This window comes from Apteryx rowi, unplaced genomic scaffold (assembly GCF_003343035.1).
Source record: "Apteryx rowi isolate R43461 unplaced genomic scaffold, aptRow1 scaffold_240, whole genome shotgun sequence".
In the NCBI taxonomy this organism is placed as follows: Eukaryota; Metazoa; Chordata; class Aves; order Apterygiformes; family Apterygidae; genus Apteryx; species Apteryx rowi.
Window position 1 is genome coordinate 963,693 of NW_020448753.1, and position 62,534 is coordinate 1,026,226.

At 36.9% G+C, this 62,534-nt stretch overlaps 1 protein-coding gene across 1 annotated transcript; it reads right to left on the reverse strand.

Moving 5' to 3' along the window:
• Positions 1–31,878: 31,878 nt before the first annotated feature.
• On the reverse strand, positions 31,879–60,312 carry PPARG (peroxisome proliferator activated receptor gamma). The gene is made up of 6 exons (XM_026066411.1): positions 60,088–60,312; positions 58,545–58,714; positions 56,353–56,491; positions 47,016–47,215; positions 40,504–40,954; positions 31,879–32,472 (listed from the first exon to the last, which is right to left on the reverse strand). The coding sequence occupies exons 1-6, from the start codon at positions 60,305–60,307 to the stop codon at positions 32,225–32,227; spliced, it is 1,428 nt and encodes a 475-aa protein (XP_025922196.1). The 5' UTR covers positions 60,308–60,312; the 3' UTR covers positions 31,879–32,224.
• Between the last annotated feature and the right edge of the window lie 2,222 nt (positions 60,313–62,534).

Genomic DNA, 62,534 nt, shown 5'->3' on the forward strand with positions numbered 1-62,534 from the left:
AAGACTGAACTTCTGGGACCAAACGCAAACTAGGCATTGACAATTTATATTTCCCACAGATGTGAGTATAACATCTAAAACAGAATTTGTCTCCAATCCTTTAACCTCATTTACAATATTAAGGAATCAGAATAGGTTGTTTTTTATCATGCAACAAAATGAAAATTTGGTGTCCCTCCATTTAATCTAAGTAGAGTCTGATTCAGGAAAGTACCTTAAGATAATTGTCTACCTTTAAACACATAAACAATCCTATTGGGAGTCACCTATTATCTGAAATATGTCTCTAAGCTCATCCTATTTGCTGTTCTGGGTTCATGTGTCATAACTGACAAAAGGACAAAATAACAATGAAATTAGGATAAATCCCTAAATCATCACATTTTAAAAACTGAAATAAACCACATAAATCAATTTGCTGCCAAAAGTATATCGGTTTTTAAATACAAAAAGAAGACAGAACATCCTCTTAGGGAATATATCCCAATTCTGAATATTTACTTTCCGTTATTTAATAACAGGAAAAGGTTTGTAGTTCTTTTGTTGAGTTTTACATGTCAGCATCTTAATATTCCTATAGTATTCTTAAAACTTTTACCAGGAAAAAAACAGTGCCATGGCCTATACTAGGAAATGTTCTGTTTATTTTAAATGCGTTTATGAGCACACAAAGGCAAACAATTGCCTATCATAAACTAAAGGGAGCAACCTTATAATGGCTTGGTGTCTCATTTGTACTTTTATATAGTTCCTTGGCTCATTTGTCCTTGCCCTTCCTGTGTTCTGTTCATTACCTCTCTCTCTACCTTTTGAACCCAAGTGTAGATTAAATCCCTTTTTCACTTCCCCTTTGCCTGCTGGGCACTTGCTTTTTTTGGTGTCTCAGCCATAATAAGCATTTGGCTAAAGGTTTATCATATGTGTGTTACTGGATCCATAGGAGAAGGATTGTCACTAGCATGAAGAAGTGAAACATGAAGCTGAGGGGCTGCTTTTTAAGTACATAGCTTTTAGACTAGACTCTTAGAGCATAGCAAATAGCTTTCAAAGATCTTCACAATTCTTACGGAAGTACTTTAACTTATTTAGGTCTTGCCTGTTCTGTTGTGGCAACTGTAATAACTACAGCAAATTTGGGCCTAATCATGTTAAAAAAGTAGGATAGTTTTGCCACTGTAGGACAGACCAAACGATATCAAATAGCTTAGTCCCCTTCACATAGTTATAATATGATGAAGGCTTGTTTAAACAATGGGTAAGGTACAAACAGCTAGCAATTGGATTCCCTCGGATGGTTATAGCTGTGGGCACAGCAGAGTTTGAAATTCAGGCTTTAAATAGAAAGGGTAAATATCTCATAAAAGGAGTGTAAACAGTAGGAAAATAAATCCTGAGTCCATCTGTGAAGCCATGTAAAGGCTCACTCACACTGGAATGTGTGGTTAGCTTCATGGAGGCTACTGGGGCTTGAGCTTTGAGAGCATCTGGTACACTTCAAGGAATCAGAGGAGGATGTGTCATCTTCGCTGACTCAGCTACACAACAGACCTCTGGTGTAGAAACCAAAATTTCAGAGCTAAACGTCAGGCTCAGAGATCCTCAGACTTTATTGATAGTATGTATCTCCTGATTATTGTCACTAAATGAGATTCAGCAGAAAATTAGAAGAATCATCAGTACTGCTTTAAAAAAATGCCTGGTCTCATATTCATCCAGTAAAAAAGCAGTGCTGTTGATTTCAAATCATTTACCAATAGTTTACTCACCTAGGCAACACCTTTCATAATTCAGGTGATTGTGACTGGTTATAACGACTTGAATGGGTAAATCAAGCCTGGCGTTTTAAAACTGCATGATAAGGTGGGTGTCCTACTTCAACTGAACTGGGAGTCCTTATAGCAGGATACTAAGTCTATTTAGTGGAGGTTAAACAATATTTAGAAGAGAGAATTCCATAGACAAGACATGATTTGGATCTGTCAGGGCAAAAAGGAAGTAGGTGGTCCATGATGATTTTCTGTGTTATGCTAAGAACTGAAAGACATGACCATATAAACCCTGACCATGACCATGGTCCCTGAAAGAAGTGACCTAATAATAAGATCGTATTAGCAACATGAGCAAATTAAAGAGACTGGCACAGGGTAGAATTGGTTGCTCGGACCTTTCTGACCAGTACAACCAGTCGACAATGCTTCAGATCTCAGAGGATGTGTTGTAGGTTGAAAATGGCATCTGTTAACCTCTCCATAGAGTGGCATTTCTTGTTGTACTTGACTTGAAAATGCATGAACTAACACAGAAACTAACATCTTATAGCAGGTTTTGCTTTCATTGCTCAAAATGCAGCCTTTTTCATCTTGGAATAAATAATCATTTGAATTATTTTGAAGTAAGAATTTAGGGAAGACTAAGCAGCACTTTACCATAATGTAACTGTGCTAGTACCCAAGCACAAACTTGGAGCTGACCTTGGTGTGTTTAGCTTGAGGCTAAACTGAAGTGCTTGATCTTCACTGTGCTTTACCTCAGATTGCTTCTGCATGTTAGTTACGACAAGGTAAAAATCATAGCCTTTTTAGCAGGCAGATTGAGCCCTTTCTGTATGTTTTTACAAGATTATTTTCATACATGGTAAAATTTACACCAAGCTACAGGTTTTTTGCTCAGACCCTTCTCATATGAATACAAAACAGAGGCATCCAGCCAAGCGATATGGGCGGCTGCATTTGAATACTAACAGTCTTGTCATCACAGTACAGCATGTTATAAAACCTACTGTGCAATTAATGCCCTGATTGGGTTTCACATCACAAAGGAAGAAGCTGCTTAACAGTCACATGACTACTAGATACTTGTATTGCTTTTCAGATCTGTAACAGAATAAATATAAATGTGCAAGTCATACCCATATATTTGGTATGTCCAAGCAAAATTATACATGTACGTAGTGTGTGTAAAGCTTGCTCTGCACCCCATTTCTCATATCCTTTTCCTGACAATAGCAAAAAAAATTACACATCACATCATTTACTGAGCTGAAATGTACTGGCTTTCAACTTTTATTGTATTTCATCTAAGTGATTTCCATTCTATTCTGTTCTGGAATATTACAGCAAAATAAGGGCTATTTGAATTGCTTATCATCTCCAACCTGTCACAAATGGAAAACTACATCTGTGGGAAAATATGTTCCATTCATTGAATTGTTCCCAGAGCCTCGCAGGAGAATCACAATTCTGCAAAATGCCTTTGGGGTACTGGATTATGTATTTGGCTCTTGGCTTAGGAAAATTGCTTGTAACCAGAGAGCACCCTGATGAATACACCTCTGAGAAGGCTCGTGTATGTTGTTTACTGTGGTTAAGGTCTGGAACAACTTACATGTGGTCAGTTTGTTCTAGATATAACTGTATGTGTTTCATATCTAGAATGTCTAGAACGATTGGATAAAACTTGCTAGTTTGTCAGACCATTCTCTGCCTTATATACTGTACACAGAATTATTGCATGCTGATACATAGACCTTAATCATTTTGGGAATGATAATAGAAACATATTGTGAAGAGACATTCTCCAAGACACTAATATTTCATATTTGCATGTTGCATATGTTCATATTACATGCAAGTTCCTATCAGGGCATAGCTGCAATTTTGGAGCCTAATTCTACACTCATATAAAGAGACCTCCATTGCATTTAACAGACCACGGTCATGTAATGACATCTGAACTTTATTATCTCCATTACTGATGGCTGCAAACACCATTCTCTTTAGCCTTCCTGGCAGTCACCTCATTTACCAAGCTAGTTTTCCCAACCATTGCTATGTCCATATGTCACCTTACTTTCCTTTTGCCATTGATCAGATAGAAATTTTGTGTACTTTCTTCTAACAAATGTTACAGTTTAACTTGCGCATGCTTTCCTTTGTCGTGTATCAGATTCTAGAGGCCTGTGACACTTTACTCCTGAAAACTGCTTCTTTAGCTTTCTTTTCACCTGGAGGTGTAAGTTTTCCTATTGGTAATGGTTACTGATATCACTATTTTAAATATATCCACCTTTTTAAAAAACACTCTTTATAACTTTTTAATTGTGGAATAAATAACTATATGTTTCTGTCACAACCATATAAGGGTTCTCACAGAACCTTTGTCTTCTTCAGTCACTTAGCTTATAATATCTACACGTGCCTTGCCTTGGCTTAGGTTTAATCTTTTCCAGGGCAGGGACTGCTTTCAAATGCATCCATAAAGCAGCACAGTAGAGTCTTGTTCCTGCTTGAACCCTTAATAGTGCTGTAATGCAAATATTACAACAGTATATATAATTTTTTTAAAGCTGAAATGACACAGTGGAAAGTCTCACAGGTCCTAAATTAGCAAAACTTTTGTAGACTTCGTATTACTAATCTATGGAATTTATAACAAAGGCATTGAAATCACTCTTTTGCTGACTCACTTCCCCCTGGGGACAGCTAATGACCTCAGAATTGCCCTCACAGAAGTTCAGGGCACATAGTTGCCATCCATACTCTAAAGAACATACTAAACTCTCAACCCTAGTTATCTTAAAATTCAGAATCAAAATCTATTTATGCTTGATATACCTTACCGCCCTGCAAAACCAAGTCTATTTCACATGCCATTTTCTTTTATAATCTGTTCTGACTCAGATGCAAAATAAGTATGGTATTTACAAAATACCTGTATCACCATGAATTTATCTTGCCAAGAGGAGTTAAATGGTTACACATTAAAAAAGATTTTATAAGCATGCTATGCCACAGTAAACATTAGTAAATGCTGTTCTAAAACTATTTCTGTCTCTTGTTGGGAAACAAATTATTGAGCCTTGAAGGGGAAGAGTGCTTAGTAAAAGGAAGGGGAATTAAACATAGCAAGGTTATAAAGGAACTCTTGTTTGCTGATTAAGTGTTTTCCACAGAAATGCAACTAATGTTTCCTTTTTTTTTTAATTCTTAAATCAGGCCCAACTGCCAGTAAACAATTTTCTTTACTGTGGGTAGAGGTTTATTTTTAGTCACAAGGAGAACAGTGTAGATTAAGACAGCAGACTGAAAATCAAGACGTCTGCATGCTAACCTAAACCACCACACACTTTGAACTCTTGGTGTCACCTCCTTCATCTTGCTGTGGCTCAGGTTGACTTTCTGTTAGAAAGAGAAAGAGCCATCTGCCAAGTCCAGAAAGCTGCCTTACATCTGAGTCCCTTTTCTGATCTGAGAGCCTCTTTCAGTTTTGAAGCTCCATGCCTTTAATTTTACTGGGGCTGAATTTTCCAGTACTTGGAGATTCAGAGTGGCATTTGACTTTCAGTTTCTTGTCTATCAACTTGTCTATCAATTTAAAAGCAAGAGTGATTGGCAACTGTTATTATAACAGTTTGATAAGTGATGGGTACTATAACCACGCTGCCCTTTTAAAACAAAAGTCAAAGATAGGTAAGATAGTTGGAAACAAGTCTTCATTTTACCAAATGTTTAACAACACCAGATGATAATCTGATAACCAGCTGGTGAAAGACAAAACTAGCTTTTTTAGACACCTGCTGGGCTGTTTGTGTAGTTTTTCTGAGCAGGTTATCACCCAGTTACCTTATTCTGTATTGAGAGATCCAGTTTTTAAATGACTGGTTTTCCTTTGCTCTTGAAGGTATTTGTATCCACCAAGACTGTTTACAGAGCTATAGTTTATGCTGAGCTACTGCTTTTCCCTCCTGTTAACCTTTTGTTGAATCAACGCAGCAATAGAGAAAATAATTCTGATATAGTCAGCATAAAGTGTTCATACATCATTATAGAGCAGATCCATCCTCTGTCATATCATCTAGCTTTCAGAAGTGTTGAAAGACTAAATTGGCTAATGCTTGAGAAGTTCCTTGAGATCCATACATAATCTCTGTGAAATACTCTGTTTGTTTTAAATCAAGTCCAGCTCGATTCTGAAAACTGGAGTACACACAGCACTTTCTTTTCAGGAGAGTTGTACTTTGTTCATATCAGCTGACTAGTTTAAAAAATTGTTGTTTTTTTCACTCCTCCTCATCCCATCGAGTTAACACAACTCTGTGTGAGTGAACTGCAGATTCCAGTTCATCTCTTGAAACTTCAAACAGAATTGTTTACTGAGTTTCAATCAATTACACCTATACAAAGTCACTGTAGGTGACAGGTTTGTGCAGGGGTCATTAAGGGCATAGTTTACTGATAATGGGGTAGCGTGGGTGAATTTGAGACACTAATTTGACCTCTGGAAATTTACACTTTTGGACATGTGCAAGGACCCTGAAAGAATCATTTTCCAGAACCCAAGCTAAATTTGCCAGGCTCGTGGCTGGAAAAAAATGGTTCTGCAATGTCCCCCATCCTAGAAACTGAAGTCAGTGTAACTTAATATACACATAATTCAATGAGCCTATTGTCACCAAACACGTGATAAAGTCACATATATGTATCAGTCCTTTCATAATTGTTGCTTGTTATGGAAATCGTACAAAGAAAATACCCATAGATTCTTGCAAAAATCTTAGGACTCGAAAATGTTGGACATTGTATATGTTAATGACGTGGTTATCCAATGACAGCCTGATGTCAGTCCAATGACAGTCAGTAATGTGTATTAATGGAAAGTCTTGGGACTACAAACTATTAACACAATTCATCGCAAGACTGCAGTCCGATTGCATCAATCCTTGCAATGGGTGTATGAATCCCTTGAGTCAATACTGTCTGATTAAAAAATGACTTGTGGCTAGATTTGAATGCTTGTAATAAATAAAACAGCAACTGACTATTATGCAAGGTTTATACTCTTTCCCCATGGACTTTCACAAAGATGCCACATTTCTGACACCTTTCCAGCATGCTATTTAGAGGCACCATAGTCTGGGCAGGCAGGATGCTAGACTACAAGTAAGAACACCTGGGTCCTATTTCCCATCCTGACATGCACTAGGCAAATAGCACCTCAGTTCCTCAGTTTCCCTATTTGCAAAATGGACTGAAGCCACTTATATACCGTATTGATACTTTGGTATCAAAAAAAGATGGTACTGCTATTTAAGTTGTTCTTATTTCATATAATTCATTTAAAAATTCCTTTAAAATTAATTCCTTTACAAAAATTCATTTAGAAATGATTATGTATTCATAGGAATAGTAGCATCTATCTAAATGCAAATTTACTCCTTCATCCTATTAAGTATCTATAATGCATATTTTAAATCTCAGTAAACCTTCTTACTCCATAAGGAATATTCTGGTCTCACAGATAAGCAGTGGGAATTTGGAAAGGCTTCCTAAAGCACAGTCATACTTTCTATGCAGGCTGTAGTAAATCAAGAAGACCCGGAAGACAGAGATTAAAGTAAACTGCTGGTAAGGAGATAATTTAGCTGTTCATTCACCTCTACAACTCTGAGTCAGCAGCAATGACAGAAGTCCAGATTCTGTGCCTTAGGAAAGCCAGTTCCATGACAGTTGATAATATGGGGGTCTTGTGTTTGTTCATGTAACACAAATATGTTTTGTACATCAGTTCTGGAGCTGACCATCATTTGTTCACATAATTGAGGAATTATTGTATCCATTAAAACATGGCAGGTGTTCACACAAAGTGAATTTCTTGCTTCTGCTTTCTGCTATTTCTGATCTTACATAGTCAAGTGAAATTGAATCAGAACAGAAAGATGAAAGAAACCCATGCTCTGTTAAAATCTTCCTCTGTAAGTCTGTACATATTTTTATGGATGACAAATTTAAGTATTGGTATCCACTAATGTGCCAAAACAACCCAGGAACTGATAGATTGTATCAGACCTCTGGTCTTTCTGATCAGGTGTTTTGTATTCCAGTATAGCTTTTCCTCCTGCTTCAAAGGAAGGTGTGAAAAAATGAATGTAAATTGCTGTGCTTCTGCAGAACTACTGTCTTTGCTGGAGTGATAACCATGGTTGTAAAATAATATACGTGGCATGCCAAGTAGAACCCCAAACTTCATGGATTTGAATTCAGTCTCAAGGGATAATCCCTTTCTCAACACACGACTCAGATAGCCAGAATACTTTAGGTTCAGGGAAAATAAATCTCCCCCTTGATAGCAGCTCTGAAGCCACGGGTGCAGCAGTACAGTGGCTTCCACTGAGATTGTTGCACACTAAGTGAGACGGCTTGGACCCCCCAACCCCCAATCTGAGACCCCCAACACCAACCCTGCTTCTCTGCTGCTTGCATACATGCAGTCTTTTCAAAGATGTGCACAGTAACCACATGCATGGTAGTTGCTGTAAGGCTGAACATTATTCAGGTTATTTATTCTTCTCATTTTTTAAATAAGAGGTTTAGGATTAGGAAGGATCTGGAGCTCATAGTTGTAATTTAGACTTCTGCATAAAATATCCATGTAGATAATCTCACCAGTGTTTGTTCTGCATATCAGAATTTCAAGGCAAACTCAACTGTTTAGTCTCTGTCTTTTTGCTGCGAAGTTAAATAATGTCAATGTACATAAATAACTTAAATATACGTACCCTACTAGCTGTGATGTAATAACTTCTGTTTGCAGAACAGAATATCTAAATTCAAGCTGCTAACTGCAATTTGAAGAGAACAATTAATAGATGTGATAAATCTTAACATTTCTGTGAGGCTATATTTGTTCAGAACGAGATGATTCTAACTATCAGTGAAGAGAGGAGGTAGTGAATGTCAACTTATTTCATAACAGGAGTCTGCTGTATCTTATCATTGTATAGCCAAAACAAAAAGGAGGTGCCAAAGTACTAGGTTTCTTCAGAGATACTCCACTGCTATCTGTCTAGTGCCATTGAACAAAAGGATCCAAGGCCCCATTTGGGCCTGACTGTGATATACAATGTTTTGGTGACATTATCAGGACATGTTACCCTATGGAAGCCAAGGGGATTTGTGATTTACTATGTGTTTGCAATCACTTTAGGGGGAAGAATTTTCTATAGCAGTCAGCTCATATTGGCAATAAAACAAAGCAAATCTTCTAGGAAAAAAGGAAACTTAACTTCATCAACTACAATGGGAAGTAGAGGCAGTAACAGAATTAATGCGTTAAAACTGCGTAGGCAGTGTTAATTCCAGGATGTTTTTTCACAGGAGTGGCCAGAACCTTCATTTTATGAAACCAGTACCATAGTGTTCACAACCATAAGTAGTGAAAGGGGTGAAATGGGCTGTAAACCCACAAAGAATTGCTTTCTACAGTAAAATTTCCAGCATTTTGTTTCATCTGTCTTTAGGTCTATACTGATCAAGAAAACCAAGAAAATGATACAAAATTCTGGGTTTCAAAGGAAACCCCATCCAAGTCATCACCCAGTCTTTTTGCCCAGTCTGCAATGTTTTTAAATTCTTTCAAGAATAGAAAGTCCACATCAGCAATCACATAATTCTTTGATTCTGATTGCTGAACTGCCCATAAAGCAAGACTAGTAACACACCATGAAGAGACAATCAACAATTCAGCTGTTTCTCAAGCTTTTTAGATTTTTTCCCCTTTTCCTGTAATAATTTGGCCCAGCCAGACAGTCACTGCTGTGGTGTGTATTGTCTAAGCTTACAGCCTTCGGTCTCCTTTCCCCCTTACTGGCTCAGGGGCATTGATTCGCTCTGCACACGATTGCCAGAGGGGAGAGAATTTTCAGAAGGAAGAGCAATGGGTAGAGAAAATTGGGGAAAGGAGAGAGACAAAAGCCAGTTTTTTCCTGCAATTTCTCACATTCCCACAGGATATACTGTTCATTCCTCCACCAGGGTCTTTGCTCATGTATACCAGAGTTTCTCAAAATGAGCAAAAGTACCTTGGGAATATTAAAGTAGCTTTAAGGTTGACCCTAAATATGAGTTTAAATTTGCTTTTAAAGTCCCAAGAAATAGAACTTACCGTGGAAAAATGTTCTTCCCTATGGTCTTTCAGTTTTACTTCATTTTTTAACCATATTTCTTTTTCTTAATTGTGTTCTGTTATTTCCAGCTCCATTTTGCAAACACAATGCTTCCTATCCCATCTTGTACAAATGTTCTCCTTCACTTAAAGGAAGCACTGGAAACTAACATCTTAATCCGGACCATTTGGTCATCCTACTTCACTGCCTTCACTTTGAAGGCAGTATGACAGACACCTAGGGCAAATATACCACAAGCAGGTCTTCCCATTTTGGAGTTACACCAAACCTCCGCTGTTCATGAAGTTCACGTGGCTTTGCCTGGCACTGAGGCGAGGTGAAACTTCTGTTGCCTTTTTCAAACACAGGCCTGTTAGAGCATTGCAAGGTCATGTTGCATCAACATAAGGTTTCAAAATATAGTAAAACCAACTTGGCTTCAGATTATTTATTTATTTATTTAGTACTAGTGTCTAAGAGGGCAGCAGCATTTCTGACACAAAGAGGATTTGAAACATCTGTCCTTAGCTTTCCACTGACCCTAGGGAAGCAACCCATAATCCACATATTTTAATTGTCACTGGGGTTTGTGGGCTGTGGAGGGGTGGGAATGTGGGCAAGTATATTTCTGGAGGTATAATTAATGCTACTTGTACATGTGTGAGTTGTGGCAGCCTCATCATTGTGGGAATAACGGAGTTACAAAGATATGTGGAGGCATTGGCTGGAGAAAGAGGAAATTATAGCACTTTCACTGTCTTTAATAGCCCACGTACCTTGGAAAGTCTCTCTTAAAATACAGTAGCACGCTGGCAAGAATTATCCCTTAGTTTTCTACAGCCTGAGGATTATTCCAAGTATGTCCCTAGAGCTTTTTGGCTAGTAAGATTCACCAGGAATTTGAATTTGAGGCAGCAGCAGAAGTCAGTGCTTGCTAAAGGACACAAATTGGGTCTTCCAGTCATTTTGACAATAGATGGAGCAGAAGCACTGGATCAGAGTCCCCTGCCCACTTCTGCTGTTCCCTGGGACACACTGCTGCTCAGCATCTGCCCCACTCTCCCAAAGGAGCCCAGAAAGAAAGAAATGAACCATTCTGCAGCAACTTTTTTCCACTTTGTAGTGGGCAGTTAAGATATACCCTGGATATTATTTACTGCAAAATCTCTTTTGAAACTTAGTCATCTTTTAAAAAAGCATTGGCTATTTCAAAATATTCCTATGAGAACTTTCTTCAACATCATCTAGACTGATCCTGCATTAATACAGACTCCGTAACATATTTCAGAATATGTTGTAGCACTGAAAAAGACCAGCATACCAGAAGCATTCTTTTATCATAAATGTTTATGCACATGCTGACGTACACATTTTGTGTGACCAAAACCAAATGTTTCTGCAGAAGTGTCATCTGACATCTGTATCTTTTTTTGCCTGCATCTCTTCCTCTTTCTGTGTCCTGATGCCATGAGATGATGCCATGCTGAGTCATCCATGTGGTGACAAGACACAGCATAACATTAGTAAACAGGTTTGTCTTATATAAATGCTTGTCAAAGATTTGCTTTAATTTCTAGGTACACTACTTGACTTGGACCAGTTGCAAAAGAATAACCCTCCTCTGTGGCTAGTCAGAATACACCAATTTCTTTGCCAGTGTAGTTTCCCAGAATAAGATGGCTTACATTCTCTTTATCATAGTCCAATTTATTTAAAATGATGAGTAAAAGGTAAAGGAAAGATATTTGTCATTTTATTCCCTCAGTTAGTATCCTGCCGTCAACACACACTGTCTCATAGTTCAGCTCAAATTCAAGTTACTTATTTGGATGTAAAACTGCCCTTAACACAGTTGCATATAAATAGAGATCATTTGCTCAAACAAGAAATTATTCCATTTCTCCTCTTATGAAAGCTTAAAAATTGCCACAGAAGTTATCAGCCCAATATATGATTACCTATAGTCAGCAGCATTTCAGCTATGGTATTATCTGCAGCTTCTAGTATACAGAATTTCAGGGTCCAAATTCCGACCTAGTGCAAATGTCTGTGGTTCCCATGAGAGTCTGGTAAGCTGACTAAATGCAATACTGGCTGTTATCATTTACAAAAAGATTTGATAAATAGTACTGTGTTAAATTACAGTAATTCCTGGAGAGCTTAATCCTAATGTTGGAAAATAAGCTAATGGTAACTCTATTGAACCTTGCATCACGAAGCAGGCATTATTGTTTTCTTTATACAAGTGTTATATATCTTGAAAAATACTTTGTATTGAACACAAACCAAGTAAACTTTAGTGTACATCAGCAAAACTACTGAATAGTGCAAAGGCAGTGAAATATGGACACAAGTTATTTGTGTTGCATAGCACTTCACAGGAAACAGGTTGGTGTTAGCCCTGTTCATGCAGAAGAGGAGACAGTCCAGCAGCAAGCCCAGCTGTTGATTATCTCAGCAGAGTGACCGAGAAGGAAGGTTACAAATGGTAAATTAACATGTGCCCCTAGAAGCGGCTTTCCACACTGGGTCCTGTAGACAACAGTGACTTCACAAACAAATAATTCTCCAGAGATTAATGATTTCATTGGCCTTTGATTTATCTCATATGTAATAAAAAGAGGAGGAAATAAATGGGTGAAACAAAACCGTAGCAGGATGCCAAAAATCCAGCCATTCTTTTCAGATATTACCTTGGAGCAATGCGCCAGAAGAAACAGATGACACGAGCTGTCAATCTTACCTATTGCAAAAGGAAAACAGAGTACCATACGTGTATGCTGTGGTAGAAAATGTGTAGCCATTCCCAGGGCTAGGCTGAAAATAACCCCCATCTATCACCCATCATTTCAGAAAGCTCGCTTATCAAAACTGCCGAAACCTAAAGGCCAACAGATAAATTCTTTAACATGAGGAAGGACCCTGCACTCACCTACCATTGAGCAGCAGTTGTAGGAAAGACTGCTGGCTCAGAGGCAATATGAATTACACAAGAAATTTAAAATGTGTCAGAATTTTGTCAAATGGGGAAAAATAGCAAGTATTTCATGAAATAAATGATACTGTTCTCATCTTCAAGAACAGAATAATAACTTCTAGCCATAAATTCAATAGTACTCACTTTTTAATAAGTGGAGAGGCTTTCCCTGTTTGGAGGCAGCCATAAAACAAAACGAGACTTAATGATCAACCACCAAAAATTATAGACCTCAGAGTTGTATGTATATCTTTCCCAGATGAAGAGGCAGGAACAGGAGTCCAGGGCACAGAGCAGCTTGGCCGGTTTAAGCTGTTCAGATGACACATACCTGTTTGCTGATGCAACTGGGAGTGCAAATGATCAGTCAAAAGTCAAAACAAGCAGCAACAGAGAATTGGTCAGGAATGTGAGTCCACACACTTAATTCATTCAGTATTTTTAAAGTCAGTTTATCTGAATTATGCAGAGAGTTCAGAAGGATGGTAATAATCTTCATACTGTGATTCTGCTTACAGATCTGTCTTAAACCCCTACTGCATGAGAGATTTCCAGCTATCTCTCAGTGATGGCTAGCATGTGGCTGCTCCTCTGTGTGAGCTCAAGCTCTGCTATCCCTTCCTCTGATGTCAGGACAGCCCTTTCTTTCACTGCCAGCAACCAGGCAAGGCCACTGCCCCGCTAATCCTAGGTGACCAATGCACAGAGAAAAGAGATGTGAAAATTACCTTTCTGCACACAGAAAGCCTCAGGGAATTCTCTGTTGCTACATCTGAGAGCTTTTCCTCCACTCTGACTGGCCTAGGGACAGACTATGCAGGGTATCCTCTCCTTCCACAAAAACACCTCACAAGGACTTCTGCTAACATCTGAGGATATTCAGGCAGAATGAATATCATGTGACCTGAGGCCAATCGCAGCTGGGAATTTGGATTAAAAATCAAAGAGGAATGAGAACATTTGTCACAAAATTCTCCATCCTTCAATGAGCAGAAAATTGTCTAACAGTGAATAAAGGCAGTATTTACTTTTATTAAAAGTGCTTCTGTTTCACTATTTTTTTCTCACCCTAGAAACACTCATATTTTGATGGAGAGCAATTCTCCCTTATGAGTTTTGCTTAGGGAAGCAGATCTGTGAAAAAAACAATATATGGTCTGTCTCAGGCTGGGAAGAGCAAATATCTTGCCTGTGAAAAGTTGCATGCACCTTGCACTTCTGAACAAAGTAAAAAGAGCAATAGGATTGAGATTCTTTACAGTAGATATGCATGGGGTGATATCCTAATGCCAGGGTCAGAACAAGGAGAAAAGTTTGCATGTGTAGTCTGGAACAAATGTTTGAGGGGTCTCCAAACTAGATTTTATAAGGGGATTAACTACTTTGAGTTAATTGTCAGTCAGTTAACCAGAGGTGAAATGCTCACGTGTGGTGGTTACAAGGTCCAAATAGTATTTTGCTCTGAGCATTCACCGTGTTTTCTGTAGAGCTACTCATGGAGGAAAGCGTGTTGCCATATAGGTGGCAGGACTGTGCACACAGTGGATGAGGGTTTACGTTCCACCTATTGGAAACAACCATCAGTTATTGAATTTTTGGGATAATGCCCATTTCTGTATTGCTTATTTCAGAATAGGCATGGAACCATGGCTGACCTTACTTAAATATAGAGCTGCACTGTGCAGTCACAAACACAGAAAGAGGCCATTCTCTTCGCTCTGTGCTGTCTGTTTTAGCACTGCGTTTGCTCTTCAGTTAATCAGTTACTGACTATTTCTAGATGTCCAGATTCTCCAGGTCAGTGCCAAGTGGTTTGGTTTGATTCAGCTGTAGTTACACATTTACCCAGTTCTGTACTCCCCAAATCAGACACCAGTACAGTCTGTAAGTCGCAAAGTTCTCTTGCTGATAATTTCGTCATTTTATTATCATCTGGTACTGAACTGCTGCTATCAATTTGGCAGGAACTGAAGCAGTGGTATTCTGCTTACTGTTTGTCACTCCAGTATTTTGTCTATATGCCCAATCCTACACAAGCAAGCCAAGGAATTTTGCTAACTCAGCTATGGCACTTACACTTTGCAAAGCTCTGTAAACACAAGTTCCCAAAGAAGAAATCCAAGAGCACGTTGCGGCAGGGAAAAATATGTTTTAAATATATTTAGTGAGAATTACTTAAACAGTTCATCAATCAAGTGACAGATAAAAAGTAAGTTCTTTTCATAATCCTTCTTTGCTTTGGGTATAGTAAAAGGTTAGTATATGGCAGGAAATTAAAATCGTATTTTATTTTTCCACCTGCCTCTTTCTATTATACTTTGGCCTATGGTGTGTAGTCTTAGTAAATTCCATAACAGACCCCAGGGCAATGTGGGAGCATTAATGAAACATCATTATATTTTCTGGGAGCAACTACAAAAGCTGATCGTAAGATTGGAGGTTCACTTCAGCTATAGGCTATTGCATATATGCTTCAGCCAGCCTACAACAGGGAAAATAACTAAGCTGAAAAATAGATAAACATTATTTTCCTTTATTTGCTTCAGGAACAGATTTCCAATAGCATCTAGTCAGAAGAATGATATTTTACTTATAGTGGTTCTTTCTTCTCTTAGAAGGATTGTATTTTATCATCTAATCAAAACTTATGGGCTCAAACCTTCAGCCTCTGCTATATTAGTCCAGTTGTGTGTTTTGTCATATTTTCTATTACTTTGAAACAGGCAAGCAATGAAATAGAAAATTCAGTAATATAAAGGTTTTGAGTTAGGACTGTGTTTTATCTGGTGTCCACTTTTACTCCAGATGAAATTAATACTCACATTGTTTAAAGAAGCAGTAAAGAGCAGTTGGGCTCCCAAGGTTAGATGCTACCATTTAAGAAAAGTGGGCATGGGGGTGTTGGAGAAGGACTTGAACCTTTCAGTTTGAAATAGAGGAACAGAAAAATAGTGCTAGAAGGGGCCAAGATATCTTCTAATCCATTTGCCTGTTCCAAGGCAGGATCTGTGAGACTTAAACTATTCCTGATAGGGTGAAGGAATAAAATAGATGAGGCTGGTAGGAGTACCTGAAAGCGTGACTGCTGTAGAGGAGTGGTTCTGTATAGTTCCCCTTTCCCTGAATTAGGTTTATTTGAGGTCAAATGTATAAATCTTTGTGTAACAGATGCTGTAGTACAATAGCAGGTGTAGCCTGTGCTCCTGCAAAATCTCTTGCTTTTTATGAGCAAATCTGTAAGAATTGCACATTCACACAGGTACTTAAACATAGTCTATTTGTTGTCTCAAAGGTGGGGTTTTGCAGGCTTTGCTGGCTGCTCCAGATCTGAAAATGCTATTGCCAGTGAAGTGGAAAAAAACCAACACATTTTAGCTAAATAAAGGAAACACACTTTGATGGAACACAATTAACTTGTGGCTCCTGTTATGACAAGACTTTGTTGAGGACATTTACTTGGTAAGCTGTTTCTTTCCATGGATAAACCTTTGCTAATAAGAACAGTATGGACATATATATAGAATAAGCATTTCTCTCTTTGGAAGTAATTAATAAATAACTAGCTCATTTATAGGAATAAGCATAGTAGCAGTAGTTACATTAGCAGTCAGCAGCTGATCATGTGATAATTGTTGCTCAATTCAATCTGTTAAAGGCATTTTGTACTTTCTGCTAAAGGAGCAATTCCCCACACTTTTGAGTGACATGAGCAACACTTTAATGGAAATACTGCCTTGTAGACCCTTCTGTTCTTGGATGCACCCACTCAAAATTTTCACCTCACCCATCCATAGTCTGCAAACATTACTGCTTCTTCCAGCCTGATTGCGTATTATCCCCATGGCAATTACAATTGCTTAATACAAACAAACATTAAGAAAGCATTTAATGTATTGTTGCTTGTTCTCTAATAATAAATGCAACAGTTGAAGACAAAGAGGAGAAATGTCACCCTGACCAGCCAGTTCTAAGCACCCAACTCTTTGGGAGTGGCTCCAGTAACACGTGTGGTGCATCCTGAAACAGCTCTCAGACAAGACTGGACCATGTTTTTTTGGAATGGAGCCTTTTTTCTTGAATCCTAAGAGAAAAGTGTCATCAGATCACACCTATTACAAACTCAAACTGATCCCTTTCTGATGATTTCCAGATAGTTTCATATGGAGAGTTCTAAATTCAGCCTCAGGATGATCTCTCAGAACTCGTTCCTGCAATTAAGCACTTTCTGAAGAATGCTGAATGCCCTATAACATCTTCACATGCATTTAGTGCAAATGAATGACATTTATCCCCCTCAGAGAAGCTCAGCACTGTGCAGGCCTGAGCATGTACTCTGTAAAGTAAATCTCTAAAACTCTTTCAGCAAGGCTGTGCCAAGATCCCAGGAAAGGCCAAGGACAGTTGTCTTCAGTGAAGGGAAATCATTGCAGCACTTGGGCACCTTGAAGACTTGGAAATAATCTTGGCAGCTGCATCCCAGTAGGGGGAGAAGTATATACAGTCACATCAAGTGGAAGGGATGTAATTACAGTAAAATTTTAGATTTTTCAAATAAACTCAGAATTTCTTGTGCCTCAGGTTTCCATTGCCAGACACAAAAAAATTATATCCTGGTCGTTTTGCAAGTCACATGAATGCGAAAGGTGAGAAGGAAAACAGAAAACCAGAGGAGGAAGAGAAAGAGAAGTATGATTACATCACCTTGGCCAGTCTCCATTAATATTTGATATTATTTAGTTATAGTAGCAGCCTCCTTTTGAATTTCATACACTACATGAGAAAAAGATGCCTTCTTTTAGGGAAGGAGATGGGAATAGAAAACAGAGGGTGTCACATTACTGTGGAGCATATAGGGTATGATTTGTCCCATCTTTATTTAGCTATCTCAAAGTTACATCTTCAGTCTGTAGACAGAGAAGCATCTCCAGAGTGCAAGTCCCCTTTGCAGAATGAGACTACTTAGGTGCCTGCCTTCTAGACAGTCTAAGTGAAGTGATATGAATTCCAGCCATATGCATGCCATACTGTGCATGCATATTTTTGCCTTGTAAATAGTAAAATAGCTAGAGCAAGGGGTAAGTGGGATACCACACCTAGAGATCCATCAGAAAGGGATGGAAGAAAAAACAAGGGAAAAAAAAGAAAAACAGCTGAGACCTACTGGTGTAACCTACACATCCTTTTTCCTACATAAATGAAGCCCTGATCATTAACCAGTCTGTCTTTCCTTTGTCTTGTGCCTTAGATTTTCTGCAGTTTTTAGATCATAACTGTGCATTAACTCCTGAAATATCAGAGAGAATGTTAAAAAATATCCATTACTTCTGTAAAAGGAAAAGAATGTTATGAAAACAAACTGCGGCTTTTAGGACTTTTTGCAATTTCCTGAGGCTTTTTCTTGAACATCAAGTCCTCACTCTCCAGCAATTCGTGGGAACAGTAGACTATGCACAAGAGACTGGTTAGTGTAAGAGTCTATTAGAGGGGGAGAGACAGATTAATACAATCGTCTGGTTTCAAAATGTCTTTCGAAAGAGTGTTGCTGTCTCTGAAGTATACCCTGGATCTGAAGCATGCGTTGTCAGCCAGGGTTGACACAGATATGTTTCAAATGCCATCAAGAAACAACTGTGGTGACTGTATCAGGGGCTGGTTTGCTGCTGGCTTTCTTCATCAAGAAAGAGGCCTTCCTATAGACAGAAATTCATGTCCCATATGAGAAATGAAGTAAGGTGTATCTCTTAGTATTTCCCACTTACCATTTCCCATCTCCCTTTCAGGACTCTGAGGACCATGCCATCAAACCCAAGGCAAGAGCATAATAATAATGGATAGTACTGGATAGTACATAGTATTGCTGTGCATTGGGCTCATGATTTGCTTTATCCAGATACTCATGTTCTGCAGCAGTATTACCTTGTCAGTTATTCCCCAGTTTGTAATGATATAATTAGATTTTTCCTTGTACAGGTACAACTTCACATTGTATTTGCTGAATCTCAATTCATTGATTTCAAACCCTTTCTTCCAATAGCTCAAGATCAGGTTGATTTAAAGTCTTGCCCTTCAGAATGCTTATATCCCCCTCTAACTGGAATGTCATTTACAAATAGTGTAACTGTGCTGTATATTCTGTTATCCTAGTTGTTAATGAAAATTTTAAAGAAGAGGGTATCTAGAAGAACTCTTGTGGGACCCAGCTGGTATGTTTTTTCAGTGTGACAGCAAGAAACTGAAAAATACTTTTTTCATCCATTTGTGCACTCATAGTAGCTTCACCTACCAATGCTTCACTAGCTTGTTTATATGAATATTATATGTAATTGTGCATGTAATTCATGTAATGTAATTCATGTTATAGCACATCTGTTGTTTCTCCCTTATTCACAAGGACAATTATTGTGTCAAAAAAGGAAGTTAAATTAACTTGACAAAAATATGTGGACTATTTATTATCTTGCTATTGGCTGGATGATCTAAGACTGATCAAATCTTACTTACTTGAACAGATCAGTAACCATTTGGGGATTTCAGGCTAGACCAATCTATAATTCTCCTGGACCTTTCTTTTTCCTTTAAGAAGAAAAAAAAAGAAAGAAATTTGTCCTTCTTAAGTCCTTTGAGACCTCACTTGTTTTCCATGATCCATGAGTTTTTAAAGATAATCATTTAATGGTTCAGATTGTTTCAGCTATTTCCTTCAATACTCCAGGGTAAATTTCCTTACTGTTTGCTAACTAGAATATGTCTAACACATCTGAACATTTTTAACCTATTCTTTTCCTACTCTCTATACACCAGTTTGTTAATTTTAATTGTTCTAAGCATCTGGTAGGAATTAACCTTTTACTGTGAAGATGTAATCAAAGAAGACTGACTATTTCAGCTTTTTCTTTGTCTTCTGTTATTTCCTCATCTTCCTTCAGTAGTGCTGAACCTCTATGATTTTCATCTTTTTGTTATTTCTATTATAATGTACAGAAAATTTTCTTATCTCCTTTCATGCCTTTTTTCCAACTGTAGTTTTCTACTTTAACATTATATTATCAACTTCCATTTCATATCATGAGTGGCGTTAATATGCCTGCACCAACAGGAAAGGAACACTTGATTTTAGAGCCAGTGTACAGTAGGGAAATACCTGTGCTATCTAACTCTGCTTGAATGGTGTGCTCCAGCTCATTAACCTGATGCATTACATTGGTTAGAGAACATATCATTAGCTATTTTCATTTTGGTTTACTCTTTATTAAACAGCTGCACTGACCTGAGGTGCAGAAGGTTAGTGGTGATCTAGAGTAATGCTTCTTCACAGGCTGTCCAGGCACCCCTGGTCTTCTATAAGGCATGAGAAAGTAGTACAAAAAAAACACTAAAAAAAAAAAAATTACTCACAAGCAAACACACACAATTGAGGAAATAAAAATTTAAATTAACAGTTCTAGCTTAGATTACTTGTTTGTAAATTAAAATATTTCTGGTGGTGTTTTATAAGATAGGCAGTAGCTTTTTCCTCTGAAAAAGGAAAAGTTTGAGGAATACTGCTGCAGAGACAGGGGAGTGAGAATGAGGCTTACCATGCAACTGGCTTTCTGGATGATCTCAGACTGATCACTTGCTTGACACCCCAGTGCTCTCGCTTCCCCGGTCAGTGAGATGTATAGCTGATACTGATTGTTGTGAGGCATTTTGAGCTATTTGCACAAAGACCACTTCTGAACAAAATTTCCGTAGTGGAGTGGTCATGAAAACTATTGTAAAACCAGAGAGCTGAGAAGGGTCTGAGTAGAGAAATATGTTTTCTTCAGTAAAGGTGGAATTCAGAGGCTGAGATTTTATCTTTGAAATGACATTTGAAAAACATATTAAAATGTCCAGTAACACATGTTGGATTCTTAATCCATTATGCAATTGCTCATTTCAAATTATAGCAGCAGCATTAAAACACAGCTGGGGTAATTTCTAAGAAAATCAAAAGATATAATCATACGACAACATTCTTGTGCCCTGCAGTCCTAATGTATGCAGAATGCCTACTGAGCGTGAGGAGGTCTTGTATGTGTAAGCATGGTGGAATAGGCTTTATTTTGAATAAAAACTTCTTTACCATGCAGCTATCAAAGTGAAGTTTTCTTCCCCTGGACTTTGAGCAGAATGTACCCACTGTCTGTGATTTAAGACTTGCCGAGCATGCCAAGAATATATTAGCTTACTCTTGGCAGTGGGAATTGCATTTGTGTAACAACAAGCTTTAAAATCCTGTTAAGAAACATTGTCTGATCTGTAACATGGGACTCATTCATTTTGTTGTTGTTGTCATTTTACTGAAAAGAAAAAAAAATGTGCACAAGATATTTTTCCAAAAATCTGTAGGGTACTTTGGAATGTCTTTTTTTTTTTGAAACAGATTGGGTAATAGCTCCATCCACTGCTTATTTAAGGCTTGTTTATAATGTAAAGGAGAATGTTATAAGTGTCTCCTAGGCATGCTACTGTCCCTATACTACCTCACAATATAAACTTCACAAGAATTTCAAAACCAGTGCCTAAAGTTAGGCTCCTAAATCTACATTTAAATATTTAGATTCAAGTTGCTTGTTGCTCAGCAATTCTGAAAAACGGACCTTGAATTTATTTGACTAAATACAACAGAAAGAGAAGAGAGAGAGAAAGATCAAGCAAGGGACAGCGAAAGGCCAGTGAGTTAAAGCACTCATCTGTGATGTGGGAGACAAAAGTTTCAAGTCCCTGCACTGCCCTGCAGATGAGTACTGTATTTTTCAGTGCCTATTTATTTATGCAAAGTAGAAGTCCAGCAGAAAAGACTGGAAGAGTAACTGACTGCAGTGGCTAAAATACTTGCCAGAGCTGAGGAAACCTGAATTCCAGTACTTACTATGACTCAAGAAGAATAAAAACCTGAACCTGGGTTTTCACGCATGCCAGGCATGTTTCCTACATAGGAAAGTATTTCTAGATGAAAGGCTTTTTGTGATACAGTCATGGAAGTTTTGAACAGTCTCATTTTCACCCCAGTGCAGGACAGAAGCTCATTTTGGGGTTTACATTTATTTTCACTTTTGCAGAAGAGCATTCTTGTTTTCAGCCCAACTGTGATCATTTTTTAAAAACCTGATCATGCATTCATGCTCAGCAGGAAAACTGCCTGTAAGTCCTCACTTAGTTTTCTCACAGTCAGAGCTGTTGGGGAGAACGCTTGCTGCCTCATCAAATTGGCAAGATGCTCCTTCCTGAGATGCCTTAAGGTCGCCACTACCTCAGGATAGCTGCAGAAGGCAGGAACAGCTGGGTCTGCCTTGCTCCCATCCCCTGGCACAACGGTTTCTGGGGAAGGAAATGCTATTATAATTTGTATCCTCAGCCCCTTGGCTGCTAACCAAACTATCATAACTCGGAGCAAGACAGACACTCACACCCAGCAAGGGCACAGGCCGGATGCAGGGAACAGGAACTGGGGACAATGGGAAGAATCTGGGGTGCAGCAGCGGCCACAAGCTGTCCTCCAGCTTGCTCTGAGAGCCAGCTCCTCATGCAGCTACTTCTTTATGGAAACATATGCTCCAGGAAAACCAGTTAGACACACTCTCTCCTTCTTACAACAAACGACGTCTCTCCCTCCTGTCTGAATAATGCCCACAATTGAATCCTCATGTTCCTGCAAGTGGAAGTTGGATGATTCTTGCTGGTACAGAAGTAAGTGTCAGGGTCACTGAACACCAGCCAGGCTTTGGCCTAACCCAGAGACAGCAGAGTGATGGCAAGAGTTTCACATTGTGCTTATCATGGAGCATGAACATATTTCTTCTAAATGGTCAGTAATGGCACTGACAATCTGTTTTGACTGTTTTTAATGTCTCATTTCTTTTAAAAAATACCCTGCATTTACTGTTCTTTGCAAATGTCCTTTCTGCATATTTTGGATGGGTATCTCCAGTCCAAAGTCTCTGGGTATCTCCTATCTGGGATCAAATTCTGTTCACTTTGGATACTACTCACTCTAACAGTCTAGTGAGGGATACCTTTTGTGAGTAAGCTGACTGTCTGCAGTGGGGTTTAGAGCTGTGGTGCACTTTGGGAGGTATTGCACACAATGCCAAAACCCAACCTGGCCATCAAAGAATGTTTCTGATAAAACTTGAGTCACGATTTGCTCTCCAAGCCTACTCTGCCCTGCTTGCACAATGACTATTTCTTTATGAATTACTTAAGAGTGAGTGGTAATGGTGAAGGACGTGAAAGTCACTATTATATTTCATTCTTGGGAGGCTGATTCTACAAGTAGTCCTGTTTCAAAGGTGATTGCATTGGGACTGTGTGCTGGCAGAAGAACTTTTGTGAAAAGAACTATAGTAAAACTGAGTAGAGACAGGAATATTAAAAAAGTTTTTTTCACCTGGAGTTCTTTGTATTGTCTCTTCTCCTTTGTTAGCAGAGCCTTTCTGATGCTCAGGAGAGCTGATCTGGCTGAAAATGCGAAGTGGGATCTGTGATGAGGAAACATCAAGAGGAGATTAAGGATGTGATTATACTAGTAAATTAAATGTGCCCAATCTTTTAGCACTGAAGCCAACTGGCATAGAACAGCCCATGTCCATTCTACTAAACTCCACATTTTGTTTGACTGTGAGCTGCTAGAATCCAAACCAGGAGCACTTAGCTCATTTCATATATAATACAAATGTGATTTTTATCTAAGCAAGAACAGCAACTACATTCTAGGCTTGATCCCAATTTTAGAGATTTTTCCTTGTGTTCAGAAGGTTTTGGATCAAGCCCTATATGACTTGTTTAATTACATTCCAGACTTGATATTAGTTAATGTACACAGCTTTACTGTATACAAATGGAAGAGCAGTGAAGACTGAACATCTATGAGAGATTACCTATGAACATTGTAACTGGATATTTTATAGCTTCCTTCATAATATATGTAGTAAAAGGTATAATCTCCAGTAATGAAAATTTATTATGGTAGCATAAGGTAGAAATACATTGCAGTTATATTGCACCTTGCAGGAAAGAGCCTCACAATGTTCTGCAAAAGGTAAAGGAAGTTTCTGTTCATGGGGATGCAAAAATAGCTTACATCTGAAAACATTCACTCTGAGTACAGGATTTTTATCTCTTGGTACCAAAAGTACCAAAGATTCAGAACGTAGATTATCCAAATAACTTCCAGATACCACCTTAGTACCCTAGTCTTGCTTTCTTAATCTATTTTTAAGTTTGAATATGATTTCATAGACTATGATTTCATTTTGGTGTAATGCCATTGCCTTTAACAGCATTATACCAGTTTTGAATTATACCTGCAAGCAGACTCTGGACCTTTGCATTATACCAGCAATTGTGATTATCACTTCTTGTAGAGTTCACATGGAAATGAAGGTAAAGAAATCTCAGTGACTGAGTTTTCCATTGTTTTTGTACATTTGCACTTTTTTCAATATTTTTTCAAACAGTGCAAAATCAAAAAATTTAATTTACTAAGTATTTAATATGTTTTACTTTTCATCTTTTTTTAAAAACAGTTTCTGATAGTCTGAAGTTTGCAGTACCTTTTTCCACAAAGGACTGGAAGTATAAGCAATAAACCTCAGGCAATTTTATTCCATAAACTGATCATGCAAAGTAAAATTACCTTGAAAGTCCAATTTCTCATAGAGCCAGCTTTATTACCCTTGCTTACATTCTACTGTAAAAATAAGAGACTACAAATACCTAGCATTTGTACCCCCAGCTGCATATGCAAACAGTCTGGACTTTAATCAAGCGGATGGATGCAGAAGAGCCTGTATAACATGGTATCTTGCCTGTGAGAAAACAGCTAGTATGTGATTGCCTATCTGTCTAGAATTAATCTGGCAAAAAACACTGTTGTAAAATATAAGGAAAAATGTGAAATCTAAAGGAAAAGGACATGTAAAAGATGCTGAAAAATGTTCAGCTAAATAGCTACTGGGTCTTTTGATTAAAATCAGATAAGAGATAGCAAGAATAACAAATTGTAACCGAAATACTAATTTCACATTAGGATGGACTATTGGATTGGTCCCATCAGAACCCACTTCTGATTGCATGTCTGTATTTCTTCTTCTCCTTTTAATTTATTTTATGTTGAGGCTGAACTGTAAGGAATTTTGTGAGACAGTGTTCTCGTAAAAAGGACCTTCCCATACAGATGGGCCAAAATTGGAACTTCTGACTTGAACAGCTTTGAATTTCTGTGCATGCCTGAATGCATATTTGACATGTAGATTGGCCGCATGATTTTGGTTCTGGGTCTATACAGAAAGAAACTTAGCAAACAGAGTTTTACAAGAACAGCTGATTTAGAGAGATGTCATTGAACAGTCCATGATACTATCCTGTTATCAAATACAGACCCAAATCCTTTCTTCGGTCTTGAACCCAAACCTTGCCCTAATAATAATTTGTATAATTGCTGTGAACCCACCTCTTTTTCTATGCAGTGATTTTTTATTTAATATAATAATAAGAACAGAGATCTCCTTTTCCAGCAAACAGATGTCCACCAAAAAGATTTTACTAAGTGATCAATTGCAAAATCCCTCACTGCAATCCTTTATAAAATAAGATGCCCTCTGTCCTTCCTCCCACCCCAAGTTTAGTTGCCAAAACTTACATATAAAATTATTATTGTAATGTTTTACAGTCACTGGGAAAAAAATATCCATTTGGTCTTGCAGAATGATGTGAAATGAATCTCTGGCCTCAAAAGAAAAAAAAAAAGTCTATTAAAAGTAGCTCCTTTCCTCCCTCCTCCCTCTCCCAGGCCCCTTTTACTCCCCTCCCCCAACTATAAAGGATGTTTTGGAACAGCCTTTTCAGGAAACATTTCCACAGCAAAATGCAGCATCATTTATAATATTTAAAGCTACATTTTTGTTGAGATGGCTTGGCAGGCTCTGCTTGCAAATCTGGCAGGATATGGCCAGCTGAGAGTTAGCACTAACAAACTGAGGATATGCTGACACAACAGAATGCTTTAATCATCATTGCAGCAAGCAGGACAAGCTCTTCTCCTGCACTGCCAGCTCTTCCCAGTGTGAGAACCAATGGTGCTGCGTATTTCTCCTTCCCTCCCCTGCCTCTAGAGAGTACAGTTTTCCCTTGTTGTTTCCACTGAACTAAAAAAACCTTGTTGGGTAACAGCATATAATACAATGAGCAATGGATATTCCTCTTGGCCAACACTGTTCTGAAAATGTTGCCCATTTCCAGCATAATAAGGAAGCTTAATAATTAAGAAGAAAGTCCTTAAACAATGTGTGTCTCAATAGAAGGGCTGTTTTCATTTGCAGCTAAGACAGGCTCTTTTTCTGCTTTACTGTGCATACCCTTTTCTCAGGCAGCGCTGACAGTTATATTCAGTTAGCAAAATCATAATCAGAAACTTGTCCTGTTTCAGAGTTAAGAACTGGTTTTAGCTGTTTGCAAAAATCTATTAAAGTAAATCAAGTTCACATTGCAAAGAAGTCCCAAAGAATTTAAGCCTGAAGTTCTATTAGTTACTGCTGCGAGTAAGGCTTGCATGACAGGGCCCAGAAAATTCCCTCTATATGGTCTGGGCGAGGTACAGTGCAGGGGTTATGTTCTTGCATTGATTTAGCACAGGATTTGATACAACAAACAATAAAGACCAGTGTCATGAAAGAAACTGTAAATTGAAGTAACTGTGATATTTCAGAAGCCTATCAACACATACACCCTGCTTTCTGGCTTTGTTACACTAACTTCCTGCAAACAAAAAGTCTTATAATGTAAAGTATGAATGTAAAAATCTGTAAGAGGCAGCCTAAGCAAATGGGCTGGGTACTGATCTGAGGGTTGTTTCTGGGCTATTATATGTCTAAGCAAACAATTCACGTACTGCTCCCTCTTTCACCCTTTGTCTGCCTTGTCTTGGTAAACTACTTGGAACAGTGCTGGTCTCCATAAGGCCAAGTACAGCGGGACTCTAATCTTGTTTAGGAACTTCAGGTGCCTTGCATACGAGTAAGTGTGATTAGGATTCGTTTCCAAGTCTGATTATATACTGCATGTGTTTGGAAGAGCTGATATCTTTGCAAGTGTGCAGCTTTTATACAGAACACTAAGGTCCAGAGCCCAGGGTACCATAAACAGGGTTATTATGTATAGTCCTTGAAGCAGAATATGTATTGCCAGGTCTGACGAACAAGCAGACTTAGTGAAGCTACACTATCTTCATGTGCTGAGTTGCAGTTGCTCATCCTCTTCTCCAGCTCAACACTGAGACTTGAACAAATATATATCAAACAGAACAGGTCACATACTGTCACCGCTGAGCAGAAATCCAGGACTGCCAGCTGAATTGTATGCCTTGCAGAGTAAGGGTGTGGCTGAAGAGGACTGATCATATACGGGGCCAGATGGCAATGCAGGATTAATTACATGCAAAAGTACTTCTATTTAATTTTTTTTTTAATACTGGAAAATGAGTGGTATAGGTTTTAGGGTAACTCTCAGAATGTCCATGCAAAAAAGTAATAAGTAGCAGTTGAGTTTTTTCTGTCTGGAGTTCTTCCACCCACAGATTACTGGTAATGGTTTCTGGTTAGGAGCTGTACTGTAAATGAGTGTTATATATATCCCTGCTTATGTACACACACACACACACACACACACACACACACACACACACTGTAGTAGTCTATTGCAGCTGAAGTCTTGGAACTGTTTCCTGGCTGGTCTCAGTTCTTCAACTCTTGGGTCAGTTATTGGCTACTGACAGTTTTCTTAAAGCTGGTGAGCGTTTACCATATGCTGCTACTCCACTCTAATTTCATATCTATATACCTACATTTGCATAACACCATGAAAATTTAGAAATTCCAAAATTGTTTTTCCTGCAATTGCTAACCCATTCAGGGCTAGTTAGTGCTGATGAGTGTGTAAGTATCTTGCCATATTTATGTCGGAGACACACCTACACAGCTGATCTTCAGCCACAGTGGAGGACACTATGGAGCTGGAATGGGGTTTAAGATGGGGCACATAATTTTGTCCTATGCTTGAATGAAAGTCTGAAGCATTTGACAGGCATATGATTGAGCTGCTGACCCAGGAGGTGGGTTTTCTTTTCTGGCTTTTGTTTCCTTCCTTCTATAAATCTCGTGCTGCAGCTTTGTTTGTCTATGTTTACAAAGTTGATATTACCTCCATTTAAGTGAGAGATATTACCTCTTATTTAAAAGAAAAAAATCCCATTAAAATGTACTCAACTTCAGGACAGAGTTTACCATTGCAAATCAAATATTGAATCCTGATCTCCAAGGGCTTAAGTGTTCTAATGCTGAATTGAAGCCAAGAGTGTATATGCTAAAGTGAAAGGGCAGGGCAGGCCTGTGATGCCTCTATAGCTAACATGTCACGAGAGTAGTTATGAGGAAGCCCATTTTCTAGGCTTCTGTATTTTAGACTACTGAAGGGCAGCCTGTGCGAGGAAAAGAGTCTGTTGGCAGCACAGAACTCAACTGCTTCCTTTTATGAAACACTGGAAGGCAGTTAGTTACCTGCACTAGTAGGATAACAATTTTTATTGCCATTATGGAAACAGTGATTAAAATGATCCCAACTGCCTTCGTTATGATAATGGTAGAAATGTTTTTGTCCCATCTAAATTTTCATTTTAGGTCATTTTCAGCGATATTTTCTGGAGAAATGGTCATCTGAAGAGGGTCATTTTACCTGTTAGATACAGAACTCTGAGCTTCTAAAAGAGATATTTTGATGCTTGATATGGTGAGGGAAATAGGCAGATAGTTACTGGATGCGCTCAGATATGTCCTAAGACTTTCTCTGGGTATGGTTTGCCTTCCCATTTTTTTCTACTGAAAAAGCAGATCAGTGTAAAATGCAAGACAGAATAACAGCTCAGAAGTTTTAGAAGCTGTGGGAATGTATCCATATCCTGCTCACCACATCATCTCTGAAGGTGTTACGGCGCAGTGACCAGATGACTAAGGAAGCACAGTACAACGCAAGTAAAATGAAGTTCTTCAAAGGAATGCATATACCAGCTGACTCTTTCTATTTTCGAGTTGCTAAATGTTTTTAGTAGCACTGAAGATCAAAAAACAAATTGTTCATTTATGGCATGGACCACTCTAACCAAAACTCTAGAGAGTCTGAAAATATTACAACCTACTTATAAACTCCCATTAGCAAGTTTCTTGTTTTTAATAAATAAAATCCCATAGAAACAAAAAAGTATTTACAATTAGATCAAAATTATGAATATAATTCACAAGAGAAAACATTATTTTTTGAGAAAATGTTTTCATATTCTCATAACAGTCATTTGTTCTAAATTAGTACATATCAATTGTCCATTAAATGAACATTTTTCCCTTAAGACCTATTCTTGTAGAAAAGTATTTTAGGCAAAACTTCCTAACCATGATGTCACTGTTTAGAATGAGAACATTTCTGTGATTAGTAATTCACATAAAAATTAACATTTTCCATGGCTTGAGGAAAACATGATGAATAACTATCAAAATGTAAGAGAAGCCAGGATGTAGGGAGAGCAATATATTTTACTAGAGCAGCTGATACAGTTGAAAAAAAAGTATAGGCTTTTGAGCAGTCAGTCCCTTCATCCTAATAAAGAATATCACCTGTTCCTGCAAATCTGTCTTCCCGTATATCTTTAGACCATTTTGACTACCATTACACTACCGCTCTCAAAATATACACATTGTATGACCATATTGCACTGAACTACTTAAGCAGTGCCACTGCCAAACTGCTACTTTTAAAAATATTCCCCCTTGCAATAAGGTAAAATTAAGCTATTTGAGTTCATGTGTTTCTTGGTCACACAGAAGTTTTTCCTGTAACAAAGTCATGACCTTAATTTCGTTGTCAATGCATCTCTTCCACTGTCCTTTTGAAATAATATTTAATATTGCTTACATGAGAATATGCCCTAGAATTCCTCTTTATTTAAAACTGAATCTGAACTCCCATTTTTAGTGAAGCCAATGAGAAATTGGATTGTATACGAAATGCAGTCTCAGATTAATCATTTACGCTGTGTGTCACTATTATAGGAATTCAGTGTTGGAACTAAGGTCTGTCTCAGTACCAGTTAATCTTTGATAAATCCTCCTACAGGAGGGGATGAACTCTGCAATTAAATAGAGGTTCTTCCACTAAGTGATTGATGGCAAAATTTCAAATGGCCAGTGTCCAGTGGAAAATAACTTAAAACAAGAAGAGAGAGGATATTCTCTTTTGAATTGTAACAACCACAAATCAGCAAGCATGTAATTCCTGTCAGAATCTGATGCTCAGCTAGCACAATGAGCCTGTCTTGAAATGTGCAGGAACCGTGCAATCTTGATCATTAACATGCAATATTCCATTGCGTTATGGCAATCATTTCTAAGTTACCTGAAATGACTTCACTGCAAACTTAGTGAAGATCAAAGCTGCTCACTTTAGCCTCATACTGACTTCATCTCAGTGCAATTTCATCTGTGGGTTTTAATCCTTGAGGCTGAATGATTCAACTCTCCAAACACTTCCTGGTGGGCACAATGCTTACTACTGACTGTAGGCACAGAAATTATCTGAAATAAGTATTAGGAAAGGTTTTCGGGTATACAAGGCATGAGCAAAAGGAATTATATAATATTTGCCTCTGCCAGCCTCTTTATTGCATCATTTCCACCAGCTTGGGTTTTCTGAGGTCCACATCAGGACTAAGGCCAATTTACGCTCACTGAAAATCCAGGCTACTCACAGGTACACTTACATCCCCTTTTGGTCCACTTACATATCACCACTGAACTTGTCTCACTAAGTTTAAGGCACACTTTTTGCTACATAAATAAAATGTGAAGAGGTGAGGAAAGTAGTGATACTCAACTGAGGACCACTGCTTACTTCAATATATATGTTAAAATTAGTGGCTTTTTTTCCAGCATTCTCTCTTCTGGTCTGCCAGTGTGGATCACACCTGCTTGACTTTCTCAAGGGCCGTAGTCACTGACAGCAAATGTAGGTAGTGCAGATGGGAGTCTAAAGGAATCTCACATCAGTACTGAGACTACCAAAAGAAGATAGTGCAAGTGAATTTACCTTCCATTCAATTTATTCACCCTCCTCTGCTTTGCTCCCAGTGGAAATCTTAGGTAACATTATAGGGAAGCATATATTAAAAAACCTAACAATCTTAACAGCAGTGAACATCTCTAAGCATTCTTGTTCCCAGTGATAAACAATGATAGCTCAGGTCAAACTAACAGAGTGGGGCTTCTACTATAGGTTTGTGTTTTTCAAGAATGAATTCAAACCTGGCTTCTGTTTAAGAGGAGTCACTCTATTCCAATTCTTCGTGACATTTCTGGCTGATATGTTTGTCAGTGATAGTTCATCAAATAATTTGGGAAGGTCTCAGGCCAAGTGGAATAGTCTGAACCTATTCGAAGTACAAACTTACCAGGGTGGCCAAAAGCTGCATTAGCCCTGGCTGCTGGGGCACGTGCGTTCCAGGCCGTGGGGGCAGCACCACCACGCAGGCCGCTGCTCCGCCTGCCTCGGACTTGCACTGAGCACAGTAATTGAAAAGACTCAGCTTCCTAAGAGTGATGAGCAGTGCACATTCCTGACTTAATTAATTCTTGAAATGGAGTCTAGATTTTGGGTTTGCCCACAAATGATGGGCCTAATTCTCACTTACACTTACCTCTTTACAAAGGTCTATTAATGTAAAATTATATTACGGTAGGCATAAATATTATCTGACCTGACACATCTAACTTTTGCCTTTTAGGCTGTCATAGGAAGTTGCACTAATTTGTGATTCAATTTTATTTTTATTTGGCTGCTGCCTTAGGGGGCACAGAATCAAACATAATACTTAAAATGTTTCCCTAGAAATGTTTACGGAAAAAGATTTTTATTTTTCAGTTGAAAATTTAACTGCATGCTTAACCAACTTCAGTGAAGCTTCAATCATTCTGGACAAGCAATTTTAAGAAATAAGATAGTTTAAAAAATTAATTCTGAAAATACTGCCAGCAATTTCATGATATAGATATTTTTAATATTAAAAGTAAATTGTAAATGTGTCTTTATAAACAATATGCATAAAATAGATCTACTATACTAAGCCCTCTCTTTTTTAAATGCTGTTTCACAGTAATTTCTTAGGTATGCAATGTTTTCCCTCAAAGAAATAGTGCAATCTGAAGAACATACATTATGTCAGCGGATTAGAACTACTATGGTCATTAATATAAGTCTTTATAGATTTCTTGTAGGAGTGGATGAAGACTCATATCTGTCTCCGTTTTCTTTATTATTTGCAACAGCTGCACATGTTCCGTTACAATCTGTCTGAGGTCCGTCATTTTCTGAAGCAACTTTGCAAACAGCTGTGATGATTCTGGATGATTCAGCTTTAGCTGGAGCTCCAAAGCTTGCAACAGATTGTCTTGTATATCTTCAATGGGCTTCACATTTAACAAACCTGGGCGATCTAGAAAAAATATCGGGAGTTGTAAGTTTATGAAGAATGTAGAAACACCAATCTCATTTATTAATTTTCTAAAGATTTCTTAATATATTAAGCATTTACATACACTGATATAGAGGTAGGTTTATACAGTACTACAATGCTTTTCCACAGTAAAGTTGTTTATGTAAACGAAGAGTGAGATATACTGGGAGGACAAGAAGTCTGTATTCGGTAATTCACTTTTGGAAAATCAGCATATACACAGATGGATTTAGATATAGTTGCTACCATTAAGAATGTTTCCTACCAAGGTCGATTCTAACATATCAAAATAAAGAAAGAAAAACCTCAGCTTCTGTGAGAGACATATTCCAGGACTGAAGATAGAACCGGGCCAACACAGTCACAGTTCTAACCTGTGAAACTTAAAAATCACAGGTTCAGTTCTTCTCCACATCCAGCTTCCAGCAGCTGTTAAGAAATCTCATGATCACTTTTAGCATCAACTTATCACCTTAGCTGCAGACATTTATGGCAGTGGGCGACTGACAGATATGGCTTGTTTAGAAAATGCCTTTTCTGGGCTCATGCCAATGGCGAGTTCTCCTCCATGAGGGGGAATATGGGCTGGATGTTTACAACCACAGCCAGCTACTTGCACTGCCACAGCTGTCAAAGAGGCCAGGATTATCTTTGGAATATCTTATTCTTTGGAAAGAAGCAAAATCTTTCTTCTTTCACAAGTATTATCTTTCATAATAATAGTTCTGTTATATCTCCCTGCCCTCAAACTTCTTTTTCAGTGGTTGCCATTATTATTTAACAATTCAAGACTTTTTTTTCTAACTTTAGGTAATAAATTATTTGATTCTACAGCCATGAAAGTTAAACAGTGCTGCTAAAGATTATCATTAAACCGTCACATTTGATAATGGCTGCCAGTAATTTGTTACTGCTTTGCTTGCTAACCTACTTTATACTGGGTAAGGCATTTGATAATCAAAATACTATGTGACAAAACAGAAGTTAATAATTTAAATAAAATTTGCAGCAGAGCAATGAAATTAATCTCACAAGTTGATCAGTAAAAAGCAGTGCCTATAACCAGCCTTAAATTATTTCCATTTGGCAATATCTCCATTTTAGAAAGGCCAGCTGGCCAACTCCCTAGGTTTAGTGTCAGTGAGGCGGCTGGCTGATGCTGGTACTGGCTAATGAAATACTCATTTAAAGAACAATAGGATAGTACATTACTAGTGCTATGGGAAAAAAACTTTTCATTCATCCACTTCATTTCTCTTTTGTTTTTATAATATTCCCAAAGTTTAGGCTTTTATCAATGTGTTAGTTTTAGCTGCCAGAGAAACTGAAACTGATGTAGCTGCTTGTTACATCTGGGGAAATGCCTGTAGAAGATGCGTGACACTGATGTCAAGCTCTGCTTGTGTTGCTGCAATCTGAAACCAGAAGAAGATGCATAATCCTGGCTGTGCTATGCACTAAAGCTGTATTTACCAGGACAGCTATAGATGTGCAGCTTCAACAGCTGCAGTTGTGGAGCTAGGCTTTCTGGGGTAAACAAAGTATTAAAAGCATGGAGATAAAGCCATTTTTTTCAGAAGGGCAAAACATCTGTAAATCTGGACTTTCAATTATTCTGCCAATCTAGACTCTGAAGTAAGTTATGGCAATCTCAGAATAGTAATATATGTGTATATGATAGCACAAATTTCAAATTAGCGCTAGGGCTAACCATGATTCCCTCTGGGTCCCAACAAATGGAAAACAGCAGTATCCAAGCTATAGAAGTTTTCCTATTTTCTTCCTCTGCCTCATCTGGAACATCATTTCCAGTCCATTCAGCCCTGTTCAGCCATTATGGTTCAAAGTATAACTGGATGCACAGAAAGGCTATTAAGATCATAGCAATGATAGCCTTTTTTTTTTTTTTTAAGAAGAAACTAAGCCTGGCTTGTTTTGTTTAGTAGAATGAAAGCTGGGAGAAGGCAAAATTCTTTATAAATACATGGGATTGAACTTCGAGGAGAAAGAATTGCTGTTTAAACTAAAAGGCAATGTTGGCATGGGAACAGATGCGTAGGAGAAAGCAGCTAACTCTCAAAGCAATGAGGTTTGGGGATAGTTTTTCAGAAGTAGGAAAGATGGCAAGTTTGAATATGAAGCTTGATATTTGCCTGATTGCAGTTTTATGATGTGACTGCTTTCATTTATAGGTGACTGGCCTCAGTGACCCAAGATACCTCTTTCTATTTGATGTTTCATGCTAGTAAGCTGTGCTTGTCTTCCAGAGATCACTTGTTTATATACCATTCAACTTAAAATACCATAAAATACTTGGTGGTTCAGAAAGTCTACAAGTAAAAATACGCAAGCAGAAAACCATCTCCAAACAAACAGCTCCTTTTTATTAATTTCCTTTGGCCATATTATCAAGGCATTTTTTAAAAGTACGTAGCGGATTTTTGATAAATTGTACAGATTTATTCTTAGATTACCTAAATACATGTTCTGCAAATTATAATTCCTTTCATTACATGTTTCAGAAACTTCTCAAGTTTCAGTACTTCAGAGCTGTTAACAGTTTTGGCTATGGGTTGTGATAGCTTTAAATTGTACTTCTGTGCTGCGGATGAACTCTGAACCAGCTGGGTATGACTCAGTGTACAGCGATATAAAAATCAAAAAGCACAAAGACTGTGGCCTTGATTTCCTCTGAGATTAATCTCCATTCTCCCCCTGCTTCTTTTATGGTGGGAATTTTCTGGGTTGGAGTTTTTCAGAAGTGAAACCCAAAGCAAACGTTGTGCTCCCCTGTGCAACTTTGCGAGTCCAGGAGGCAAACGCAGGACACTGGTACTAAGCCTGGAGCAGAGCTAGGAGCCCCCAGGATCTGGGCTCCCAAGGTCAACCGAAGGTCAGTGGGAATTAAGCGCCTAACTTCCTTAAGCAACTTTGCAAAGCCCAGTCTAATGGTTTTATAATGACCTGGTGGAACTGGAGTCAGAGAAGATGACCATGACAAAAGCCTAGGAGATCATAAAATGCTATTTTTAAATAAGCCAATTCAAGAGGAAGGAAAATTCCCATTGAAGGCATGAGAGATTTTTCATGAATGAGAACTTCAGGATATGGACATTAATTTTTGGCTGTTGACAGTTTGCTATGCTTTCTGAGGAAAAATTTCTGACAGAGGAAAACGCTGTTTCTGTTCCAAAAAACATATTTAAATCAAAAAAAAAGAAAAAAAAAGAAAGAGAAATAAGAGGCAAAAGCTCTAACACAGAGGTGTTATGGTAAATTTCAAGTTGTTCAGATGCTTTTAAATACATGTGGGTAGCAAGCGGTGTATTTTGTGCAGTAATGTAGTAGGAAGAGGGAGAAAATGTAAGGAGCTTGAGGTAGATATGACTTGTGGAAAAAAGATACAAGGGAAATGGTTAACAGCAAGCCTTGAGAAAAATGTAGATAGAGAATAGGAAGAAACTGAAATGGGAGAGAACTAGATGAGACTCTGTGGTGGGGCCTTTGAAGAGGCTAAGTATCTAATACAGTGTTAGAAAGCTCACAGAGAAAACAGCAAAGGGAACTGATGAGGAAAGTGAGAGACAAAGACAAATGAGTTCTACTTCAACATTTTTATAATAAAATGAAATTAGGTACAGAAGGCCAAGGACAGAGGGTTGGCATTACTAAGGTGAGAAATCACCAAGAGTGAATTGGTCACCGCTTTTAAGGTTCTCTGACACAGAAGACTGCTTATGAAAGGGTGGTTTTTTTCCACCATGTGTGCTATTTGCTACCTGCCTTTTACCCATTCAGACAATGCTACTGGAGTATCACATTTCCCTTTTTATTATTACTTTTCTTCATTCGGTTTTTCTTTAGGTTTTCATCTATTGCCATATGGCTGTTTCATTTGATTTGAAAATTATGCAGAAAGCTGCTTAAAACTATATGAGAAAATGTTCACAGCAACTGGGAAAGGCTAATAGCCCCTTACTTTGAGCGTCAATGGTCTGGCTTTGTATAAACTGATGTTCTTTGCTATCTTGGGGAAAATTATTTTGTTTACTTATTTACAGATTCGGATGCTTCTTTCATGTTTCTAATGTTAGCTACAACTTTTGTTGTTCCTCACAACTGAAACTGCCCTCTGCATACCTTTATGCCTACCTTTACATTTTACTATCTTTGATTAAGTTTATTTCGCATTTAAATACACATTGCAAAATCATAGCGTGATAAAACAGGCAAAGATATGGCTGACTGAACAACTGTACTCCTTCTTCTGCTGAGGCAGATATGACTCAGCGGTTTGGGTTTTTCTTACAAGACTGTCACATGGACTGTAGTCATCAGGATTTTGGTTCAAAGCCCACAGCGGTTATCTGCAGTTCTCGGTTAGATCAGGAAGCATGTCTTTGTTCTAGCAGGATTGCTAGAACAGGACTTGTGCAGCAGTCAAATCCAAACTATTTCGTGGTACTATTCAGTGATGAAACTTTAAATTTTTCCTATCTCAGATTGCAGAAAATTATTGAATATGGTGTTTAAATAGCAGCAGTTATTCAGGACTCAAGATTTACTGTAAAGCACACACTCAGAAACCAGAAAAAGTGAATACAGAAGCAGGTATGAATTTAAATTACAGGTTTGACTGCATGTTGATTAACAGAGTCTAGGTCTTTACAGTTATAGCCTGCTACAGTGTATTAAGCTAAATTCCCAAACACCAATATATCCTAAACACTTCAGAAGATAAAGTACGCGGAGGAGTTCAGGTCCATCTATACTATGTAAAGATGCTACAAAATGACCTTTTGAACTTTCTCTTTATTTGACTACAACTTTTTGAGTGAGTTTGCTCTATTTCTAAAGTGGATTAAGCTCAATTAGGCTTGGAGTATTATCTTTCCTCCCCTAACACAGATATCCACATTGTTGTTCTCAAATGTTATGACAGACTTTTTTTCAGCTCAGCCATATATAATATTTAAGAAGCTTCAGATTCTTTAACATGTATATCATGGCACTCACTACTGGCTTAGGATATGTCTCTGTGGCACAGAGGAATGCAACAGAGAGGAAGATATCTCCTTGAAAAAAGTTTTCCAAATCTCATTTTACCAAAACATATTTTTCAAAGTTCCTCTAACTAAGAGAATGTTGTAATGAGAGTTTTGCATTGTTGATAACGGGTTAAAGTATTTCTTTGGTAAGAAGAAGATAATATCCAACTGCTCACAGAAAACAACTCTGCCTCCTCAGCATTATTTTCAGAATACTAGATTTTTTTGGCATTTTAAGTACTGTTTTAAAGCAAAATGTACAGTGATTAAGAACAACTCTTCAGCTTTATAATAATGGACTCAAAGCAACATTTGGAATCATTGGGACTGAATGAGGCTGCACTCAGCAGCTCAGAAAAAATTAAACAATTGACTATGGAAGTGGGAGTACTTTCATTTTGTTGCCATTACAGTTAATCTGCCAGTTTCTTGTTATTGTTATATGGGCATTTTGCCTTTTAACATATAATGCAAAAGCAACTATTTCAGTATCAAAAGGTTGAACTGTTTTACAGGATTTGTGGCAAATTCCAAGCATGTATTTCACAATGAAAAGCTTTTCCCATGTAGTGTTCCAGCTGGAATTCTCTTTCTCTTCTCTCTTCTCCTCTTTAAAACTGCGTAAGAGGTAGCACTCATGGAGAGAGCATAACTAACATCATTCCCTGGGCAGTGACAGATTCACTTAGAGTCAGCGCATCCGGCTAGGGTAGTTTTGTGAGTTTCTAAGTGTCCTTAATAGCTGGTTTTCTTTTTAGGATATTTGTACAGAGGATTTCTTCAAGTTACTTAAATATCACAGTATTCATGGAGCTAGTAAAGTCTTTGAAGTAGTATGTATTACTTTAGAAATCCTATTTTCAGTGACATTGACCTATTTCTTCAAAATTCAGATAGCTCTTAGTGAAATACCAACAAAAGCATCCAAAGCATCTGAAAAGCAGGATCTCAGTTCCATACCACATTAAGATTTTGTAGTCCTTCAGGATGCATACAGTTCAATATATTTTGTAGAATCTGACTCTGCAACTAAATGAGGAAAGTCATTCCCAAACTGGCAGCAAAGTTTAATTGTTTTCAAAATATATCTCAATTTTTACAAATAACCATCCTCCTCATTTGAAAAGGAAGTTCTGAATACAGATAGTAAGAGATCTTTTTTATCAAGAAATTAAAGGATTTTTCTAGAAAAAGGACTCATTTATAATTAGGGATTCAATTGGCTTCATAATTATTTAAGAACTATCTAGTAAATTCAGGTAATTTTTTAAATGAATCTCTGTTTTCAAATTATTCTTAAAAAATACTTGTTGATAAATCTCATTCAGAGAAATCTTTTTTTTTCTTGTGGAACATTGTCCTCCTGAGATCTAAAATGTAAGATTACTTACATCATACCTATTTCCTCTAATATAAACCAAACATCACTGAAGTATAGCAGACCTAGCTTTGCAGATTATGATTTCCCTTTTTTCAATTAGGATTGGATTTTGAGGGGTCTGTTTCTCATCTATTAAATTTTCATTATATTAGAAAATGCAAAATATTGGCATGCTTTGTGTAATGCTCTAATAGGCTTGTATAATTTCTCCTCCCCCATCAAAGCCAACCAAAAATATACTAGTAACATATTTTCTGTTTTTGAATTAATTCAGAGTCCTCAGGGATCATTTTGTTTAAATTCTTGCTCAAGAAAAGGTCTTCTGAGAAGAGCTATACTTGTTTGAAGTGGATTTAGCTAGTCTAATAAATCATGTTGTGTTACTACATTTTTACTGAATGAAACTCAATGCCAGAAGTAATTTTGTGTGAATTTAAATGTACAACAAGCTATATGTAACGATGCACACTAAATAAAATGTTTGATTTTAGAACAATAGCATGTGGTTGTTTTGTGTTTTGTTTGATTGTGTGAACATAATTTAATAAAGAAATACTCTGCATTGCTCTGTGGAGGATCTGAATTCAGAAAATTCAGCACATTCCTCCCATTGACATCTACAGCACAATTCTAAGCCAAAGTACACACAGATCGGTTGGGTAAAATTTTCTTTGTGCAGCATCACTGAAGTTGATAGGATTGGCTAAAGTAAAAGAACTTCAGTCTGACCTGGAATGTGTATCTGATATCTCAGCTTCTTGGTAGAAAGGTTTCCAAGTGAACTAAATCTGGATAGCAGCCTGCTAATTCGCAAAATATAATAGCTATGCCACCTCAGAATCAGCTAGAACACACTGACTGTCTCCAAGAAAAGCTGAAAATTTAGTGTCTTTTTTAATGCAGGGTTAGAATTTGTGTAGTCTGATACCTTAGCCTTAAGATTTATACTTCCCTAAAAGCATAAGGCAGAAGCATAAATACGAACATAGCAGCTTAGGAAAAGTGAACAGAGCAGAGGATGCTTGTTTTTTGTCAGGCATTAGGAAGCCATCGTTTTTCCGAGTAACACATTCTTTTTTTTTTCCTTTTAAAGGCAAAACCCCCTTGTTTGAATTAAAGAAAACCAAAAACCATCACAATCCTGTAAGCCAAATGCCACATATATTTTGAAATAGTTATGGAATCAAAAGTTATTTACGTACAATTAACAAGCCACACAATAAAATTGTAGGCTTAAAAAATCCTCATTGCAGTAGTTTAACTTTCAGATGCCCTTGCCAGTGAAATTCCACCCTTCCTGTTTTCAGAAAGATAGTCCTGATTTTGTTTTCTAATTAAATGAACTGCTGATTCAGCAGGCATTTCCAGCTCCATCAGTAATATCAGGTTGTTTACATTTTCACTTGCTGCCTCAAACTGAAAAAGGGGCAACCAACATCAAGAAAGCTGAAAGCTTATCAAAAGCTACATGTAAACAAACTCAGCCGTGTCCCTTAGTGCTGAGCTCTTTCCTGTTTGGAGAGGAATTAAAAGTGTCAATTATGTTTTTTCAAATATTATATTAAATAAGACAGCACTTACCTCCACTTAGTATAATGACAGCTATAAATATTGCCAGGTCGCTGTCATCTAATTCCAGTGCATTGAACTTCACAGCAAACTCAAACTTGGGCTCCATAAAGTCACAAAAAGGTTTTCTCAGGCTCTTCAGAAACTCCCGTGTCATGAATCCTTGTCCATCAGATATAAGAACTCCATCTTTATTCATGAGGGAAGCCAAGAGAGTATATATGATCTCATGGACACCATATTTCAGGAGTGTTACTTGATCATTCAGGTCAAGATTCACAAAACCTGGAATGTTCTTGGCGAACTCAGTGATCTCCTGTACTGCCTCCACCGAGCGAAACTGGCACCTCTGGAAAATGCGGATCGCCACCTCTTTGTTCTGCTCCTGCAGCGGAGACGCGTGCTTGCACTTGATCTGATCTTCTCCCATCATTAAAGAGTTCATGTCATAAATAACAAATGGCTAAAAACAAAAAGGAAAATACAATTTACTTTCACGTTCTCTCTATCAACATTTGACTTCTCAAGACTGGAGTAGCGTACCGTGGCATAACTCATCAGAAAACACTTAGAAATACACAGACAGTGTATCTAGGGTAGTTGCTTTGGGGCTTAATCTTCATAAATCTATTAAAGAAAATATCCACACAAAGCCAAAATGATTTACAGAAAGGACAAGCAGATCCTAAAGATTTCTCATACTTTCTGTGAATCCACATCCTAAAACACAGGACTTCAGAGGATACTTTTTTAAATAATTCAGGGGCATATGGAACTAATTTTTTTAAATATTCTTTTTTTTATTTTACCATTTTTATTTCATTTTACAAAAGTTCTATAATACCAGTGTTCAGTTTGGAATGTTTATTAATAAAAGATAAATGTTATTCCTTTTACCTAAATTTTAATGGCTTATATCAAATTGAATCTAGCAAGGATACATATGAGTGTTTGTACTTCTGATGATACAATTCCTTTTTTACAGAAAGATATGGTATATTCACATTTTGATTTCCTCACATGCTGTCATGTTCATTTCAAGTTCTATCCTTCTAGAAAGTACTGCCAGTAACATAGACTCTTTGTCATTGATAATCTGATAAATTATACCTTTTGCTGCTAATTCCTTTAAATATAATGAAGTTAGGAAACAGTTAAATGCAAACAACTTGTCAATGGAAGCAAAACACAAATACCACAACACAAACTAGAGCAGCACAATTGAGAACGCAAGAATGAGTCTGACTGTGAAATAAACTCAACTGGAATAAATCAATTTTGAAAACAGTTTAGAAAAACTAATGCCAGGAAAACTTTTGTTAGGATCTGGAAACAATCTATTTCAGAATATGCACAACAAGCCTCTGGTTTTAAAGAAGTGGTTAAGTGAAGATTTTTTGAATTTATCTGAAGAATCTTTTCCTTAGAAGACAAATGACTAAATAGTTCATTGCTGCCCTGAAAAAATAACTACTGATTTTAAATGGCTTGTTCACATACTTGATTAATTAGTTAAAATGTAAGAAGGAATTCTGTACCAACAAGTAGATTAGGTTTTTCTTTTTAAGAAAAATGCATTTTTAATTGTTGCTTTTCACCCAGGAAACTTTGACTATTTTCTTTCTAGTGGTGTATAAAAAGTTAGTCAGCTATCTTCGGTGTCATGTCAATGGTGCAGGAAATGGAAATCCAAAATGGATAGTAATGTTTCAACAACTGAAGTTCTAGATAGGTAGCCAGATACAAAGCAAAATAACATAAATAATAATAACAACCATGATGTTACATATTTTGTTATTTTCCAAATTCTAGAGACATTAAAGTTTTCTTTACATTCTGTATACTATGCACAAAAGTTCTATAGAAAAAACTTTAGATTCCCATGCAAATATACAATATCAAACTCGATCTTTTGAAATAGGCCTTGTGAATCGTACATACTTTCAATAGAATATATTGGTCTTTAGTGAGAAAATCTTGGTATTTCTTTGACAGTATTTACAAAATAGTGCAAATTTTAATTCCTGTGCAGTGATATTTTAGTTTTCCCATAGAAAAAAAAAAGGCAATGCTTTTTGAGAAGGATCTGTATGTCTATTAACAATCCTATCAATGTTTCAGTCATCAGGAGAATTAAGAAATAGAAATAAGGTGGCTGAGATTGTAGATACTGGCCACAAATAAGCACATTATCTCATTTGGTTACATCTCTGATCACAGATTCTAATGCCTTATTCATGTGGGTGCTCATTCTTAAGGTTTTATATTCACTATAAGCTGCAGAAGAAATACAAAAATAACCCATGCCTTTCTATAAGTAGTCTGTGGTCCTCTCCTATATGATCAGCTTTGGAAAACACCTAAAATTCATTTCCAAATTTGTTAAACCAGTTTTGAAGTCTATTCAGTGCTAAATTGATATGGAACGCTTAAAACTGGAAATAGCTATTTTCTTTCAAGTCCAGTGGTGCCTTCTGTAGAGGATATTGCCCACAAATGCTTGTCACAACCCACCAGCTAGAGGTTACTACTCCCCTAGTTCTGCAGATGGGATTGTGAAAGTGTTCCCTCATCCCTTTCAGGCAAAGTCGATCACAGAGCTCATACCGCTTTCACTAGAGAAAGGGAGGCCTGACAGCTGACATAGTTTTGTCTTTAACTGATACAGCTGCTTGCAAAACAAATGTCTATCTGTGAACTGAAATAACAGTGTCCACACAGGAGGATACCATTTTAACTATTTCTGTTTTCAAACTGGTTTAGTTAAATCAGTTCACTATTCTGCTGCCTACAAGACCAACAAGACTAGTGCTGCACTTTCAAAGTAACCCCAGGCACCTGTAGCTCCAGCCCATGAGTTTCAGTTAAATACAGTGAGAGGTGACACTAATTTTTGCCCCTGCACTAGCATTGCAGTCTTTTAAAAGGTGGAGATGTACGAAACTGGAAGCCAGAAGGATCGGCACAGGTATTTTTCAGATGCCATGCTGTTTTGGCAACAGAAAAGCATTTTATATACATGCGTGTATATGTATATGCATGTATATACATATGCATATGTAAATGGATGGAATAAAGAGACAGAGCAGCCTTCTAAAATGCACATTTTACTACTGGTAGGTCATTCCTTTTTATTCTTTCTAGAAAATCTTAAGTGGAAGCATCAAATTCAAGAAAAATTCAGATCATCTGTTTTGTGCTGGTACATGTGCTTCGGGATGAATATATTATACCACCAGGATTCAGCTTGACATTTGAAGATGAAAATGAAGGAAAGCTCAAACTAGCTAAAGAAAATCTTGAATATAAAGATTCAGATGAGCTTTGTGACTTGAATCATATACCAAAAGAGCACTGCATATCCCAGAAGAGGACTGGTTACTTAGTAATTTTAGTTTTGACACACTGACTTAGCATATCCAATCATTTTCACTTGATGCAGATGATACTGCAATTAAAAAAGAACATAAATTTAAACTGTGCCCATAGTAAACAGTTTGATATTCCAGAGTACAAAGTCCTTTACAGTTCAAATAACATAAAGTTGTAACCATTATATATGGACTGAGTGCATCCACTCTTTCACTGATAATTTTTTTAAAGATTTGAAAATTTGCAGCAATGAAAAATTGACTTCTCTATGTATGCAATGTTTTATTGATAAATTCTAATCTGGAAAAGTTTTTAAATGTTCAATAAACAAGCAGAACATCACTGATGGCATACTATATATACACTGTATGAGGATTGTATTAGTGCAGCTTTCAGACATGACCAAGTTATGTACTGAGCCCAGACATTCGTTAACCACTCGGCACAGCAGAGCAGCGAAATGCATGCAAATTCACAGAATCTTGAAGAACAAGAACAGGATTTGTAGACTTACTTGGGAGCTCAGAAAGAAACTTTCCAGATTTCTAAACACAAGTGTGGGAAAACTGAAGATGAGAGCATTTGTAGGTAATCCTGCCTAAATTTATATTACATTCCAGGGCATGCTAGGACAGGAGGTTAGAAATTTAGGTCCTGATCCTGAAAATTTGTATATAATTAACTTCCCAAACAAATAATTTCCAGAATTACTCTGTTGTTCTCAAGACAGGAAAACTTTTGTGTATATAACTGTTTACAGACTCATGATTGCAGTCAGTTCTTTTCCAGTCAATCTAAATGTTACATTGACAGTTGCTTGATTTTCAGTGCGTTAAATTAATTAGATTGAGATACTGATGTGAAGTGTCTGATGCTATTGCAATGCTCAATACAGAAATTAAAGAATATATTAGGTCAATTTCTGCACTATGGCATAAGATAAGCAGCATTTACAGAATTTAGTCTATCGATTTTACATGGATGCAATTTGTGTGTGTATATATATGCACACACATGTAATCATGGTTCTCTTGATGAGGCAGAAACTTACAATCAATTTTATATCAAGGAATTCTAGAAAATTTAAGTTGGAAAAAAAGTTCCCAGAGTTTTCTCTTCAAATAAATCTTTTGGTTGAAGAATACTACTGTATAATTTGACTGAGTCTGCAAGGAGATAGACAGCACCAGAAGCTTATTTCTCATGATGATCACACAAATTATTTTCATTTATTGCCAACTAAATAGATTAATCTAATTTCAAGACAGGTATAAACCACCCCATTTATCATAGTGGACATTAACTCTGAAACCTGGTAATTTTAATGCCAATACTATGAACTGATTTACTTCTGGCTAACTTACCATAAAATCTTGGAAGATACTCTTATCTACTGTTAATGAATATAGTGATAGTTGTGGGATAAGGAAGCAGGCAATCAGGTTAGCTTCTTCATATTCAGATTTAAAGAATCCATTACTATAAGCAATAGAGTCTCTTAGCACAGTCATTTTTCATCTGAATAAAGAAATTTCCTTGCAATTTCCTTTCAATGTGAATTCTCCTATTATGTATAAAATATATTATAAAAAAGGGGAAGAGTCCTTTGGGGGTTCTGTCTGTGCTTCCTGCTCAAATGATAAAAAGTCTGCTTTTCTTCTGGCTGTGACACTCACTTAGCGGATGTATTTCTTGTGCCTGATTAGTGCTCATCTATGACTCTTCTCTTCTTCCCTCCCTTTCCCTCTGTCAATCCCATCGCAGATCACTGGGGCACAGTATGAAGCTTATGAGAAAGAGGGAGCAGTACAGCTCTACACTGACACAGTGGCAGCTGCAGAAAGAAGGAACGGACCCACTGGTGACAAATTTTTAGGATGAAGGACAGTAAACAACATATATACTAATACATCTCACATTTATTCTGATTCCCAATGCAGGTGCATAATTATTGGGAACACCATTAAAGAAAACTGAACTGCTGTATCAGTTCTTTCCCAGTAAGCTGTGTTTCTGAGGCAAACTGAGGAAAGACTCTGAAAAAGCAATAACTCTCAAGTGGACTTAGCATATCAGCTTTCCACAGAATGGATAAGCTGTGCTAGTTCAATCTTTATATACTCCATGGCGAGCAGTTACTCCAATTGAAAGTGTCAACCACATTTCAAGGTTTTGTGCGAGGACTGCAGCCAAATTTGGGGCAACATTCAAATATGATTTGAACTGCCTTTGCAGTATAGACATGCCCTTAGAAAGACAGCCCCAAGAAAAGCACAATTCTTTCCTATCTTTGAAATTATTAAAGAAAATAAAATACACTGTCTCTGTTGTAACCCTGACAAATTTCTGCCAATCAGCCTAAAAAACGTATCAAATTAAGCTGTTTTGATATTTAGGTATTTTGATATTATAACAGCTGAAAAAGCTGTTTTGATATTTAGGTATTAAAACAGTGATAAAATTATAACCTAGTATAATTAACAGAACTTACTTATCCTCCTTCCCACTGATACAGTAGGCTGTAAAGTATTGCAAATGAAGAGTCCAAAGGAACCCACAAATACGCATATCTCTACTCCTAACTTTTAAAAGATTATTTTGTAATACATTCTCCTAAAATTCAAGTTGCATGAACACAGGATACTGAACTGATCCAAAATAACCAGATTCAAAGGAAGTCATCAGAGCATCCCAAGAACAAGCATCATAGTTAAGGCTAGCATTGGTACTGTGAATTGTTTGACACTTATGAAAAAGAATATTCCTTTGGTAATGATAACATGCTATGATATGGATGCCTGAATAGTATGGCACCCAGCTCCTGACAGACAGATCGCCACGCTAAACAGACAGTGTGGAAGATGACCTCTAGTAAAGGAGAAGGAAAACGGGAAGAGTGGATCAGAGAATACAAAAAGGTTAAGATGACCTTCAAATTCTTGTACTGGTTTCAAGTATTTTATTAGGTGAACTTGGAGTTTTTTCAAATAATGTTTACTTATCCTATCTAAAAACATTTCCTGTGTTTCAGACACAGCTTGAAATATGTAACTGCCAACAGCAAAGTTTTTTTTTTTTTTTTTTTTAAGATGTGTTGTCAATGTGGTAAATCATTTACTCAAAAGAAAAAAAAAAAAACAGAGGGAACTAACTGATTTGTCTGTCGTCTTTCCTGTCAAGATCGCCCTCGCCTTGGCTTTGGTCAGAGGGAAGGACTTTATGTATGAGTCATACAAATGCTTGGCAAGTGCTCGCAGATCAGCAGATTCAGGGTTTAACTGGTCGATGTCGCTGGAAATCTCTGCCAAGAGCTTCTCCTTCTCCGCTTGTGGCATTCGCCCAAACCTGATGGCTAAAGAAGATGACAAGTCATTACAATTGCTATAGTTGCATCTGAAAATGCATATTTTAGTAGTTTTTTTTCCTGTCACCTTTTATTATGAGCTCTTCAAATTTTCATTAAAACAGTACTCAGGCAAGTAAGAGGAAGACAATTTTCTCCAGTAGTAGAGACAAACAGCTGAAGTGCTTCAGAGAAACGTAAACAGACAAATCTCAAAGAAGAAATCATCTGTGTGCCCAAACAGTAAGATTCCAATATCGCTTGGAAATGCACAACTATTGTCAACTCACCTGACAGTCAAAGTTGGTGAAAATCACTGACTCTACCTCTGAGCTAAATAAAAGGTAAAGAATCGTTAAGATATTAAAGTAGGTTCTGTTGGCTTGAACTTGGAGTGGGAACCACAATTCAGCCTTGTGTGGTTTTGGGCAAATCACCACATGCATCCCAGATACTTCATTTGTTTAGCAACAAGACACCCACATGCCTTGCAGGAATAAATTTCTAAATAGCTCTACAGAACTTAATATAGCAAGTGATATAAAATGTTACCAAAAAAAAAAAAAAAAGGAATGAGAGAGAAGGTTATGCAGGGAATAAAAAAGCCAGGGAAGACTGAGTTTTTCATGGTAACGCTATGCGCATGCTGTATCGAAAGAACAGGAAATGTTTCCACCTAATCATATGATCTCACAATTGCTCAATATGAATGTAAGACAGGCTGTAAAGCTCCTACTTTTACACCTATGCACTAACCAAATTATTATTTATACATATAAGGACTGACTTAGGAAATATTTCAAACAAGCCATCAGGATCAAGACTGTTTTATCATATGATAGTTCTGTAAACAGAATTTATTTTCTTGTAAGAAAACAAAACAGAACATCAAAACAAAAATAGAAGGAAAAAAATAAAAGTTTGCATTTTGGCCTTAGGAGGAAATAAAAATGTTATAAATATTATAAATATTTTTTTAGTGGTTAGTGCTGTTAACATCATACATTGAATGATTATACTAGCGACATTTATTTTGGACAGCATCAGCCACTTTCCTGTTATAAGGATGCTTGCAGTGTGCTGATGGACAAAATGACACTTTCTTCAAGAACAAATAATCCCTTGTCACATTTAGCATTTATTATACTTATTGATCAGTTCTCCTACTTCATGGCTCTAGAAACAAGGTGATTTATTCTTACAAGTGTACTACATTTGCTTTACAGTAAACTTAGTCTGTGAATGACGCATGCTGTATATTTCATATTCCTTTGGATATTCTTCAAGCTTACATGTCAGAATAAAAATCAGCATGGAAGGGAACCTAATTCATCCAGGACAAATTAACACATTCTATTTTTTTTTTCTTTAAAATGTCTTCTGCTTACAATTTCTTCATATGGAAACTCTTGAATAATTGCCAACTGACTTTTTTCTGGATCACTGTCCATGGTATGTATTTTTTTTCTTTCTCATGGGGAACACTAAGTACTCTTAGTCAGCTACTAACAATAATTTCCAGTGAGTCATCATTGTTAAGCCCTCCTCATACCTGAGAGCAAAACATACAAAGAAAAATGAAGAGTTTCACATTAGTTTATATGACACACTATTATGGCTCAAAGAGACTAGCACAATTCTGTAAAGAATTTGTGGATGGATGAATTGTACATAGGATAATGTTAGGGTGCTATAAAAATTTGATTTCAAACAAAAAAACCTTCATATTTATGCTTTGTGTATCCTAAAATAAATTATGAGCATAGTTATACAAGGAATTAATTCAGCTATAAGTACTTCCATGAAGACTACAAATCAAGAGCAGTTTAGTATCTTTATTTTGCAGTTAAAAGAGATTCTATCACTGCTGAGAATTCTTATGTATAGGTAACACAAACCTTCCTTTGAGTTAAAAAAAAATAAATATTTGATATTATTAAACACATGATACTAATAACTGCATTTTATATATTCTTAAGGATGTCAAATGAATGAAAAAAAAGTATTAAATGAAGTAAATACAGTGAAAACTCACGTTAGAACATTATATAGCATTTACAGATTTTTTTTGTGATACTCAAGGGCCTATTTAATAAAAAGAATCAAACTATTGTCAACTTAATAAACTATATTGTTGCATACATACTATAAGAAGTTGTAATAGAAAAAGCAAACATAACTAAAACTGCAGAGTTAAGAAGGTGTTAAAAAGTAATATAACCCATATAAGTGTCAAAAGTTGATTAAAAGTCTGTATCAAACAGTGGAGCTAGATATTTGGGAAATTCATATTTTCATTAAAAGCTATTATGTTCTTTACTAAGCCTGGTTTTGGACTTAAAAACATGTCAGATCTGTGACATTCACAGGATTATAATTAATTTGTCTGTTTTTCAAACGTGCATTTTGCAACAGCTTCACCAAAGCAAAGAATCTTGCAATACTCTGATGGTTTTGATTTGGTTCTTGCCAACAAATTCATCTCATCCTCACCATCTCTTTTTCTGGAGAAGAATTTGCAAACTGAAGACTTGAAGTCTAGCAAGACTTGTCAGACTATTGCAATGAACTTTTCAATCTGAAAAGCAAAGCAAGGCAACTGTTGATGCTTACATAAAGGATCTTTAATAAAAACAGCTATCAGATTTCCCCATGTCAATAAAATGCTGATCACTCTTTGAAACATGTTGAGAGCAATTCAGTAGGATCTGAGGACTTCTTAACACATAATAAACACTTAGCAACTCTAAGAAACATGCCCTTACAGAGATTTCACAGTCCTATCAGGAACTAGGTGCTTTTGGACAGACAAAGTGTTCTGTTACTGTCAGTCACACTTGTAAACCATTATTTTATTTTATATGGAATGCATTTATGGCATTATATGCAATATCTTTATAATATGCTTAAAGTAAATCATGCATCTTTAACAGTCTGGTATGAATCCTATAAGCTCATTCTTTAAGCATACTAACTTTTAAATATTATAGAAATAGAGCTTGACTGAATACCAGTATGAGACATGATTCTGTTGTGGGCCTATTCTCCAGAGTCAGTGTTTGCAGGAGTAAGCTCATAATCTAGAATCTCACTGGCAGAAGACCACCTTTCATCAAGGTTATTTTTACAAACAGGGATAAAAAAGGGACAATCTATTGCTTCCCTTTCCTATGTTTTAATATTAACTTAGTTCTAATATAGTTTATACACTTCCCCAAAGCATTAAAAACAATAGGAATTAATTTTACTTTTTTCCACTATGAAATCCCCAAAGGCCAAAGCCTTTTTATTAATCAATTCCCTACTGGAACATTCTTAATGATCTACCACAGTGTATATACCAGCTACAACACTGACTACTGCAATAGAATTTTTTAATGTAGAGATTTTATTGTTCTTTAGAAATATACAACAGAATGTTACTGAAATGATCGTGGATTTTCAATACTGAGATTGCTTTTTCGTTAGAAGCTAATTAACAAAGCTGTATAATATAAAGAAGAGAAACCAGACTGGGAATGAACACCTTGCTGGAAATTCAAACATGGGTAAATAGATTAGTACCTGTTTTTTTCAAGAACATTCCTACAAGTAAATCTGTTAAAATTGAGGGGATTCTTTGTTTTTTAAAACTTTTAAAACTTATGGTAGTTTTTCACATGATTTTATCTATCTACTGCTGCAAATACTGCCAGTATAGAACAGGCTTAGTTTTAGCTTTGAGTAGAAAATGACAGCATAGCATGCATATTATGTATTCTACATATGTCCTTTGTCTTATACCCTGATTCCTGTGAATAGTCTCTTGTCTTGCAAAGAGTCTCTTGGAAAGTAAATTACAGCATTCATGCTAGCAATTCAGTGTGGCTAAACAGCATATTGTTGGTAGTTCTCTGTTAAAAGTTTACAATAACACTCAGGGTAGAACTTGTAATAAGTGACAACTTATGTTGTGTTCATTTTTCTTATGGAAAATAAAATTAACTGTGGGTATTTGAGAACGATGTTTCTGGTGTGCTTATCTATCCCTGACAAAGGATACCAAATTACCTTTGCAAAATAGGCATGCATTATAAGCCTTACTGCTTATAATATGAAATTATTTCCATTAATGCATAGCTTGCATTGAAGTTCATCTCATGTTTATTTATTGTAAAGTGGTCTAAGTAGATTACTTCTTTTATTTATCATTTATTTATATTTTGCTTGGGATGATGATACTAATTTCCTTGGAAAAGTGCTTTGAGATCGAAGAGTGCATGAAAAGTGCTATAAAAATGAAGTATTATTTATTGCTTTGCTATTTGTTTCAGATGGAATCTCATCTACTTTTTGTTTAGATGTGTTTGAGAACATGCATAATTTTTATATTTATTAAAAAGCCTGTCAATAATCCCTGTGAAAAATTAATGTTAAACCAGAGCATTCTCTTCACTGTGTATAAATTTTATAAATGTGAGCACCTTTATGTATAATCTAATTTAGAGTTAAATCCCACCGGCATGGGGGAAAACTATATCAAATGTACATGAATAAAGCTGCATATAAATTTGCTATGTATTTTCAAGGAATAATTGGCATACGGTTGGCATGGGGCCTCATGATGCCAACTTGCCTATGAAGATCAAATTCCTGATCTGTTTTTAAAACAGGTTATTTTAAATTCCTTCTGTGTAAATGAAAAAGACCACTGCCAAAGATAACATTGAATTATCTAGCAAATCTCTTTGCTAAAATGCTGAGGAGCAGATTACTTTGAAAGAAAATTAGCGTATATGTTTTTATACGGTAAATCAGGATATAAGTATTAACTTCTATTCTTGCTCGCACGCTTGCATTCTGAATTAAGTTATATCTAACAAACAAAGCTTACTCACAGCATAGAAAGCTATTACATCAGCACTAACTCAGTCCAGATTACCTATTTTTATCAAAGAATACACTAGCTAACTAGCTAATCAAGGTAGCAAACCTAGGCTCTCTCTTACTGGCCTAAACCACCCATCATTGGTTTAACAACGGACTTCAGCAGGATTGTCAGCTATCAAATCACGTGTGTATCCATTCAGCAAAACCAAGAAGAGCCACTAATGCCAGAAGTGTTTGCATTTAGCAGACAGGACTAAGTATTCCCCCAAATTAGCGAATTGACTTCACTGAGAGAGGAAATGGATCTTACTGTTTGCTATGCGATATAAATCTTTGGGGTGTATCTTGTTGCCTGCCATCTAAATATTTGACTTCCACAAAACATAATTCAGCAATAATGAAATCTGTTGGGAGCCTCATGGCATCTCATAATATTTTCTCATATTAGTGCATTAAAGCTGCGCTTGGGGTAAAGTTTGTACATGTTTGCTGGCTTCTTTTTGTTAGGTCTTTGTTACACATGTCTGGTTTTTAAAATATTTTTAGGAGATGGCTTGTATGTTTATTAGCCATCTAACATTTCCAAATGTGCTTGTTTCTTTCTAAATGTGTGTTTTTAGGATAGATCAATAGTAGTGGATCTTTCAAGATACATTTTTAAACACTGTCCTGTAAGTAACTATTTCATGGAAAGATGCATCTTGTAGAATTTTTGATGGAATTCATAAATTATAAGACTAAAGTTCCCTAAACAAAAGGTCAAAGCGTATTTTGCATATAATAATTTGTTAATAACCTAAAGTTAGAAAGTTCAGTCAAAAATATTGTTTTTAAAAAAATTTTAAAAAAAGTTTATAATATATCTTCAAAGATTCTTAACACTGCAGCCAAATTTGGGGCAAAATTCAGTTTTGTGGTAGTAGCTTAGCACTTGCCTTTGGGAGAAGTCATTGGCATTTTCTGGGGATTGAGACAAAAGTCAGGGAGAGGTCAGGTACCAGTGGGTTTATGGAAGGAATCTGTGAAATAGCAGTGGGATTTTGGATGAAAGGAGAAATAGGAGGGACCGGTGGTATTTGAAGAGGATAGGAAGGAAAAGGGAGGATAAGGACAGTCCATAGTGTTTCTGGTGGCTGAGGAAAACTTCAAGGATATGTGGGTCAGCAGCAGGATCTTTACCCTCTTCTGCTTCTCTGTCCACCTCCGTCGTGTGACCCTGGCCTCATCTTCTGTTTCCCTGGAGCAGTCATCTTCCTCACTACTCTGTCTCCTCTCTCCCCCTTCTCCCCCTGCAGCAGGCCCAGCTTGCTTCCTTATCTCCTGGGAGGCTGGGAAGTGATGGGGAAAGGGGAATGGATGAAGGCAGGACATGCAGGGGTGGAAAGGGCAGGGACAAGCCAGAGAGCTGGTATAAGAGATCTGGAAATACGGCTTGTTACTCATGCTGTAAGGATGGAAGGGGTTCAAATGGGAATTTCTTAGCAGCAATAGAAGATTGTGCAAGTTTGGGCATGTGCCTGCAGCTGGAACATCTGACCTCTCTCTCCTTTGGCAGTTATTTCTTTTGCTTACACCTACAGTATGCGCTAAATATCAGTGATATAATACCAGTAGTGAATATAGTAAGATGCTACATGCTACATTATATTCTTTGCTTTTCTGTGTAAAAACGACAGTATGTATCCTTATACTGTGATTCCTTCTAGACTATTCTGTGTAGCACTCTGCCCTTCTGATCATACAGATTATGGACTTTTTGGAGCACAAATGCAACTCTGAGATAGATTACAAAAACTCAATTTCTTTCACTAGAGAACACAACATTGAGCCAGAGTGGATACCTAGCTGAGTTTACTGGAGGCACATGCCCATATTCAGCAATTCAGAGTGCTCCCAGATCTCATAATCAAGACATAGTGCCATGTGTGCTCTTTTTCCCATTACAAGAGTTGGCTTTATATAAATGGTATTTTTAGTAAAAGAGAAAAAAAAAGAATAATTCCTAAATTAAGAGAGCAAACTTCTGCTTCCAGGTACTTCGGAATACAATCTGAGCAACTGAGGGTTAAACACAGACCAGCACTGAGGCTGGAGAAAGAAAGGAAAACAATATCCAAAGCATGAGAACACTACTGTCTTTTCTAACCTCCAGCCATGTGGTATGTAGTATTTATACATAAAAGAATGTGGTTGTAGCTGCTAAGTGTCTCCCTGCATTCCCCTTTTCTGTAAGAGCACTAACTATTCATTTTGCAGTAATATATCTATGCAAATACATAGATTGGAACCCTCAGGCATAAATAATCCACATTCTGATTCCAAGTGTTTAAAATTCAGATAAATTTCACTATCTAAATGGAGGAACTTTCATCTGTAGATGTAACATAAGAATCTGGCTTAGCGTCACCAGCAAATTCCAGAGTTGCATTTCTACATGTGTCTTTACATAGACCTGTGTCTTAAAAGACAAAATTTAGGTCTTTTTTACAAATCTGTTTGTTTATAAATGCTGGAGAGTGCCGTTTCCTAAAATGTAATGCTACCAGAGTAGAAAAAAGGCTAATGCAGGAGCCAGATGCTTGAATATAAACACTCCTAACTCCCTGTTAGGTGAGCTGATGGTGAGAGCCAATGAAAGCTTTCTGGCAAGGTTGGGGGCAAACGGCTTTGGCCTTTCTCCCTCCCTCCTGGGCTTCCCCCTCTTCCCAACACTACGGCCCCTGCTGGTGCCACAGATTCTTCTTTGGCAGTGGCCGAACAGGAAGAAATGGCAGCTGAAACAGAGTCATTTTATAAATTTTACTGGGCCCTTTGCATTGCTGAGCAACGGAGAATGGTCTTGGCCATTCACTTCCCCTTCTTGATAGCCCTGCGCGTGGCTCCCATTGACATGGGTGGAAGCCATGTTGCTAGCTTAGAGAATTTGGCATGCACCTTGAAAACAATAATAATAAACCCCCTGAATTACTATAAAAATACCCACACTAGTATTTCAAAATTAGATTTATTTTTAAGAGTTACTGTTGCATCCCAGGAACTTGAAAACCATATTTTCTATTAGCAAAACATTTCCCATACCAATTTACATTCACTGCATGTATTAACTTCACAAACCACAGTTAAGTTTTCTCTTGGGGACAGCACACTCATTTTTTATATTGAAAATAATGAAAGTCCTAAAAAAACCACAGAGAAATTATTTTCCCAGTCATGTTTGCAATTCTTTACCCTTAGAATTACATAACTCTCTATGTTATGACATTTAATTCCTGTTTTTACTTGACTTTGCCAGAGCAAGGCAGTGAAGAATCTTCATTATGTCTTTCTATCTAAACTTTCATAAATAAGTATTTCCACATGAATTGATAATTTTAAAGTTCAGAGGGACTTTCTTGTTTATTCTATGCAAGACAGCAGTATTGTGCTATGGTTGGTGCTATCTGCTTGCCTACTGTAAAGAAGGTAATCACAGAACCATACACAACGGCATACGCCTTCGCAACCTAAGACCACAACATATACGAAATGGAAACGCTGCTTGCAATTCACAGATGAGAGGGGGTATTCACCTCTGGGTGGTGGAGAGGTCAGAGACAGCGCATAGTACACAGGAATAACAGCTATACACACTATATGAGGAGAGGCCAACAGCTGAATGAGCATGCGCAGAAACACTACACTCCTACTTACCACACATTGTAATTTATGCCCAGATGTGGGTATCCTAGAGAGGAGGAGGACAGTTTAAAACAGTACAGCATATGGCCCATTCATTTACAGTACGCTATGTTCTAATATGTGGAAACTTTAACTTAGTGATGCTAACAATCCTCAATAAGTGTCCTGTGCATCAAATTCAAGTTATTATTATTTACACACTTTGGTAAACACTCTATTTTTCATAATTAAATTTCCCACTTACAGAAAAAGAAATGAACTGAAAAATAACAATTACACTTGTAGTATGTTATGAAGAACAGTCAACAGTGTAATGAGCAAGAATGATGGAGAGTAAAACCAACTCATTCCTTATATTATGTATTATACTGATAAGTGCAGATCTTTACCTATCTGTTTTTTATATTCAAAGTATCATTCAATCATATACAGTCTCCTAAACTCAGAGGCAATCTCTCTGATTCATATTTCTAAACTGTCTAGTGTAAAGCTACAGAAGACTGTATAGGTTACAGCAGCAAACATACTAATCATATATACATTTCATGTTATTTTTCAGATGAAATATTATTGTTTTAAAATATGCTATCTGCACTTACCATTATGTGACATTCCAACTGCGAGGCATTTCTGAAATCTGCAGTATTGACATTTATTTCTGCTTTTCTTATGGATGCGACAATTAAGATCACACCTGTCATAAATTAGCTTTAATCTGATTGTTCTTCGAAAAAAGCCCTGGAGTAAACATAAAGTCATGTTAAAAAAAAAGATACAAGAAACTGTCAGTGTCACTGTCTCACTTGTCTATACATACAAGGCACATTTCTATATCTACGCTGAACCTAACTTTGTTTTAGACAGATTGCCTAAGGAGGCAAGGCTTGTACCATCTGCATAGCAGTGTGCTCCTGTTCTGATCCTATTAGCCATTTTTGACCCAGTTTGATAGAGGACTAGAAGTCTCAAATAGGTAGGGAAGCTGCGGGGAATCGGGGTTTGAAGGACACTAGGCATGTGACTTGAGAGCACTATGGAGGTGTTGAGCATGAAGAACACTGCGCCATGGGGAGGCAGGCTCTGCTTGTTCCACTGCTCGTGGGTTTGTTATAAGGTGAACAAGAAATTTTCAAAATTTAAAGTTCACTACCCATGTAGGAAAACTTTTACAGATGACAACAAACCAAAGATTCTGCAAAGAGCAGTTTGATAAGAAATGAGATAACAGAATATATGCCTGGAGTGACTGCACACTCCTTAACTTGAACTGGCATTTCATGGGAACGACTTTGGAAAGCATGGTTTTTTATTTCTGCACTGTATGTTTTTATATTTACCATCACAGTTCTTTATTGTATGAGATACATGTTGTTTAACTTCCATCTTTACTCATACTCTCCTGTTAGTGACAGTACAGTTGGTTTCCCATCTTCCCTTGCTTTTAATATTAGATCCCAAATAAATAAAAAAGGTTATGGGTGGGTTGTTTATTTAGATTTTGATTCCTAAATAACTGTATTTCTATTTCAAATATTTCACTTCTTTTTTGAGCCTGAGTATGGAGAGGATTTATTTTCCTTCATTTATTCTATTTCTTTGTTTTTGCACAGCGTTGAACTACTTTTGCGACATTTATTTCCGGGATCTATTTTCTAGGTTTTTGTGTTTTCTAGTTTGTCCTCATTGTTTGGATTTTACAGGTTTGCGAAGCACATTGGCACATGAAAAATCCAAACACTTGGTGCCAAACTCATGGTAATTATTGCACAAAGCAATGAAGTCTTATAAGGAGAGAAATCATTATGGGTCATTACAGAAATTCCCAGTTCTGTCTTTTTACAGTTTAAAGATGCTTTCTTAGAGCATTCATAAGTAATTAAGTTTATCCAAATTTATCATAGTTTGTTTGTTGTAACAACTAATTTTTCTCAAAGTTAAAAGCATAATGCTGACACTTGTTTGTATAATTCACTGTGATGTAAGTAATCAAGAGCATGCCTATTGCTTCATAATTCAGTGCTACAAATTTTAGTTAAATCCCAGATTGGGTCTTTACTATTATTTTTCTCAAGATATCAAAAATAGAAAAGACTATGTGAATTCCACTTTAGGAAACTTAAAACTCTGTATAATACTTTTTCTTTGAACTCAGTGAATTTATAACATGTAAATATTAGCTTTTAACTTATGTTTCCCAAAAGCACTCTGGCATTTCTCTTCTCATTCCTGAGGACGGCCAATTTCTATACCATTCCTTTGTCCTTTACATGTTATAAACACTAAATATCATTGACATCAGAAGTCAGTGGAGTTTTAAAGCAAAAAGCTTCATTCTTTAATGTTGTTAGACTTTTCTGTAGTCACCTAGAAATATGAAAACTGGGTAAAGAAATTCTAATCAATCAAAATAACCAAGTCTGATTACTAAATTGCTCAGAGTTTTTGGCTTTGGAATTGGGCATGAGCCTGCTTTTGCTGCCTTATATCAATTCAAATTGTACAAGTGACCTCAGAGACAGGAGGACTGGAATATAATTGAATAATAACCAAAGTAGAAGAAATGCACAAAAAAATTAAAATAGATCAGTAGCATAAATAATAAAAAGCAATTAGATTTTAAAAGACTCCCACTTCCTAGACTATAAAGCGTATACACTATATATGAGACAATTTGCTTAAAAAAATTTAGAACTGTTTTTTATAAAGCATAGATCTTATTTTACAAAGTGATTCTTTAGATGGAAATAGGATCAAATCTTACTTCAGAGAAAATACATTTGTGACAACCTACCTTACAGCCTTCACATGCATGCACACCATAATGAAAGCCAGAGGCCTTGTCCCCACACACACGGCATTCAATAGCCATAAGGGAGTTGGAAGACTCCTCATGAGGTTTATTGTACAACTGAACTTTTTCTGAAAAATAGGGTGGAGAAGGAGGCTCCATTTTGATTGCACCTGTACATAGAGAAGATATAAATGATGAAATGATGTATAATTAAATATACATATTTATGTAGACATCATTCTCCAAAGACCTTATTCCTTTACTCATTATCTAGTGAAGTTATATTACTTTAAGGTAGAACTACTGCAGGGAATGGACTGGAGTCACTAATCTGGTCTAAAAAAAACCCAATTATCCAATAGATCAATAGAACGAGAAAACACAGGTAGTATTACAATAAGGTGAATATTTCCTTTTCCAAACTAGCTACACCATAATAACTAGGAAATTTACTTTTCTAGGCTAGAAAAAAAAGAAAAAAGGAAACCAGGAAAAAAAAGAAAGTAGAAAATTATCTGAGTAAAGACCAAGAGGATTTAGTCTACCTAGATTCTACTGGACTCTCTAGCTTGTTATTATAGTGTTATGGACATTTCTAATTCAGCAAAGGAAAAACAAAGTATTCCCTGTAAAAATATATTTTAATTCATTCCATAAATAACCCAGTGGAACACAATACCTGCTTCTCTGTACTACCAAAGTTAAATACCACATTTTTCCCAATAAGAATTCCCTGAAAGAACTTCTGAACAGATTACTACAAACAAAAGTGCTGTCAGATCAAAGTAGGCTGATAACTGGATCTTTAAAAAAAGTTCCAGGCACAGCAACCCGACATTGCTATTATGAGCAGGAACAGGGTAACACTTATTTAAGACCAGATCATTTCCTTTCTTGATGGCAGAGTTCCCATGCAATTTTGTTTATGTGACTGGGGAAGGAAGGATGTATACATACACACATGTATACACACACACACACATATATATGCGTGTACACATGTATATAAATACTAGCTCAAGAAGCTCCAAGGTTTTGCCTATACTGGGAACATTGATAAAAGTTATACCAGTGCCATGACTCAGATGTAGACAATATTCCTATTCCATCAGTTTTGTAGCCAGTCTGGAATTTAAAAGGTATAAATATTATTATTTAATATGCTGTGTATGCTGGGCCATTTTTAATACATGGGAAATTTTTTTTGCATTCTTTTAAATGAAGCTTCAAAGGACGTTTTACACAGAGGATACATGATAGGAGACTGGAGGTTTCAGAAACAAAGGGTGGGATTCATATGTCTAATAAGGTGTTTAATGTGTTTTTAGCTACTTCAAAATATTCTGCCTCATCTCCAGCTGCTGCTCTGGAAGGGTGAAGGTCTGCCATATGTATCTTATTTGTCAGCCCTATTAGAATATCTTGTGGACATCTTTGATGGCACAAGATACCTGCAGTTAGGCATCTGAATTCTTCTCAAGTTCCCCAAAGAATGAAGCAAATATAAACATGAAAGAAATATTAAAAAAACCAAAAAGCATACTTTGGCAATCCTGGAGCTTGATATCATATTTATAATCAATGCTTGTCTGATCAGTTCTTGCAAGAGGAATATCTTCATAGTGTGGTGAAGAAATGCTTGAAAAATCAACAGTGGTAAATGGCTTTATGTCGAAGGAATGTGTATGATCATCCATTGCAGACAGATCCACTGGACTAATTCCAAAATTAATCGGCCAAAACGGCATTTCTGTGTCAACCATTGTAATCCCTGAAAACAGAAAAAGAAACAGACGTTTGAAAGGAAACTAGTTATTACTGTAATGAGTTCAAGCCTGAGCTGAGGCCCAAGACTGTCTCACGTCCAAAGGGTTGAGATGCAAACTCACCATCAGGTGTGGATTTTAGGAGAAAGTTTAGGCCCCATCTATCGTTTGGCCCGAGTTTGTCACCATAAAGTACATCAGTGCATTAGTCTGTGTAGTAACACTGCATGAATAATACCAAGCAGTTAACCCAGCTGTGAGGTTCTTCCTAGGAAGGCTCTGACGTCATGTGTCATAAAAGAGATTTGCTGGCATCCTGAGCTCAGGCTATGCTGAGAAAGAATGGCTGTCACAGGTATGCTACAACTAAGGTGAACTGGCTTGATCTGTACTTCAAAAGGTAGCAGAGAAATAACTAAAGGGTTCACAGAACAATGTGCAGTTATAATAACTGCAGGTACAGAATAATTGACAAAAATATACATGGAAAAAAATGTTCTAAATAATTATTAATGGCCAGATGAAACACGATTCAGCTTTAATAGTATATTTTATAAAACATTTATGTGTTTTAGTAAACATGCAGGTCATTTAAAGAAAACAACCAATGGCACTGAATTAAAGTACAGCTGGAAACAATTCTCCTCTCACCAATTTTTACACAGATGGATTACATTGACTTTAATTGTATTGCTCAATAGCATGTATGTGAAAAGAATTAGAAGTCTTTGGCAATTATTTTTTCACATTTGCAAATTCTAAACATTATTCTTCCAAGATTCTAAGTAACTAAAAATGTTAAGGGTTTTATATTATGAGAAAACTGTAGTTGATATTAACAGTTGTGTTTCCTGACAGTTTTTCATCCACATATTCAGCAATATCTTAAATCTTCAGTGATTCAGGTACCTCAAAAGTACCTCAAGGCTCAAGGAAATTTATTATGAATTTCCAAATCCCATATATATCTATGCAGATCTTGAAAGCAGGAAACAAATCAAAACCTTCAGTTGGTGGAAATCTTCAGCAAATTGATTAAATTTAGATCTAGATATGAAATGTTCATTTAGACATTTCAACTATGAAAAAGTTTGGGTTGTTTTATACCTTAAGCCCATCTTTAATTTTCCATGATATATAAGGAGGATGCTTTAATCTAAAAAACAGAAGGGATGTTATGAAACTAAAATAGCTTGGTCACTTTGGCTGTTAAATTTGAACTTGAGACCCAATCAAGTATGTAGTCTTTAGACTTTAGATAATAGGAACTTCTTTAACTTGATTTACTTTGAACTAGTCAAAACTATTCTGCATGCTGCCAAAACTGTTGTAGCAAAATGAATATAATGGAATGCTCTATAATTTGGAGATGATTCTGTATTTTGAGCAGACCACAGGTATGCACAACGGTGACCATCCTCCCCGATCAACCATGCTAATGTGCTAAGGTAGTAATGGTTAGAAATAGTTATACTTCTCTTAATCTTTCCTCAGGAAAGCCACCATCGTTCTTTCCTGTTTTAAGGCTCACAGCACAACCCTTTAGTTTTCTTACCTTAAACATTGACAACAATGGCTATGGAATATGTTTCTTATTCTTAAATTTCGGATAGAAAGGGAAGTATTGTGAAAAATAACTGACAGAAAAGCTGACCCCTACTGCAGTGCTGCTACTGCAGCGTGTGCTCCGCGTTGCCCCAGCGGCCCCAGCGGGGACCCCCAGCCCCTTCATGCTGCTGTTGCCACTCCTCGAGGCCGGATAAAGCGGAGCCCTGCAAAGCCGACGCAGTTCTAGAGGGGGCCGTTAGGTAAGTTGGCCTAATGGTTAGCCAGCCATCTACCTCCCCAAAGCTTTCAGCCATCGCGTGCGATATACAGACTTCGTATGCTTTCATGTGCTTAATGAAAGTAAGACCTGCCTACAGGTAAACAACAGAATTGATATTCAGTTTCCACAAGTGAAAATTATCTTGTGGAAGTACATTATAGGTTGCCAAAGTACCTTGTTGGTGTTAAATATTAGCCCCCAAATATTCTGCTTTTCCATGCATAAAGTGCAAATCCCTGATTGCCAATACTGGGACCTGTCTTCCTTAAACAGGTTTCAAAATAAGGCAATAAAATAGCCAAAACAGGAAAAAAAAAAACAAAAAAACCTTGTTTATCTATCCTGTAGAACTTTTTCCTTTCTTAAGAGCTCATTCTTGTAGTTAACCAGACCCAT

Coding starts and splice junctions, on each gene's coding strand:
- PPARG (XM_026066411.1), bottom strand. CDS start 60,307: ATGGTTGACACAGAAATGCCGTTTTGGCCGATTAATTTTGGAATTAGT. Junction 56,492..58,544: donor ATGCATGTGAAGGCTGTAAG/GTAGGTTGTCAC, acceptor TGTTTACTCCAG/GGCTTTTTTCGAAGAACAAT. Junction 32,473..40,503: donor TGTCATTATACTAAGTGGAG/GTAAGTGCTGTC, acceptor TATTTTTTCTAG/ATCGCCCAGGTTTGTTAAAT.